The sequence below is a fragment of the Coenobita brevimanus genome, chromosome 39 (genome assembly GCF_032717465.1).
Source record: "Coenobita brevimanus isolate Jiangsu-jjx chromosome 39, ASM3271746v2, whole genome shotgun sequence".
Taxonomy (NCBI): domain Eukaryota; kingdom Metazoa; phylum Arthropoda; class Malacostraca; order Decapoda; family Coenobitidae; genus Coenobita; species Coenobita brevimanus.
Genome location: NC_136992.1, coordinates 21,098,413 through 21,170,501, shown reverse-complemented (window position 1 = coordinate 21,170,501; position 72,089 = coordinate 21,098,413).

The window sequence follows — 72,089 nt, the reverse complement described above, 5'->3', positions numbered from 1 at the left end:
TTCCAGAAAGACTCCTTCTCTTCCTCATCCCTTTCACTACCAGGCCCATATACACTCACAAACACCCACAACTCACGTTCAAATTTCGCTTTCACCCACATCAGTCTCGATGACACCTTCATCCATTCAATCACACATTGCTGTATTTCCGGACTCGCTAACAAGGCCACGTCTTCTCTTGCCCTTCCTCTATCAACACCTGACAATCTTCCATTCATACTTCCAAACATAGACTCACCCTTCCCTTTCATCTTCGTTTCACTCAAAGCTACCACATCCAACTTTCTTCTCACAAACATTCTCCCAGTCTCCTCTCTTTTAGCCTCAATCGTACTACATCCATGCACATTCACAGGCCCAATCTTCAGGGTACAGGGATAACTCAATCCCCCATCCCTTTCTCTGGCCTGTCTCTTTTTAGGAACTAAAAAACAGAGGAGGGGGTCCCTAGTCCCCTCACCCCTCCCATTTTAGTCGCCTTTTACGACACGCAGGGAATACGGTGGCAGTTTTCTTCCTAACACAACCTGGCCGCAGAGTAGTAGTACCACTCTGTAGTGCGGCCAGATTGTGTCCCCCCTGCCACAGGGGGGGAATAAGCATAGCAAACTGAAAGTAAAAGCAAAAGGTTGCTAAGTACAGCAATAATGGTGCTGGGAAACCTCATTATGATGATGCCTTAATTCTCTGAAGAGACGATTTAATGCAGCATGAGAGAGACTTCTGGTAATAAAAAGGTTACTGTAGAAATGACTCCCAATTAACCTCTTCAGCAAGAGAATATCCTTCCCAAGATAAACTGAATCATCTGTTGGTAACATTCTGCACTGAAGCGGCCGGTTTGTACAGTCAGGGAAAGTTCCGCATTACCCACCTCACGAAGCACTTGTGTGAGACGTGTGAATGTGAAGCGGCAGCCAGACCTCATGTGTCTGGTAACTGTGAGTGTGAAGGAGGGGGAAGCAGGGGATTAGGGGCAGAGAAGGATTTGGCGATAGGTTAGTCAAGTGTAAGTCTGCAATGTATGACTTGGACGGTGTGTTTGAGTTAATTTAGTAAGGATGGATGACAATATGATGCTAGCATTTAATTTATAGAATTACGTAGATGTCTGTAGTGTTTTCAGGAAAGTTGTGGAAGTTTGCTGGGTTTGGACAGAAGTTTGAATGGTTTCATTCCCTCTGGAGAGATTATCGTAATGATATAACATTTATATATATATATATATATATATATATATATATATATATATAACATATATATATATATATATATATATATATATATATATACTGTATATTTTTATGCAGCGCAGTCTTAGCCCCGACTTCTTGGGTCCAGGTATGGTGCAGCCTTGGGTTCTTTGTTCTCGACTGGGTCAGAGTGCACAGACTAGGAAGGGAAGTCTAAACATGACTGATCAAACAGACACGTATATATTAACAATAACTAATTACACATTACGGTCCATGACCAAACCTAAATGATACAGAATATTAATACGACACAGAAGAGTATATTCTACACTAAATATCTCCACCTGGTTCATAAAGAGTTTGACCAACATACAGTGATATGTCTCTACTTATACAGGAGAATTCCCACACAGTAATAAACATAAATATCGTACAATATACAATGTGTGTTGTGTTCCTGTGTGTGTAACATTCACAATACAGTCTATTTCGGTATACACAGCGCGTGACATGGACGGAAGTATATTCTCATTCCCATACACGTTCGCATGACACAGACGGCACCTTATGCTTGTTATACACATCCACGTGACATGGGCGATATCCTAGCTACCTTATGTTGCATGCATGTGACAGAGAATGGAAGGATATATCACTTATTGTCTACTTGCGTGACAAGGACAGAGGGGAGCTATTGTTACATGGTATCTCTTCGTGGACCATTCACAGTGAGTATACCTTACGTATATGCACTCGGCGTACACATGATCAGATTGGACTATGGGGGGGAGCATACGACAATTACGGGGACAGGAGGGCACGGCACTGATACTGAGAGAGAGTCTGTCATGTATTGCACTGAGAGGGGGGTTCACAGTGGGGGGCAGCCCGTGGGCTCTCGCCTCATACCCTGAACGTGGGTTTCCCTGTGGTGGCAAGTTCACTGATTCCACAAGGGGGAAGGTGGGGAGTATAGGGTAGCACTGGGGACACTGGGGGGGGGGGGGTCTGGTTCACTGAGGATAGTGTCTTTATGTTACTAGGGGACAAACAACAACCTCAAGGTCTTTCTAATCATGGATAAAGGCGGAGAGGGGAGCCAGGGCACGCCAGGGAGGAGGCCCCTACACCAGTAGCCGCAGGTGGCGGCCGGGCGTCGGGGGCGAGCTGTCAGGAGCAAATTCCGGGTGTAGGTCATCTGTGAGGTCGCCACAGGTCCTACATGAGCTGGTGGGTAGTGCGGAGGGCAGCCCTCTTTCTGTAGGGGCCTGGGTGAGGTGGGGCCCTCTGGACTAGGGCCGAATAGGGCCAGGAGGCGCGCAGCACGGCGCTGGCCCATCGTCGTGGTCAGAGTCCTAGGGGTGGACCTGGCCAGGCCCAGGCTCAGGGTCAGCTGCGGGTTAGGCAGCGCCCTAGTGGGCCCGTGGTCCTGTCCAGCAGGGGTGGCTGTCAGGGGCTGGCTATGGCCACCTACGCTGGGAGAGGTCCGGTGGCTACGGTGGGCATCGGAGGTGCTCCGTCTGCTCCGGGGACTGCGGCCTTGCCTGGGGGAGGAGGCTGTCAGGGGTGGACTACGGCCTCTCGCTCTAGGGGAGTTCGGCAGCACCCGTGTGTGGTGGGGGAGGAGCCGTAGAGACAGGACACCTGGCCTCGGGATCGTCTCACCCTGGCTGGTCTCTGGTGGGGTACCTGCGAGGGAGCAGTTCCCACTCTCCAAGGGAGAGGGGCGCCTCGCTCTGCCACAGGAAGGGCGGGCTGAGCAAGAGGCGTCGCCCTCGGTAGGAACTCCAGGGGTCACGGAGAGGGAGCAACCGGTGGCCTGCTCCCTGACTTGGCGGACTTGGTGGGTCCTGCCGGAGCTCCGGACCGGGGCACGAGAGGGAGACCCGCTCAGTGCTCCTTCAGCCAGACAGACCCAATGGGCACTGCCTGAGTTCCTACTCGGGACAGAGGTGGAAGGAGGACTGGACTGTGCTCCTTCAGGTGCCGCTGAACCTGATGACGCTGGGAAGGGGAGGCCCAGTGGGCTCTCCTGGCAACTGCCACAAGTCCGGTGGAGACTGTCCTTCTGCTGTTGGGACTGGGGCACCTGTCGCGGGGACGACAGGAGGGGGAGGCCTGGTGGGCTCTCCTGGCCTAGGCTTCAGCTCCGGTGGAGTCTGTCCTCCAGCCATTGTGGCTGGGGCAATTGGGAGATGACCACTCCACCAGCCGCCATGGCTGGGGCAGCTTTGGAGATGACTGGTGGTCTGTCCTGTGTAGGTAGCTTTGGTGGGCAGTGGAGTCTACCCATGGGGCCGCCTCCCTCCTGGGGAGTTCCAGCGAAGGTCTTCTGTGAGACATGCTGACGTGCTGGCTCCCGAAGGTGGGTGGCAGAAGGTAGAGAACAGGTGGTCACTCCACCCAAGTAGATACCGGTGGATGCTACTGTGCCGCAGCTCCCACGGGGTAAAGCAAGACTGGAGGCTCTGGTGGAGTCCTCTCCTCTTGTGAAGGCCGATCTGGTGGACACGGCGTCTGATGGCTTGCTTGGGACTTAAGGGTTGTAAGTCCCACCCTGATTCTGGCGAGTGCTTCCTCCGCTGAAGTGTAGTGCACTCGTACTGCGTACTGCCTGGTGTCTGGCAGCAAGGAAGAGAGGCGTCGGGTCACGGGGGGACATATGTCGTTCCCGCTCGGAAGGCTCGGCAGGTGAAAAAGCCTCCCCGTCATCTCCTTGTGGAGTGGGGGTCACCTCCCTGTACCCTCCTTCTGGGGTGGTGGTTCTGGCTCACTCCGCCGAGCATGTATTTCATATATATATATATATATATATATACAGTAATCACTCCAATATCCAACGTAATAGAGCCATTGGTAGGTCTGGTTATTGGTTTTGTCCGGATATTGGGTCCCAGCTTATGGACTTGTACTTATGGACCCTAACTCAGAGAAACACCTATACAACTCCCTCTGGACATACATAGCACCTATTTAAGACTCAAATCACACCAATGAGGCACATAAATGACTGAAATAAATGCAAAAGAAACATAAAATGAGGGTTTAGAAGTATGTTCATACATTAATGAACATTCTGGTACTTATGGACCCTAACCTAGCCTAACTCAGAAAAACACATTCCTACTGCACGTGCATAGCTACAAACACCCTATTCACACAAATAAAGGACATTAAAGAGTGAAATAAGGTAAGTATAGTATGGAAAAAAGTACAGTATGAAACATTCTGGTAAGTCTAGTATGGAAAAAAGTACAGTATGAAACATTCTGGCTACTTACAGCAAGTCCCTGGCCACCTCGATGAACAACCGCCTCCTCTCGGACTCTGACAGTAAGAACGATTTCCTGAAGCACTTGCAGTACACTCTTCCTGAAGTCTTGCACTGAACTTAGTCAATAACCCAAAGAAGTCCATTCTCTTCACAGTGTTCACTTTTGTCCAAATAATGCTCCATTGTAACTTAGTGTTGCACTTTAACTTTTCCCAATTTCTTTCCATTTTCCAAAGCCAAGCAAAGAAGCCTATTTACGTTAAATTTTTTTTCTATTGAGTCTTTCTCTCAACTTGAAAACCTTAACACAACACACCGTTTTTTTCACTGCACAACACTCTAAATTCCCGTGTGGTCTAGTGGAAAGTTCTTGCTGTTTATTCACTGTCAGAGTCCGAGAGTATCACTGGCAGGCGACCTAGGGGTGCATCGCTGGGTCGTGGTGATGGCGTACCCACTGCAGAGGACTCTGAAGAAAGCCGCAAACTCACGTCGAGCGGTGGCTCCACCGTGGCTGATGTGCTGGGCTGTGGCTCGGAGCATGAGGGCCTGTCTTGGGGAGGCAACGGAGTGGAGCCAGGGCTGGGCACAGCAGGGGTCACGGGCCTGAAAAAACTGTCAATGGTTGACTGACGCAAGGAACGACGATTCTGATGATTGATGATGCGCTGCCTGAAAGCACGCACTTCCACCATGAGTCCCAAGGGCCCCATCTCCCTGTCGCAGTCCGGGTGTTCCAGGTAGTCTAGGACGAACTCTAGATGTTCCCGGAGTGCGCTCAGCTTGGGGATGGCTGGAGTAGTGTCCTGCTGAGAGGAGTCCGCATCATCGTCGCCTTCGTCGTCAGAATCTTCAAGTTTGGTACTGACACCAGCAACCGAAGACGCGATCTCGATATCAGACAATGTCTGATACCCAGGATCGCCCTCGTCGTCGTCCAACCACTCACGAACATCGTCCACATCAACATCGTCGCCATGCGTACGTAGCCGTGCATGGAAGTCATCCATGTCAAACCCCAGAAAATCGTACTCCACATCCGTTCCGAGAAGCAGACAAGACCAACCATTTTCAAGAGTTTTCACAGGGACTTCCTTCCATGCACTAGCCCAGTTGTACAGCGCAGACTTGATGTTGTAGCGGCGAAGGTTTTCCAAAGTCTGCTTGCCTCGTGTGTCCCGTCCTTCCCTGCGCTCGTCCTCGTCCTTGAGAACAACCATCACCTCGTCCAGGAACTTCCGACGGTATAGGTGCTTTGTTGCCACGATCACTCCTTGGTCCATGGGTTGAATGAGAGCAATCATATTAGGTGGCAGAAACATGCACCTAATACGGCCATTCTCAGCAACCAAGTCCTTGTCGCATGGGTGGGCAGGTGCATTGTTGAGCAGAAGGAGAGCCTTTACCTGGTCGCGAGGGATTCCCAGTGTCTTCGCCTGGTAATGGATGACCTCCTTGACGAAGTGATGGAGAAACCAGTCTTTGAAAATCACAGCTGTGAACCATGCTTTCAAAGAATGGTACCAGACGACAGGAAGACATCCATCACCCCACGAAGGCACCGAGGCTGCTTTGCACGGCCAACAACAACGGGCTTAAGCCGGTGCATGCCGTTAGCACTGGCACAACACAAAGCAGATATTCGTTCTTTGGAAAGCTTGCGGCCAGGTACACGCTTCTCCGTCTCCTCGGCTAGAGTGTTCGTTGGCAGCGAGCGATAGAATAGGCCAGTTTCGTCAGCATTGTAGACTTGACCGAGAGTTAGGCCCTCCCTGTCGATCAAGCCTTTCACCTTGTGCCGAAACTCGTCAACTCCATCCTCATTAGCGTCCAATGCTTCGCCATGTGCTTTACGGTTAATAAGGCCACGTTGCACCTTGAACGCGAAGAGCCAACCCTCGGATGCCTTGAAGTCTAGGGCATCGTGAAGCCTTGCGAACTTCTCAGCAGCAGCCTTCAGCTCCGTTCCACGTACCTTCACACCAGCTGCATGTTGCTGTCGATACCAAATCAACGTGGATTGGTCGATTTCTGCAAACTTGGGGGTAAACATAACCTTCCTTTCCACGTTGCGTTTGCTTCTCGACGAGAAGTCAGCCGTGTACTGCATGAGTTTGTCTCGGGAGCGACTGATATCGAACAAAGTCGACCGGGCCAGGTTGTACTCGCGGAGAATGCGGGAAGAAGACAAACCCGCATCAACTTTCTCCAATATCTCCCTCTTCTTTTCCAGAGTCAACACCACTCTCTTCCTTTTCTCAGGTGGCGGGGCCATCATCACACACACTAAGAGGAGGCCCGAGAGCAGCAGGAGGCCCTGCAGCAGGTAGGGCACCACCACAAAAGCGAGCACGTGGGCAGCCATTGCAAAGAGCGTACGTCCAATTGCGGTGAGAGACAGGCGGGAAGTGGGGAGGATGCAGCGGCGCTCTATCGGATGTCGGAGGAATGACGCACCAAAACAATGCTCTCCCGCGGTGCGCGCGGCAAGTTCAAATTACAGACGGGATTTTTTTTTTTTTTTTTTTTTTTTTTTTTGGGGGGGGGGGGGCCGCCCCCCTCCCCGGACCATTTTGGGAATGTTGGATCCCAGGACGATTAGGTCCGGGTAGTGGGGATGTTCGGTTATTGGGCGTCCGGATATTAGAGTGATTACTATATATATATATATACATATATATATATATATATATATATATATATATATATATATATATATATGTTTAAATATTTATCCTCTGTCATCCCACTTTAAACATCTACCTGCAAACATTTCCAGTGTTATTTTGTTAGTCTAGGGTAGTGTGTAATAATGTAATAAAAACAACATTCGTTTAGACAGAATGACATGGGATTTCCTGATTATAAGATCAGCCTCTGTAACTATCATTCCTATCGAACATTTCAAAATGAAGGCAAAGAAGCATACCTTTGACAGTAAACATGTATTATATATGCAGTAATGTAGACATACTCAGAGAACAATGTGATACCATACAAAGGCTTTGTTAACATCAAATACATCTACTCATTTCTCCGGAGCTACACCCAAAATTACATCACGGAGTAAATCTAGTGGCAAAACGATGAATTCTGAATTACCGAAATTTGAAAGATTTCAGGGCAAATCCAAGGAGATGGAGAAAAAGTTTGAGGAGGTGGTGGTGGTTGAGCAGGCGGTTATGAGGAAGTTAAAATTGTTAGAAAAAAGAATACAGATGATTTGTGAATCTAAGGATTTGGGTAGGGATATCACTGAGAGGTTTACTGCTCTGGAGAAGCGACTAGTTTCAGGGATGAAACGGAGGAGGGAAAGATGCAGGTTGCAAAAGAATTGGTAGAATATACGGCAAAGGTGGGAATTCAAATTAAGAAATGAAAGGAAGAGAATGAAACATTAGGGAGAAGTGTATGAGAAAATAGAGTGAAAACAGAGGAGGTGGAAACAGAAATGTAAAACATGCACAATGCATGGCAGGTGGATGAAATAAATAAAAAACTGCATTAAATGAAATAATGGAGGAACAAAAAAGTACTAAGGAGAGATTGAAGAGAGAAGAAAAGGATGAAAAAGTGTACTTTTGAGGCAGGAGTATTAGACTTGAGAAACAGGAACATGTGAGAGAGACATCAGACTGGAAAAAAACGTGTGATAGTGTTTGGAGGTAATGATGAAATTAGAAATAAAATTGAGAGGAAGGAGACAGAGGAGGAAAAGAAAGGCTGTGAAATGATTAAGGAATTAGATACATAAAGTAATGGATGGGAGGATTATATCGAGGGAGTGTGGTGGATGGGACATTATCGAAAGGGGGGGCAAGGCCAGTCAAAATTCAATTCAAGTCAGTAAGGGTGTCAGAGGAAGTGATGAAATCTACATCGAGGTTGAAGTAGTGTGAGAGATACAAGGAGACATTGAGATGGAAGAGAGAAAATAAGAAATTCAAAGTCAGAAGTAACGGAAAAGAAAAAGTAATGGATGGGAGGATTATATCGAGGGAGTGTGGCAGATGGGATATTATCGAAAGGGGGGGCAAGGCCAGTCAAAATTCAATTCAAGTCAGTAAGGGTGTCAGAGGAAGTGATGAAATCTACATCGAGGTTGAAGTAGTGTGAGAGATACAAGGAGACATCGAGATGGAAGAGAGAAAATAAGAAATTCAAAGTCAGAAGTAACGGAAAAGAAAAAAAAAAAAAACAGTGAGAACAGATGAAGTAAGCACATTTATCTGGAGAGTACTGAATATGAGAATGGTGAAAGTGTATATAAAAGAGAAGACAGAAAAAAAAAGTACCGTATTTTGCGGCATGTAAGACGCAGTATTGTGAAAGACGCACCCTAATTCTGGCAGGGCAGTTCTGTGAAAAAAAAAGTTTGCCCCAACCAAGACTGCAGTAAGGTTTCTTGATAAGAGCCATTACCACACAGATACACACTCACCTTTCAGAATCTATTCTTTACTGATCATCAGCCTTTGGTTTCTTTTTTTTATATACAAAGAATGGTACAGGAAAAGAAAACAATGCCCTTTCTTGACAAAACGTGACTGATATGAGCCACTATCACTTAGATACACACTCACCTTTCAGAATCTATTCAGTACTGCTCATCATCCTTTAGTTTCTTCTTTTATGTACAAAGAATGATACAGGAAAAGAGAAAACAAAACCCCGTCTTAACAAAACGTGACTTCAAACCACGAGGCCATCTCAACTTTGTTGATAAATATGTATCAGTAAACTGATATAAACACTGTTTTTAATATTTTATGAATTTAAAACCACACATGAAGTCAATAAACTCTATTCTTTCATTCACTGACGAAAACATAAAATACAATGAATGTTCACATCAGTTCATTTACCTTAGAACCCCGTCATATTCCACACCTGTTACGAAATTTCCTCACATTGCCTTGACTCAAGCACAATATCAGACTACTACCATCATTAATCATGCACTCTAACTAACCTGTAATTACCTCCACAAATAATATAAAAAGGTAGCACTTGTAAATACACAAATTACAATGTTTTACAACCAAAGTTCAATATAGCAAGGCTGCTTGGGAACAGGATAGACAGCTGTTTTTACTCTCTTCTCTCAGCATCACTCCTTCACTGTCAGCTATGTTTGCCTTGCAGCATCAACAATTAAAAATGCATGCTTCACTGATCATAATTTCCTATAAACATTCATTTCAAAACATACTGAGTATGGTGAAAACATCCATTGTTACACCTTAGTAACACTACTGCCTCCAAGTCGCTAGACAGCAGTCTCTACCCCTTCCTCTCAGTATCACTTCCTCACTGTCAGCGATGTTTCCCTTGCAGCATCAACAGTTAAAAATACGTTCTTCACTGATCACAATTTACTAAAAACAGGCATTAATCTCAAAACATGTCGAGAATGGTGAACTATCCCTTAGCAACACTGCTGCATCCCAAGCGCTAGACAACTGTCTCTACCCTCTTCTCCCAGTATCACTCCCTTACTGTCAGCTGTTTTCCTTGCAGCATCAACAATTAAAAATGCATATTTCTCTTACCAGAATTTGCTAAAAACAGACATCCATCTCAAAACATTCGAGTACTGTGAAAACATCCATTTTTGGTCTTAACCCTTTAACTGCGGGCACTGTTTTGCCCCGACTGTCCTCTCCCGTGGGGGTTTCGATCAAAATGTAAACAAACTTTAAACCTTTATAACTCTGCACAGAATAAATCTAGAGCGAAAAATAAGGTACCATTAGAAAGTACTAACCTTCGGCTTTGCAATGATGTAGGTTTCATGATTTCGTTGACTATCACTGGATGGGCAGTGCCATTAGAAGTGAGCGATCTAAAATCACTATTTTTCGCTCACACTCCATTACCTTCGCTCATACACCATTACCAAATGCCAACCTCATTCTGATAATAATACTATAAATATATATGAACACTGCACATACGACAAACACCCACTCTGTGTTCACTGAGGCAGGTAAAAGGCACTGTAATTGCCCACACTTCACTGCCATATCAGCGGTGTTGTAATCACTATTTTTCGCTCACACACCATTACCAAATGCCAACCTCATTCTGATAATAATACTATAAACATATATGAACACTGCACATACGATAAACACCCACTCTGTGTTCACTGAGGCAGGTAAAAGGCACTGTAATTGCCTGCACTTCACTTCCACATCAGCAGTGTTGTCACTCACACAGCTGGACAGATACTGATGCGTGTTTGGTCCGGGGTGGGGTGGGGGGCCCAGGGGGTGGGAGGTGGGGCCCCAGGGGGGGAGGAGGGAGGTGGGGGTCAGCTGGAGTGAAAGAACTTAATAGCTACTCTCCCTTGAAACAATTGGCGCACGGAAAAAACGCGGGGTATTCAAAATATTCACAAACATTTGAGAATGACACCCGCGGTTTGGTCCAGTTTTTGCAATGTCATTCTGGAATGACACCCGCGGTTAAAGGGTTAACACTGCTGCCTCCTAGTCGCTATGGTATACACACACACACACACACACACACACACACATGCACACATGTACACACCACATGCAACATTCGCTCACCTCTGAAACATTTACATCAGTCAGTTTTGGAGTACCCAGTGGCTTTATTATATGCCAAAAACATCAAAATGTATTTGGTTGTTCAATATAAATATCATCACTTAAGGACATGATACATCTCAAACAATTTATTCATTCAAACATCGTCAGTGCAAGACTAAAGGTGTACAGCACAATTGATCCTAAATTTTCCATGGTTGCATCTGTCATGATCACCTAAAACCTATATTCACTTCATATTACTGACATGGTGAAAATTTCACTCGTCTTCAAATCCTGAGAATTCATCACTACTTCCCCCAAGTCCTGAAGCATCACTGGAAGTCATCACCACAGTCATCATCACTGTTTCACTGTCACTCTCATACAGTAAATGGTCCTCAGTACTATCCATTGAATTGCTTATACCACACTTCATACAACTTTAACTTGGCAATCGTTTTAACTGAGCACAGGCGATATTCAGACTTGGGGCATTTGATACAGCCCACATTAACCTCCTCAGTACATGTTTCCTGAACTGAATAAAATCATATGGCGAGCATGAATAAACTACCCTATAAAATACATTGCTGGGTTGAAGGGATTATAATAAGCGGATTATCAGTTCTCTAGCCTGACTCTTCCCACTCCTACTTCCTTAACTACACCCACACCAAACTCTCACCTACACCTTAGGATTCTGGTCGTTTCGGCCGTAATGTCCAAAATGGCAAACGACTTTACAACCTAACCTAACCTAACCTAACCAATTTGGACGTTACGGCCTAAATGATCCCCATTGCCGATCATGAGAGCTTTGCTTAGGCAGCAGAGATGCAGAGAGTGAACGTTGTCAATCATTCTGATCGCTTTGTCTGCTAAGAATACAGCAGAAATGGCAGACGCTGATATGAATGTCCTGTACCCCCCCTCCACAATATGTCTACCCCCCCGATGTATATATGTCCCCCCCCAATGCATACATGCCCCCACTAAAATTGCTGACCTAGCACGCTTTCCCACGCCTGAACGAAGGCGTTATTGCATCAGTTCTTAGCAGGCAGCCAAGACGGGCAGACTATTTTACTGTGAGCTTGTAATAAATTCCTTATCTAGCTGTTTGTACACGGAGTTTCTATCACCAGAGTATTGCAAGTTACATTTGGTAGCAGCGGTGTTTCGAACCATCAGATTCTGACCGCTTCCACCGATTTTTAGTGACATCACAAAATACACGACGTCTCGCATCTCCCAGCCTCGTCACTCCTCAGTGCCTCTAGTGGTGTAATACCTGGCTGTGCTTTCTGAGTGTACAATTTTTCTCACCAGTGCTCACTCTCAAACAACCCCACCCACACGCCTTGTTCCTGACCGCAAGTGTCACCGTCGCCGACCTATGCACCTGTTGCACCTGTTCCCAGCACCTGCTCCGAACTCATCATAACTCCTGCCCCCACGGTGCCACTTATCACTGTCTGCCTACTGCCTGCTCACCACCATTCTCTGCATTTGCAACTCAACAGCTCTACATCTGCCTTGACCCAACATCTGCCCTCACAACCCACCACCGGCCCCATCACCGCCACGCCCTGCCGTCACCCGCATCTGGTCTGCATTACGGAGCCTCCTAAGACCGCCACTCCCTGCCGGTGATTCATCGCGGCGTCTCTTCTCCTCTCCGCCCAGCTGTCTCTCCACCACCGCCCCGCCTCGCCCCGCCCCAGCTCAGCTACGCCCAGCCACCCCTGCACGTCATACATCTCAACACTCCCGTCTCTACTGTGTAACTATATCTTTCCTTTCTATAGAGATTATCCTCGATTTTCTCTACAGATTGGATATTGTAAATATTCCATCTCATTTCCATTACCTCGTTTTCATCATCACCTACGTTATTTATACTACATCTCATCCTTCGCATTTTATTTAAACCATCCATGCCCGCACCTTCATTCATTTTCACGCCTACTCGTGTATTCCATTCTCTCATTATTATTTATACATTTCCACCTACGTATCCATCTTCATCCTTTCATTTTCCATTGCCGCATTAAATGTCATACTTTCCACGTCAACCGCTTAACACCGGCCCTCTCGACCCGGAAACATCACCTGATCCTACCCCGTCTGCCGACTCTAACACAATCACTCATTTACGAAGTGGCAAAGAGTACCACCGCCCTGTACCTGAGACTCCCGTTTCACTTCCCGCAGAATCACTTACTACCCATCCTACCCTCGAAAATCCAGATACCTCTTCCTCTACTCCTTCCCCTGTCGTTCCCTCTCCTGCCTCCCTTCATACCTCGTCTTGCTCGCCCTTAACGGCCACTACCTTCTCTCTCTCCCACACCTCTCCTGCCGCCACTTCTGCACTTCCAGCCATGGCCAACCCTCCACAGTCTATCTATCTCGACAATGCCAATCGTACCAAATTTACCGGCCAGGACCCAACTTGGTCTGTCTATGATTTCCTCAGAGAAGTCGAAACAGAAATACACAATAGACAAATCACCGATGAATCGCTCAAAGTAGCCTACCTCCTAGGTCGCTTGCACCACGGCAAATCGGACATTGGATCCGCGATCCGTGCAGGACATTTCGATTGCATTCGTACCTTTGCTGATTTTCGTACGGAACTCATCAGCCTTTGTTGCCAGCATTCAAATACCGCGTCTCTCATGGGATTCATTAATCTCCTAATCCAACTAGATGAGGACTTGCGCGTCCCAGCGCAATATGCCAAGCTCCGCGAAGCTGCTGCCGCCATGAAAGCAACTAGTAGCGAGATGCTCCAATTACTGGTAGGCACGAATTGGTTAGAAGACAAGAATGGCGTTCCAATGCTTTCACTCACCAACTTTGCTGACTTAATTGGTTACCTCAGATTCCTTCCCTGGCTTACTCCTAAACAGCGAGCTAGCCTTGGAAATCGGTTTCAATCCAGGAGATCAAATTATTCAGGTCACTAAAGCCATTCATGAAAGAACAGGTTCGAACTACACGCGTCAGGGCACCACCCAACCCTTGGCCTCCTCTGTCTGTCACACCTCCACTACCCCAGATCAATCTCGCTCACGTCCCACCACACACGGCAGACCTGCCACACATCGTTCTCCTACCGCAGGTCGTGATCAATCTAGCGCCCGACGGAACAGACAATCTTCGATTCTTTGCTGGTACTGTGGTCATCCCGGACATCGAGCATCCAGTTGCGACTGTACATACAGACGTCCTCACTCCCAAACCAGACAGCGTACGCCTTCCCGCTCACGTCGTCCACACTGCAAATACCACAAATCAAGCACGACTCACACCACTGAGGAATGTCGTTACCTCAACCGCCAACAGTCGGGGGAAGCGCCGCGCCCGTATCGGACCAATATCACGTAGAACCAGAAACCCAACTCCCCATCCGCCATGTAGGTCCCATAACATCCTCGGGTTTAGTCATTCTCGGAAGCAGTCATGACATACCAACGTCATTCTTCTTGGAGACAGGATCTATAGTAAATCTCATCTCCGAAAGTTCCTTACAAATTATTCATCGACATCACAACCACGTCAGTTTCCTAGAACCACCAGACATTCACCTATGTGGTGTCGAAGGCTCAGAATTTAAGGTTAACCCGCCCCGTCCCGACCACTTTTTGACCACTGGTACCCCCCAATCCCGACCATTTTTCGACCCTTTTTTTTTTTTGCTAAAACTTTCGCTTTTGGTGAGAAACATCGAAAATTCATAGAGAAATCACTCACCTGAGGTTTAAAATACTCATTACAGGTAGGAGAGCCTCCTTACCTTACTGGGTTTTCTATCAGGCTGGCACCAAAGAAAACGAGTTCTATGGGAGGATAACTATTTCACACCACTCATAAACGGTATTTATTTATCTACTGTTACGAATTTATATGTAGTACAAGAGTATATTGGTTTTCAAGCAGTAATATAAGCATTATAAGCACTGTTTCACTCACTAATACCTGACCTTTTTTTGCCACATTACCTGATCATCATTTCTAACTGTTTCTTCCTCTAATGCTATGTAAAGTTTGTCCTCCACATTGTCATTGATTGGGGAATCACTCTGGCCCTGAATTTCGTACCGTGGCATGACATGGCTATACTGGCCAGGTCACTGATAACAGGTGAATTGCTGAGGAAAGGGCATGCAGGGGGGGGGGAGGAGGTCATGCTGGGTAAGGCATTGTCTCTGCCTGGCATCTTGTTGAGGAAGGTGTCCCGTGTATACGTACCAAAAATGACTCGCGAAAATTGAAAATTGTGGAAATTATGAACCTTGCAATTGCAGGACGTTGAAGTACGTCCTCGGGATTAGCTGTGACAAAACGTGAGGACGTGGAAGTACGTCCTCGGGACGGCGCGGGTTAAGGGAAGAGTCACCCTTGAAGTCAAACTTCACAGAGATTTGCCCCCTATCCCCATTGAATTTCATGTCACTAATGACTTGCAGTATCCCGCAGATGCCCTTATTGGTTTCTCCACCATGGCACAACACTCCATTGCATTATTACCTGCTTGTGGTAGTATAGACATTTCTGGATTCCCGGTTTACACTAAGGCCTGCCCCCGTCCTGTTCTTCCGATCAAATCAGTCCTTCAATTACCTCTGTCCCTATCACTACCAAAAAGTCCACCCCAGCCCAAACCACCACTATCATCATCTGAGAATACAGAGATCATTCCTTTACTGACTGCGAGCAAGGACATAAATTCCTCAATGTCTCCTGATACATCATCTCAGCCTTCGAACATGGCTCTTACCTCCTCTCCCAACAACACTATCGCTGACTCAGACATGTCTCAGTTACCTACCTCACACAGTCTGAATGATCTTCTCCAACACGCAGAGACGAAACGTGCAGTAACGAATACGTGCACAATTTTGTTACCGCATGAGTTCACCAAAGTCTCTGTTTGTGTTGCCGGTGCGAAAGAAGGAGTGGATGTATTAACACTACCTGAGAGGTGTTGTGTGAATGGCTTGACTTATGAGTCAGCATGGTGTACAGTCTTAGAGGACAGTTTATGCTACCTGTACTTGCTCAATGTCACAAATGCTCCACTAAAACTTAAAAGTGGTGTAAAGATTGAAGACTTCCTAGTATACCCAGCAGCCGTAAGGGTGTGCCAGGATTCCTCAATTCCTACTATTCAGAATGATGATAGTACGCCAATCGGTGTATGTACAGTACTATTAACTCTATGGGATCTGCGCCGACATATTCACCCGATATGCTCTCACATCTCACTTGCACAGATTTCCCAGAAAATACGCCTCAACTCCTCAACCTTCTGACCTCGTACAGAAACGTGGTTGCCTTACCCGGTGAACCGATGGGTAGAACAGACCTTGTCAAACATACGATTGAACTACTACCAGGAACTCAGCCGATTTACATACCAGTGTATCGATTTCCTCACAGCCAGAGAAAGCAGACAGATCAAATGGTACAGAACATGTTAGACCAAGACATTATTGAACCCTCCGTCAGTCCATGGAATAGCCCACTTTTCTTAGTACCAAAGAAGGACGGCAACTTTAGACCAGTAGTCGACTATCGTAAGGTCAATTCTGTCACCGTTCCAGACCGTTTCCCGTTACCTGTCCTCAGATTTGCTAGAATCCCTTGGTGAAAATAACGTAGTCTTTTCATCTTTAGACCTCCTCAGCGGGTACTGGCAGGTCGAAATGGAAGAGTCCTCTCGCCCAGTTACAGCCTTTAGCACCCCTTCTGGACATTTTCAGTTTAAGAGACTCCCTTTTGGTCTGAGAAATGCTCCTTCCGTGTTCATGCGCCTTATCCATTCAGTCTTCAGCGGTATGATGGGACACTCTCTTTTTGCTTACCCAGATGATATCATTGTTGTGAGTAAATCCATCCCTGATCATTTTACCAAACTCCAGCAAGTCTTTGAACGCCTCCAGCTCGCAGGCCTGAAAATCAATCTCAGTAAATGTGACTTCCTGCGAAAGAAAATCAAATTCCTAGGCCATGTCGTAGATGCACAAGGCATTCATACTAATGAGGATCAAACTAAGGCGATTATTAACTTCCCAGAACCTACCACTACCGAAGCTGTACGAAGTTTCCTGGGCCTCAGTGGCTATTATCGTCGATTCATACGGGATTATGCAAAGATCGCCGCTCCTCTGACCCACTTACTCAAGCAGAATGTGCCCTTTGTTTGGACTAACGACCAGTCACAGGCCTTCCAAAAGCTAAAGACAGCTCTTGTAAATGCCCCTGTTCTAGCGTTCCCTGATTATGCCACACCCTTCCTTCTCTGCACAGACGCCTCAGGCACTGGACTTCGTGCCGTTTTGATGCAACTCGATGAAGCATCAAGGAAGCGCGTAATAGCGTATGCTAGTCGCACCCTTACAACCGCTGAACGTAACTACAGTGTCACAGATCTCAAAGCGCTAGCGGTAGTCTGGTCCTTGAAACATTTCAGAGATATAGTCTATGGTTATCCAGTGCATATCCAAACAGACCACCTTCCACTATGTGATTTGTTCAAGAATCGCAACCTAACAGGTAGGTTAGCTAGATGGTCTGTCATCATCCAGGACTTTAATCCCACTTTTCAATATGTACCAGGCAAGTTGAATGTAGTCGCAGACGCACTTTCATGTCACGTAGCAGCAGCTATAAAATCACTGCAGCCCGAAATAACTGAAAACACTACACTAACGTCAGAAGTTGTTCGAAACTTTCAGCGCCAAGACCCCATGTGGTCCAAAGTCATTTATTTCCTAGAATCTGGCGATGCCTCGATCTTACCTACTCTGCCAGTATCACCAGATGAGTTCATGCTAGATGATGATCTCTTGTACAGAAAAACACTGCTAACTGGCAAAGATATGCCCAATCGCGAAGTACGCCAACTTGTTGTCCCCACTGCCCTGATACCACAGGTTCTTCATATTGTTCATAATACTCCTCAGGCTTCCCATCCAAGTAAAGACCGATGCTTGCGCCAAGCGCGTCTCAAATACTATTGGCCAACCATGCACTGCGATATCAATGCCCACTGTGACTCTTGCCTCTCTTGCCACCGCCACAAAGGATCAACCAGCTTACAAGCACCTCTCTTACAATACCCAATCCCATCACGACCATGGGAAACTGTCTCAATCGATCTCTTAAAACTACCTCTCACAGAATCTGGCGCTGAGTACTTGTTCGTAGCGGTCGACCACTTCTCCCGCTACTGTGTCCTCGTACCCCTCTCCAACAAGACCGCGAAGAGCGTTGCACGTGCCCTTGTAGATCACGTAATTTGCCCGTTCAGTATCCCTCATACCATTCTTACTGACAACGGTACAGAATTCAACAATAGCCTTCTCGATGAGATCTGTCGCCACTTTCATATCAGTAAGTGCAATGTCGTGCCTAACCATCCGGCTTCCAATGGCCTTGTAGAACGCCACAACCGAAAAATCTTAGAGTGCCTCAGACATCTAGGCTCCCATAGTTCGTCCTGGGATGACTGGATTCCCCAAGTGGCATTCTCAATCAATAGCTCCATCAATGCATCCATTGCTGAATCTCCCTTCTTCGTCCTCTTTGGTTTTGACAAGGACCTCCCATACTCTCTCTTATCCTCAAAGCCAGAACCCATCTACAACATGGATGATTATGTTAAACTAAAATTGGCCAACTTCCAGACAATCCACCAGTATGTCCAATCCATTCTGGCCTCCTCTCAGGAAGCCATGCTGCAGCGCCAACATAAATCCGCCTCTCCTATCACTATCAACGTAGGCGATCTTGTCTTTGCTCATTCCCATACGCGTTCCTCTAAGTTGGATGACAAATTTACAGGACCCCACCGCGTCCTCACTCAACAAGGCAACAAATTTCACCTCCAGGACCTGTCCACTAAGGACACCAGATGGGTCCACGTCGATGACTTAAAGCGAGCACCCCGTGGCCTCGTGTTGGAAGAGTCACTTACACAACCTCCTGCCCCCTCTTCCCCTCCTCACATCCCTCAGTCTACCTTGTCTCCACCTATCCCTGTCTTCTTCCTCTCCACCTCCACCTGCTCATTCATCAACCAATCAATATCGGTCCAAACTGCGGTCTGCCCATCAACCTCTTCACGACCTCCCCCATTAACTCTACCCTGATTTTCTAGGTACGATGTTAGCGATCTCCCTGCTGGCAGTGCTGACCCTCCTGGGGTCTGGGTCAGGTCAGGATGATGGTGGAGTACGTCCCGGGGCCTTGGTTGGCTCGGGAGGCGAGGTAATGCTTATCGAAGACGTAGCCTCCTTGCGCTACGATCTTGCGCCCCTGGTCGACGTAGCCATTGCCCTACCTGCCTACGCGCACCAGCTCCGCGGAATCAGGACCCATCTCACGGCCCTCATGGGGACACACAACCCGAATGAGTATCTCTATCACCTTTTCCTCCCACTCTCCTGGCAATTGCAATACATAAGTAACAGATTCACTGAGCTCAATGACACATTTTTCTTTCAGACACCCGTTGGTCGTTCTCGTGTGAAACGAGGTCTCTTCGACTTCAGCGGTGAGATTCTGAGTGGCTTGTTTGGCGTTGCTACAGCCCGTGACATTTCTGGCTTCAAATCTGATCTCACTCATTTAGCTTCAGCCCTAGCATCACAATGCCGAGTCATTAAAATCCAACACACTATGTTACAGAAGCTCACGACCCAACTCAATGATGTCACGTCCACTCTAAACAATTTCACCAATATCTTACAACGCCACCTTCAGATCTCAGCGTTATCTCTCAGTTCTTCTACCTCAACCTCAACATGGATAATCTCCAACTGGTCATCGACTCTCTCCTGTCTCAAGTCTCTACCTTGGTTCGTATCCTGGTCGATGGTATCAATGGATGTGTCACTGCCAACTTAGTACCTGTCTCAGCTCTCCGTTCTGTCCTGGAATGGGCTCACTCCACCTTCGGTCTCTCCCCAGTCCTCCCCTCCTCCTCCCTTGAATACTATTATCCTGTTCTCGAAGCCACTCTTCTCACCACATCCGTCGTCGTCCATATTCCTCTCCATTCTGCCATAACCTTTAACCTTTTCCACATCATTCCCTTCCCTTTCCGCCTCAACAACTCCTTGTTACAAGTATCTGTTCCTTCAGAATATTTCCTCCTCTCCCATGATCATCTTTCCATTGCCTTCCTTTCTTCCACAGACCTCCAGCAATGTTCCTCCCTTACTCCGACCTCTCGTCTCTGTGCTGCCCACCTTTTCGCTATCTTCCCTAGCAGTTCTACACCCTGTGAGTCTGCTCTAGTTCGCAACCATTCCATCTACTCGGCCTGTTCTTTTGTCCCAGCTCCTGACCTCCCGGTCCAACATGCTCACCTCAACCATGTCCAGTACTTCTTCTTTGCTGTTCCCGTCTCTGTCACAATCATGTTTCCTGGTTCTTCATTTCGATCCGTCCCCGTTAGTGGTCTCTACAAAGCACCTGCCTATTGTACCGTCAAATCAGAGTCCGTCATCACTTACGCCACTCGCTATCACCAAGCTGTCCGTAAACACTCCTATGACATCTTTCAACCAATCGACATGCCTTCAACCCTACCATCTGCCAACATTACCATCACCTCCCCTAACTTGTGCATGCTAACCTTCCTCAATGACAGTGATTTCCTTATGGATCAATTTTCTCTGGCCTTCAGCCGTTCATGGGTTCATCCAACAGTTGTGTTTCCCCCTGTGGTTATCGCTTTCGTAGTTTTTCTACTCATCATATGTGCAGTGCATTGTTGTGTCAGAAAAATGGAACGTCGACTCCAGGAAATCAGAGTCGCTACAGGCATAGTGCGCCCTACACACGACATAGAAACTCCCCGTACTTAGTGCCCTCACATTCAGTGACTACCAATGCCATCTGACAATTAACCACATTGTGAACAGAACTCTGCCTACTAGACAATGATGGTATTTCTTTAATGCATTACTGAGTGACAGTGTATCCTACAAAAAAAAAAAAAAAAAAAAAAAAAAAAAAAAAAAAGAATGAAGAACAATGGAACTCTCATATCTACTCCTTGTTTATCATGTATCAAACTATTATTGTGTAATTCCCATTACGTCTATGTATACCTTCGACCCTTACTGGACTCGTACCTATTACTCCTTGTATATCTTATATATATATATATCCTTCTAATTTCCTCCCCTCACCATGGTCATGTCTCCCCTACTGCCCCCTGTATCATACTTATCCCTTGTACAAACCTCCCCGGTCCTGCCTTCCTACTATAATCAAACACCATTTAACTCCTGGTGTCAGGAGACACCATCTCAGCTACCCGGGGGAGTAGTGTACCCCCCCTCCACAATATGTCTACCTCCCCGATGTATATATGTCCCCCCCCCCAATGCATACATGCCCCCACTAAAATTGCTGACCTAGAACACTTTCCCATGCCTGAACAAAGGCGTTATTGCATCAGTTCTTAGCAGGCAGCCAAGACGGGCAGACTATTTTACAGTGAGCTTGTAATAAACTCCTTATCTAGCTGTTTGTACACGGAGTTTCTATCACCAAAGTATTGAAAGTTACAGTCCGTCAGGCACTGCTATTTCAGATATTGCATCAGTTATGCTACTCAGTGAATTTTATCCTATTTTCATAACAAAATACTGTAATTGGGTGTGCCCTGAGTTGCACAGACATTGCTAAAGTACTTCACTTGGCTGAAAAAGTGAAGCTGTAACTTCAGGCAGTACTGTTTAACGTTACAACTGTTTTTCCTGTTTTTCGCTATTGGTATAATAAGATTGTTCACTTCTATGATACTCTTGTCAGGCATGAAACAAAATGTCACTAAGAGAAGCCAACCATATGAGGGTGATTGAATTTCCATATGCGACAAAAATCAATTCTGATGACTTGTCAGGTTCGCTTGCCAGCATCTCTCTAGTGTGACTGCTTTGCTAGTTAGTAAGTGGATGGCAAGCAAAGTGGTTATGACTGCCTTTCAGAAGGTTAGCAGATAGTTCACCAGTGAGCACGTTAGCTTGCTAGAGTAGGGTGTACGCTAGACGCTAAACTGCTAAGTTGCTAAACTGCTAAACCCCTTGACGGTATTGGCCAGTTGAGCTGAAAACAAACCGTGAATGCTTTGTGTTCTTGAACTTGTGTGTTTTAATGTCTGCTGCATATATACACTCGCAAAATGTCACAAAAGTAATTGACTTAATTAGGGTTACTGAATTTCCATACGTGACGAAAATCTGTTTTGATGACTTGGCAGTTTCACTAGCCAGCATCCCTCCAGTATGATTGCTTTGCTAGTTAGTGAATGGATGGCAAGCAAAGTGGTCATGATTGCCTTTCAGAAGGTTAGCAGACAGTTCACCAGTGATCATGTACGTTAGCTTGCTGGAATAGTGCGGATGCTAAACTGTTAAATTGCTAAACCGCTAAATATCTTCACGATGTTAGCCAGTTGAGCTGTAAACAAACCCGCGAAAGTTTTGTGTGTTTCTGATCTCGCGTGTTTCTTAAATCTGCTGCATATACACACTAGTGTATATTATTTTTTAAAATAAAATCAGGTCTGCATACTGTAGAAAACACCTGTGGTTGCTAAGCAGTGAGATGTTCACCTTTATAAGAGTTTCTTCTCAATGGAGCCAAACTAACCTGCCTTAGTCTAGCGTGCAGGACGCATGGGGATATTTTAAGGTAACTTTGAGACAAAAAAAATGCGTCTTACATGCCGCAAAATACAGTAAATAAAATCAAAGAGTATGAGATGATATACATGGTCAAGTAATTGACAAAGAGAACAGTATAATAAAAATAATGTATAGTAAAAATTATTACATTAAAAAAGAAAATCCAGAAGTAATTTATTTAGGTGAAAGCTAAAGAAGGGCTTGAAAGTAGAGGTGTTAGATTGGGGTGGATATAATACGAGTATAAGGAGAAGAGGCAGATAAAGAAAAGCTGGAGGAGTTTTAATGAGACAAAAAATTATCTGAAGGCAAGACAGGTAGAAATAGATACCAGAAATAAAAATGAAGAAGCCATAGCAACAGAAATCATCACTGAGAATCAATAGCTTAGTAGTAACTTATATGCCAACTCGAAGAAGAAAATGGAGTGATGAAGAATATGAAATACTGTACTGACTAGAGATATGTTGGTATACCTAGAAAACTATTACTGTACAAGGAAGAAATAGAGTGGTATTAACTGGATATTTTAATTATAAAGATGGTTAATTGGGAGAAAAGTGATGCAGGTAATAATACCAATACATGCGATTATAAATCACATGAACTGGCAACAGAAAACTTACTGACTCAAAATATTAATAAGGAAAGCACAAGAACAAGAGGCGACGATGAACCATTGAGGTTAGATCTTGTTTTCACAGAAGATCCAAATTGTATCCAAAATATAAAGTACTGTTTTCCCGTACATCAGAATTATTATATATTAATTTAAATTGTTATAAACTGAAAAGATGAAATAAAACAGCATATGGAACTTGGTATGATTATACCAAAACTGATATTAATGATCTGAGAAATATTTCAGGGAATATCACTGGCGAGAAGTAAAGGTTTTGGAAAATAAATACCTTCAATTTAAGGAAGTATACACTGAGGGTGTTAGTAAATATGTTCCCAAGTACGGAGCTAACTTCGAGAAGGGGAAGAAATAGTTTAATGAGAGATGTAGAGTAGCAATGGGAAACAGAGCTTGGAATGTAGTAAGGAATACTAAATCAGCATAGGAGAGATATAAAATTTTTAAAAATGATTCTATATGTGAGGAATAGAAGAGAAACAGCAGCTAAATATGAAATGTATATAGTAGTTAAGTATGGAAGTAATCAAAAATTGTTTTACAGGTAAATATACATTAAAATGAACATTCAAAATAGAACTGCAAGAATAATGATGAAAATAAAGAACATGAAAGAGAAGAAAGGCTGTTTGAGATTAAGAATGAGAGACAGTATTTGTAAGGGAAGAGGCTTTTCAGAGATCGGAAATATATCCTGAGAACATGATAAATAAAATAAATGTTAAATCTGAACCTGATAAGCATTTGGAGTTGAATGTAACCAAAACCATAGAACCTGATAACATTTCTGGCTGGGTAATCAAGGAATGCGCAGGAGAGTTAGTTAAACCAGTACAGTACATGAAATTATAAAATGTTCTCTAATGGAGGGAGATTTGCCAAGGGATTGGAAGGGAGCAAATATAATGCCAATATATAGGAGTGGCAACATGGAATACCCATTAAACTATAGACCATATGATTCTTACAAGTACTGTTTGTAAATTGTGTGAAAAAATCATAAGGAAGAGATGGACTCATTTACAGAAAAATAAGATAATAATCTCTAGGCAGTTTGATTTCAGGATAGGTACTTCAAGTATCACAAACCAGATGAGTTTTTATGACAGAACTGATGTGTTACAGGAAGGAGATGGGTGTGTGGACCGTATTTATCTAGATTTCTGAGGATCACATGAGACGCTGATGTGGAAAGTAAAAAACAATGGTGAAATACATGTTGTTTTATTGAAGATGATGAGTTACCTCACCGGCAAACTGATGAGAACTATGATTAGAAACAAATTTTCAACATGTAAGGAAACTGTAAGTGAAGTGCCACAAGGAGTAGTTTTAGCCCCCATTATGTTCCTGATATATATAAATAATATGCCAAATGAAGTCGATGATACATGAATGTGCGCTGATGATATGAAACTCACAAAGAAGATTGTAGATGAAAACAGTTGAAGAGACCTGCAGGATTTATGTCAACTACATAAACAGAGCCAGTTATCGAAGACTGATCTTAACACTAGTAAGTGTAATGTAGCTGAGATGAGCATAAATAAGAGATCAAATTGGGATTACAAAATGGGAAACAATGATATAACCAAAGCTACTCAGGAGAAAGATGTGGTGTAATAGTACAGAAGGGATTATCTCCAGAGAAGCTTGTAAATATGAAACTAGTGGAACATATTATCTACTAATGAACATAAGACCATCACTTAATTATATGAATGACAAAATACTAGGTAATTTGATAATGACAATGGTAAAACAAAGAGCAAAATAAGCTGCTGTGATGTGGTATCGCCAATGAAACATAAATACTGTACATTAAAGAAGGCGCAAAGAGCGACAACATAAATGATACCACGATTAAGGGATTTGCATTTTGCAGTATGAAGAGACATGGGAAAGGAAAAAACTGACTACAAGAATGAAGAGCACGAGGAGATAATGATAATGATGTATAAGTGTACGCAAGGAACAAAGAATTAAAAAAATATATCATAAAGGGAGAGGGGAAAACGAGAGGCATAGTTGTGACTAAAAAAATACTAACTTGCTTGGGTGATGTAAGAATACAAGCTTTCCAAAATGAAGTACTGTATAACCAAATGGAATAATTTGATTAAAAATGTTGTTTGCGCAAAGAATATCCATGTTTTCAAAGCAAAGTTGGATAGTTATATCACTGGAGGTGGGGCAATATAAGCTTTGCTGAAATCCTGTAGAAAACAAATAGGTAAATGCAATTAAATATATATATACAGTATATATATATATATATATATATATATAGAGAGAGAGAGAGAGAGAGAGAGAGAGGGAGGGAGAGAGGTGGGGGGTAGATGGAATGAAGTAGCGCCGTAGTGGGATGGAATACGGAAGTAATGAGGACGGAATATTTCCCAATTTAAAAGAAAGTTAAGCTGAAGCACTCAGATCTAAGGCCATAATGTTTGCTTTTTCCTGTGACCTTCACCTTCCACAAATTAGTTAAATTATAATTACATCATTTTTACTTAACACTTCCAGCATCTATCGTTCAAAACATATCAAAACTCTTTGAGTTGAATTTGCTCACTGACCTTAGCCTATGATCTTTAACTGTGACCTAGACCTCAGATTGACTTCCCAAGTGGAAACCTTTATTTTTGCTTTAATCAAAACCAATACACAAAGTATAAGCTGCATCGAATAAATTCTGCTTAATTTGACACTGCCATGTAACGTTGACTTTTAACCAATTTTTCTCAGAAAATATAAACCAATTAACCAATTTCTTGAGTGATCCTCAACTCATCACCAAGACTGATCTGAATGAAATTAAAACTATTTTAGTTATTCAGTTCACATACACACACGGGCTGAAATTTGACTTTGAACCTATGACCTCGGCACTTAACTGATTGTTTTCAGAACTGGATCCCTTCGATTTTGAATGACTCTTAGCTCTTCCACCAAGTATGGTTAAAATCATATCGGAACTGTTTGAGTCGATCTAATCCCATGACTGTGGCCTTTGTCCTTTCACTGTGACCACCAGTGATTGACTGTTCCTAATATCGAATCCATTCATTTTTGCCTGACTTATTCATTTCACAAAGTTTGGTGTAACTTGGAGAAAAGGTAAGTTGATCTTGCTAATCTTGACATTTAATATACTGCTTTAAAAACAACAGGTTTATTCCTTGGCCAATCCTCAACCTTTCCATCAAGGTTGGATCAAACAGGCTCAGAATTGTTCATACTGTTTTAACAATCAAACACACGGGTTGAAATATAGCCTTGACCTTTGACCGAGTGTTCTCAAAACTAAATCACTTCATTCTTGCCCTACCCTTAACGCTGTTCTCAAGTGTGGCCTAATTAGATAAAAAATGTTTAAGTTGATACTGACAGGTCAATGTATGACCTAGTTATGTGACCTCAACCACTGATACTGTTCTACAAAACAGTAAGATCCCAATATTGCCATCGAATCTAGGTAAAATCGGATGAAAAACTCTCTCTCTCTCTCTCTCAGTCCGCGAGCGAAGGTGTAAGAATGAAAAAACGAATGTGGGAATGACAAATTGTAGGTAGCCTACAGATTTTAAGTAAATGGCACTGTACATGCTGGTGAAATACTCTATGATGTTTTATAATGTTATGATGACTGCTCTTCATAAGTGGTTTATAGAGCTGAAATTCACATTAAAAGTGCATAACTGATTGATCACAGTTCTTGATGGTCGCTCAACATAGTAAAAAGAGATGCCTCTGCTCAGTGCTGCGACCACTGACCTCATCCTAAAGCACATAATCGTGTTATTAACCCTGTGATGCAGAATGACTATTATCGGCAACTCGTTCTATAACGTTCCGTGAGATTCAGCCTGTGTGTGTGTGTGTGTGTGTGTGTGTGTGTGTGTGTGTGTGTTCTTACCTAATTGTATCTTTACAGGAATGAGTCAAGCTCGTACTGTCCCGTGTCTTAAACCATATTTATCGTACATATCCTTAAATTTGTGAATTGTTTTCGCACACACTATTTCATTCGGTAGTGCATTCCATTGATCAATTGCTCTGTTTGGGAAACTGAATTTCCTTACGTCTTTATCACCTCTCTTCTTATGCAGTTTTTTGCAGTGTCCTCTTGCTGATGCTTCTCCATATGATAAGTAATCATTTATGTCTATTTTCTCTTTCCCTGATATGCACTTATATAGCATTATCATGTCACCTCTTTTCCTTCTCTCCTCTAGTGTCGGTAGATTCAGTTTATTTAATCTTTCTTCGTAGCATAGGTCCCTTAAGCTTGGTATCCATCTTGTACCGGCCCTTTGAACTTTTTCAATCTTGTCTATATGCTTTTTGAGATCAGGACTCCAGACTACTGATGCATATTCCAGGGTGGTCTAATGAATGATGTTATTATTCTTCTTAGCACGTCTTCATTTATGTATGTGAACGCTATTCTCATATTTGCAAGCAGTGTATACATGTTCTGTACCTTCTCGCTGATGTGGTCAGCTGGAGATAGTCTGTTATTGATAATCACACCTAGGTTCTTCTCTCTTTCTGATGTGCATAAGGTTTCATTTCCTAAGGTATAATCCCATTCAGGTCATTTCCACTTTTATCAAACTTGATTACATGACACTTGTCCACATTGAATTCCATTTGCCATGTATTACTTCATTCATGAAGTTTATTTAATTCTTCTTGTAGCTCTTTACAAGAGTCTGTGTTAGTAATTCTCCTTTGTATTTTTGCATCATCTGCAAACATATTCAGATAGCTTTCATTTCCAGTGTTACTGTTTATATCATATACACTAAAAACATGATTGGTGCCAGCACTGAACCCTGTGGTACTCCACTAGTCACTTCTTTCCATGATGAGTAATTTCCCCTTAGTACTGTTCTCATTTCTCTTTTTATGAGAAAATCTTGCATCCAACAAAACAGTTTGCCTCGAATTACTCCTTGATGGTATAGTTTCCATAAAAGTCTTTGGTGTGGTACTGTGTCAAATGCTTTCTTGAATCTAAATAGATACTGTCCACCCATCTTTGTCCTTCCTGTATTGTGTTTGTTACTCTGTCATAGTAGCTCAACAGATTAGTAACACATGATTTTCCTTTTCTGAAACCAAACTGTCTTTCTGTTATAATACTGTGTTCTTCGAGATGATTTACCCAAGCTTTTCTTATAAGTTTTTCTAATACCATGCTTACAACACTGGTCAGTGATACTGGTCGGTAGTTGAGTGGATTTTGTCTATTTCCTTTCTTGAATAAGAGGACAATATTTGCTTTCTTCCAAGCATCAGGTAGTTTACCTTGACTCAAGGTTTCCTTGAAAATTAAAAATAATGGTTTACTTAAGTCTTTTGCACATTCTTGTAGTACCCGACATGAAATTTCATCAGGACCACTTGCTTTTCCTCTGTGTAATTTACTTAACTCCTCCTGTATTACTTTTTCTGATATTTGTATATCTGGTAGTATGTGTGGACATGCATGGTCCACACAGTCCCTCTCAAAATTTTTTTCTTCTGTAAAAACTAATTGCAAATTCTTATTTAGCGCTTCACAAATATCTTTCTCTTGTGTATGGGTGATTCCCTCGTCCGTAATAGATTGCATTATATCTTTTACTTTGGTTTTGCTTCTGATGTAGCTGTAAAATAGCTTTGGTTGATCACTACTTTTATTTATTATATCCTCCTCAAACTGTTTTTGGGCTTCCCTCCTTATTCTTGTATAATCGTTTCTTGCCTGTTTGTAATTATTATACGCCCTTTCACTATTGTGTCTTCTGTATCTATTGCACAACAAATCTCTTCTTTCTTTTGATTTTTTACATTCTGTATTGAACCATTTCTGTATTTTCTTATCTGCTTCTTTGTGCTGTGGGATGTACTTCTGGACTCCTATTTCATAAAATTCACAGAATTTTTTATATACAGCATTTAAATCTTGTCCTCTAAGCTCATTTTCCCAATCAACTTCTAAGAAATACTTCTTTAGGTCTTGATAATTTCCCTTTTTATAGTTTAGGCTCTTTTTGTAACTTTCATTGCTGTTAACTATGTCATATGCTATCCTGAAGTAGTAATTTAGTACTGCATGATCGCTTTTGCTGAGTGGAGGGTGATATATTAAACTGTCAATATCATTTTCTTGCCTATTAAATATTATATCTAGCATTGAAGGTACATCGAGTCCTCTTGTTCTGGTGGTTTCCCTCACATGTTGCGTTAGGAAAAACTCTTGCACGACATCGAGGAGCTTTTGGTCCCAACAGCTTTCTTGGCTAATTATATCTAGAGTATTCCAATTTATATTTGTATTAAAATCTCCAGTTAGTATAATTCTTTCCGATTTCTTTTCCATTTTATGTAGTAATGATCTTAAACTCTGAATTGTACTCTCTGCCAGGTCCTCATATTCGTCTCATTCTCATGTGTTTGATCTGGGTGGCACGTACAAATTGGCTACAATTACTTTACCTTCAGATGTGTTGATCTCTACTGCAATCAGTTCTACTTTTGATGGTATATCTAGTTTTATTTCATTGACTTTAAGATTTTTCTTAATTAATATTATAATTCCTCCTCCTTTTTTTAAATTTCTGTCTCTTCTCCATATATTGTATACCTCTAAATTTAGTATGTCACTGAGTATCCTTGGTGTTAATTTTGTTTCAGTTAGGCATATTATTTGTGGTTCATTTTCTCTGACATAATCATTCATCTCTAGTAATTTAGATACCATTCCATCCACATTTGAGTACATCAACTTTATCATCTTGTTTATATACTTGTCATGACATGGTTTTACTACCTTCCTCCTTTTTATTCCCTCCTGTTTGTGTACCACTTTCGTACCTGCAATCCTATTACTTTGTAAAAAAATGCGTTCTTCTCTTCCTGTGATCTTCCCTCATTTTTTGTTTTTGCTTCCCCCTCTTCTCTTTCAGTAATTCCAGTTCCTCTTGTGTTAGGCATCTTTTTGTCCATACATTTTTGAACTCCTCTTTTTCCATAAGATCCTTTGCATTTTTTAGTATCTCCTCCACAGTGTTTACACTCTGGAAAGTCACCTTTAGAGGTCTTGTCTTGCTTTTCTCGTATTTCTCAAACCTTTTGTGTTCCTCTATGTCCTTACTACAGATTTCCTCTGATACTTCTTTCAGTAAGCTCATTACATTTGCCATCTCCTTTTTGTCTCTTGTGATCTTGTTTTTTAATTCTTCCTCTTCTATACCAATGATTACTATAGATTTGTTGATATCTACTGAATCTCTGACTAACTTAGGATTGTTTTGGATTATTCTTTTCACTTCCTTTTTAATGCTTTTTTCCTCCACCCTTGCTTCTAAGTCTTTCTTTACTTTCACCATTTCAGCATACATGGTTTCCACATCATTTTTGTAGCTTTGCACAGCTTCATTCACCTTTGGTATCTTCTCCGCAATATCACTACTCTGGTCTATCAGACTGCTTACTTGCCTAATTGTCTCTGTATCACTTCTGAACTCTTCCATAATACTCTCGTGACTGACTACTGTACTTGCCATTTCACTCATTTTCTTCCTAAGTGTACTCAATTCCACTGTTAGTTCACTTATGGTTGTGTCTTTCTTGTTGGCCTCCCTTCCTAGTTTTTCTATTTCTTCCATTTGCAAGTGCATCTGCTTCTTTATTTCATCAATTTCATTTTTGAAAGCCATCTCCAGTTTGTGTACACGTTCAACCAGTCTATTGTGCGTCTCCACTTCAACCAGTTCTTGGTAGAAATCATCATCTTGCTTTCTACCTTTATCCCTTTTCTTTTCCAAATTTGCTTTACTAAAGTATGTGTCCATTTTGCAATACTAAAAGCACAGAGTACATGTACTTACATTCCCCGGGGCAGTTGTAGTCTAAACAAAACTCAGCTGACTGAGCGCATTCTTTTGCCACTCGGTTCTCTTTTCTGTTTGAACTAGTCTTGTTTAAACTTCTTCTTCTTATTCTTTTTTAATAATAAACAATCATTTAGTCTAACCTGGTACAGAGCTTGACTCATATAAAGATACTAATTTAGGTAATGCCACCAGCCGTGCTGGCTCGGTATGGAGCGCTGTCGATGCACGTCTGTTCTCTTTGACTCCTTGTTCTTACCTACCTAATTGTTCTTACCTAATTGTAACTTTACAGGAATGAGTCAAGCTCGTACTGTCCCGTGTCTTAAACCATATTTATCGTACATGTCCTTAAATTTGTGAATTGTTTTCGCACACACTATTTCATGCAGTAGTGCATTCCATTGATCAATTGCTCTGTTTGGGAAACTGAATTTCCTTACGTCTTTATCACCTCTCTTCTTATGCAGTTTTTTGCAGTGTCCTCTTGCTGATGCTTCTCCATATGATAAGTAATCATTTATGTCTATTTTCTCCTTCCCTGATATGCACTTATATAGCATTATCATGTCACCTCTCTTCCTTCTCTCCTGTAGTGTCGGTAGATTCAGTTCATTTAGTCTTTCTTCGTAGCTTAGGTCCCTTAAGCTTGGTATCCATCTTGTACCGGCCCTTTGAACTTTTTCAATCTTGTCTATATGCTTTTTGAGATCAGGACTCCAGACTACTGATGCATATTCCAGGGTTGGTCTAATGAATGATGTTATTATCCTTCTTAGCATGTCTTCATTTATGTATGTGAATGCTATTCTCATATTTGCAAGCAGTGTATACATGTTCCGTATCTTCTCGCTGATGTGGTCAGCCGGAGATAGTCTGTTACTGATAATCACACCTAGGTCTTTCTCTCTTTCTGATGTGTATAGGGTTTTATTTCCTAACTTATAATCCCAATCAGGTCTTTTTCCACTTTTACCAAACTTGATTACATGACACTTGTCCACATTGAATTCCATTTGCCATGTACTACTCCATTCATGAAGTTTATTTAATTCTTCTTGTAGCTCTTTACAAGAGTCTGTGTTAGTAATTCTCCTTTGTATTTTTGCATCATCTGCAAACATATTCAGATAGCTTTCATTTCTAGTGTTACTGTTTATATCGTTTATATAAACTAAAAACATGATTGGTGCCAACACTGAACCCTGTGGTACTCCACTAGTCACTTCTTTCCATGATGAGTAGTTTCCTCTTAGTACTGTCCTCATTTCTCTTTTTATGAGAAAGTCTTGCATCCAACAAAACAGTTTGCCTCGAATTCCTCCTTGATGGTATAGTTTCCATAAAAGTCTTTGGTGTGGTACTGTGTCAAAAGCTTTCTTGAAATCTAAGTAGATACTGTCCACCCATCCTTCCCTTTCCTGTATCGTGTTTGTTACTCTGTCATAGTAGCTCAACAGATTAGTAACACATGATTTTCCTTTTCTGAAACCAAACTGTCTTTCTGTTATCATAATGTGTTCCTCTATATGAATTACCCAAGTTTTTCTTATAAGCTTTTCTAAGAAAATACCTTGCTTACAACACTGGTCAGTGATACTGGTCGGTAGTTGAGTGGATTTTGTCTATTTCCTTTCTTGAATAAGGGGACAATGTTTGCTTTTTTCCAAATATCAGGTAGTTTACCCTGACTCAAGGATTTCTTGAAAATTAAAAATAATGGTTTACTTAACTCCTTTGCACATTCTCGTAATACCCAACATGAAATTTCATCAGGACCACTTGCTATTCCTCTGTCTAATCTACTTAACTCCTCCTGTATTACTTTTTCTGATATTTGTATATCTGGTAGTATGTGTGGACATGCGTTTTCCACGTAGTCCCTCTCAAAATTTTTTTCTTCTGTAAAAACTAATTGGAATTTCTTATTTAGTGCTTCACAAATATCTTTCTCTTGTGTATAAGTGATTCCCTCGTCCGTAATGGATTGTATTATACCTTTTACTTTGGTTTTGCTTCTGATATAGCTGTAAAACAGCTTTGGTTGATCACTATTTTTATTTATTATATCCTCCTCAAACTGTTTTTGGGCTTCCCTCCTTATTCTTGTATAGTCGTTTCTTGCCTGTTTGTAATTATTATACGCCCTTTCACTATTATGTCTTCTGTATCTATTCCACAACAAATCTCTTCTTTCTTTTGATTTTTTACATTCTGTATTGAATCATTTCAGTATTTTCTTATCTGCTTCTTTGTGCTGTGGGATGTACTTCTGGACTCCTATTTCATAAAATTCACAGAATTTTTTATATACACCATTTAAATCTTGTCCTCTAAGCTCATTTTCCCAATCAACTTCTAAGAAATGCTTCTTTAGGTCTTGATACTTTCCCTTTTTATAGTTTAGGCTCTTTTTGTAACTGTCATTGCTGTTTACTATGTCATATGCTATCCTGAAGTTATAATTTAGTGCTGCATGATCGCTTTTGCCGAGTGGAGGGTGATATATTAAACCGTCAATATCATTTTCTTGCCTAGTAAATATTAGATCTATAGTAGGACTCGCGTACGTTTGCGGCTGTGGTGTGGCCTGCACCTGTGTACAATGGTGCCACGTTTCCCCAACTTGCGATGTGAAACGGAAGCTATTTATGTACAAGGCATCACAAATTCGATAAATTCAGATGAATAAAACTTACACTTGTGTATTTTGATGGATGAATCAACAGTAATCTTATTATGCATAAAATATTTATACAGTAACACAGAAACATGGCATACATATTGTACAGTGTTGCTAAAAGAAATTGTAGTCACTTTTAATGGTTTTTAGCGTAGTTTTAGGGTGGGAAATAATATCACAGTTATGGATATAAGATAATGAGCCTGAAAAAAGAAGAAATATGCCAATATCCAAAGTCAAAAGAAATAATTCATGTAATTCTTGTGAGTGGCAACACTTACACACCCAGTCTCGCCTAAGATAAAGTACGTACCCCTCCGTAGACCCAACCATAGCTTGTACAGGTGTTGCTAGGGAAAAATGCTCACATTTACTGGCTTTTACCATAATTTTAAGGGCGAGGAATAATCACATTTATAATCATAAGCTAATATGTAGGACAAAATAGTAGGCATATGCCAATACCGAAGTAAAAAAAAAAAAAACATTATTCCCTCGCGAGCGGCAACACTTCCACACCCAGTCGGTGGCCTTGACAGCATAGCTTCCTGGCGGTGACCTCGTGTCACTTCCTTTATGTCCTCTGCACAGACTGCATGGCAGCTCAATCAGCCCATTCCTCGCCTCTACACAGCCAGGCTAAATAAATTGTCTTCAATGTAAGGCAGTATTTTCAGGAGAGGGAGAAGGGAGTAGTTCTTCATGGCCTATCAAAGGTCGTCTCTCGTATAGCTGCAGCAACAAGGGTGGTGTGGAAATGATGTCAGATTTACAATATATACAATATTATGTAAAAGAAAATATCAAAAATGTCTCTTGCAATAAAAGAGAGAGAGAGAGAGAGAGAGAGAGAGAGAGAGAGAGACAGGCAGGAGAGAGGCAGGAGAGAGGGGCATGCATTTAATGCATTGTTGGCATCACTAAATATAACAAAACCAAATTAACAAGTGAAAGCACAATTATAAATAACTTATAAAAGAATCAAAAGTACTCAGGGTGGCTCACATTTCCCGCCAGGAGAGAGAGAGAGAGAGAGAGAGAGAGAGAGAGAGAAAGAGAAAGAGAGAACAGTATAGAAAACGTGGCAACACTGTACACAGGTACGGGCCACACCACATCCGCAAACGTACGCGAGCCCTACTATAGCACTGAAGGTACATCAAGTCCTCCTTTTCTGGTGGTTTCCCTCACATGCTGCGTTAGGAAAAACTCTTGTACGAGATCCAGGAGCTTTTGGTCCCAACAGCTTTCTTGGCTAATTATATCTAGAGTATTCCAATTTATATTTGTATTGAAATCCCCAGTTAGTATAATTCTTTCCGATTTCTCTTCCATTTTATGTAGTAATGATCTTAAACTCTGAATTGTACTCTCTGCCAGGTCCTCATATTCGTCTCTTTCCCATGCATTTGATCTGGGTGGCATGTACAAATTGCATACAATTACTTTACCTTCAGATGTGTTGATCTTTACTGCAATCAGTTCTACTTTTGATGGTATATCTAGTTTTATTTCATTGACTTTTAGATTTTTTTTAGTTAATATTATAATTCCTCCTCCTTTTTTTAAATTTCTATCTCTTCTCCATATATTGTATTCCTCTAAGTTTAGTATGTCATTGGATATCCTTGGTGTTAATTTTGTTTCATTTAGGCATATTATTTGTGGTTCATTTTCTCTGACATAATCATTCATCTCTAATAATTTAGATACCATTCCATCCACATTTGAGTACATCAACTTTATCATCTTGTTTATATACTTGTCATGACATGGTTCTACTACCTTCCTCCTTTTCCTTCCATTATGCTTGTGTACCACTTTCGTACCTGCAATCCTATTACTGTGTTCTTACCTTACCTAATTGTTCTTACCTAATTGTATCTTTACAGGAATGAGTCAAGCTCGTACTGTCCCGTGTCTTAAACCATATTTATCGTACATATCCTTAAATTTGTGAATTGTTTTCGCACACACTATTTCATTCGGTAGTGCATTCCATTGATCAATTGCTCTGTTTGGGAAACTGAATTTCCTTACGTCTTTATCACCTCTCTTCTTATGCAGTTTTTTGCAGTGTCCTCTTGCTGATGCTTCTCCATATGTTAAGTAATCATTTATGTCTATTTTCTCCTTCCGTGATATGCACTTATATAGCATTATCATGTCACCTCTTTTCCTTCTCTCTTGTAATGTTGGTAGATTCAGTTTATTTAGTCTTTCTTTGTAGCTTAGGTCCCTTAAGCTTGGTATCCATCTTGTAGCGGCTCTTTGAACTTTTTCAATCTTGTCAATGTGCTTTTTGAGATAAGGACTCCAGACTACTGATGCATATTCCAGGGTTGGTCTAATGAATGATGTTATTATCCTTCTTAGCATGTCTTCATTTATGTATGTGAATGCTATTCTCATATTTGCAAAGCAGTGTATACATGTTCCGTACCTTCTCGCTGATGTGGTCAGCTGGAGATAGTCTGTTATTAATGATCAAACCTAGGTCCTTCTCTCTTTCTGATGTGTACAGGGTTTTATTGCCTAACTTATAATCCCAATCAGGTCTTTTTCCACTTTTACCAAACTTGATTACATGACACTTGTCCACATTGAATTCCATTTGCCATGTACTACTCCATTCATGAAGTTTATTTAATTCTTCTTGTAGCTCTTTACAAGAGTCTGTGTTAGTAATTCTCCTTTGTATTTTTGCATCATCTGCAAATATATTCAGATAGCTCTCATTTCCAGTGTTACTGTTTATATCATTTATATAAACTAAAAACATGATTGGTGCCAGCACTGAACCCTGTGGTACTCCACTAGTCACTTCTTTCCATGATGAGTAGTTTCCTCTTAGTACTGTTCTCATTTCTCTTTTTATGAGAAAGTCTTGCATCCAACAAAACAGTTTGCCTCGAATTTCTCCTTGATGGTACAGTTTCCATAAAAGTCTTTGGTGTGGTACTGTGTCAAAAGCTTTCTTGAAATCTAAATAGATACTGTCCACCCATCCTTCCCTTTCCTGTATTGTGTTTGTTACTCTGTCATAGTAGCTCAACAGATTAGTAACACATGATTTTCCTTTTCTGAAACCATCTTCTAGATAGTTTACCCAAGCTTTTCTTATAAGCCTTTCTAATACCTTGCTTACAACACTGGTCAGTGATACTGGTCGGTAGTTGAGTGGATTTTGTCTATTTCCTTTCTTGAATAAGGGGACAATATTTGCTTTTTTCCAAATATCAGGTAGTTTACCTTGACTCAAGGATTTCTTGAAAATAAAAAATAATGGTTTACTTAACTCCTTTGCACATTCTCGTAGTACCCAACATGAAATTTCATCATGACCACTTGCTTTTCCTCTGTCTAATCTACCTAACTCCTCCTGTATTACTTTTTTTGCTCTTTGTATATCTGGTAGTATGTGTGGACATGCATGTTCCACATAGTCCCTCTCAAAATTTTTTTCTTCTGTAAAAACTAATTGGAAATTCTTATTTAGTGCTTCACAAATATCCTTCTCATGTGTATAAGTGATTCCCTCGTCCGTAACTGATTGTATTATATCTTTTACTTTGGTTTTGCTTCTGATATAGCTGTAAAACAGCTTTGGTTGATCACTACTTTTATTTATTATATCCTCCTCAAACTGTTTTTGGGTTTCCCTCCTTATTCTTGTATAATCGTTTCTTGCCTTTTTGTAATTATTATACGCCCTTTCACTATTATGTCTTCTGTATCTATTCCACAACAAATCTCTTCTTTCTTTTGATTTTTTACATTCTATATTGAACCATTTCTGTATTTTCTTATCTGCTTCTTTGTGCTGTGAGATGTACTTCTGGACTCCTATTTCATAAAATTCACAGAATTTTTTATATACAGCATTTAAATCTTCTCCTCTAAGCTCATTTTCCCAATCAACTTCTAAGAAATACTTCTTTAGGTCTTGATAATTTCCCTTTTTATAGTTTAGGCTCTTTTTGTAACTATCATTGCTGTTTACTATGTCATATGCTATCCTGAAGTTATAATTTAGTACTGCATTATCGCTTTTGCCGAGTGGAGGGTGATATATTAAACTGTCAATATCATTTTCTTGCCTAGCAAATATTAGATCTAGCACTGAGGGTACATCAAGTCCTCTTTTTCTGGTGGTTTCCCTCACATGTTGCATTAGGAAGAACTCTTGTACGAGATCCAGGAGCTTTTGGTCCCAACAGCTTTCTTGGCTAATTATATCTAGAGCATTCCAATTTATATTTGTACCGAAATCCCCAGTTAGTATAATTCTTTCTGATTTCTCTTCCATTTTATGTAGTAATGATTTTAAACTCTGAATTGTACTCTCTGCCAGGTCCTCATATTCATCTCTTTCCCATGTGTTTGATCTGGGTGGCATGTACAAATTGGCTACAATTACTTTACCTTCAGATGTGTTGATCTCTACTGCAATCAGTTCTACTTGTGATGGTATATCTAGTTTTATTTCATTGACTTTTAGATTTTTCTTAGTTAATATTATAATTCCTCCTCCTTTTTTTAAATTTCTGTCTCTTCTCCATATATTGTATTCCTCTAAGTTTAGTATGTCATTGGATATCCTTGGTGTTAATTTTGTTTCAGTTAGGCATATTATTTGTGGTTCATTTTCTCTGACATAATCATTCATCTCTAGTAATTTAAATACCATTCCATCCACATTTGAGTACATCAACTTTATCATCTTGTTTATATACTTGTCATGACATGGTTCTACTACCTTCCTTCTTTTTATTCCCTCCTGTTTGTGTACCACTTTCGTACCTGCAATCCTATTACTTTGTAAAAAAATTTCTTCTTCTCCTCTTCTGATCTTCCCTCATTTTTTGTTTTTGCTTCCTCCCTTTTCTCTTTCAGTAATTCCAATTCCTCTTGTGTTAGGCATCTTTTTATCCATACATTTTTGAACTCCTCTTTTTTCATAAGTGTGTGTGTGTGTGTGTGTGTGTGTGTGTGTGTGTGTGTGTGTGTGTGTGTGTGTGTCTGTGTGTGTGTGTGTGTGTGTGTGTGTGTGTGTACCTTAACTCCCCCTATTTTATCTAAAGGACTGGAATGAAACGTCCCTGGCGAGTTCGTCTGGTTACTTCAGAGGTCTTCCACTATATACAATTTTCCAACCATGATTTTTAGGGGGGTTAGGCTTTCTCAGCAAATTAAAAATTCTCAGAAACAGTGAAACGAGAGCAGATGTGGCTTTGATATCTTAGTACAAGTTTTACAAAGGACAATTCATAAAGCGATATTTGGGATGCGTGATTTTCCGCAATGATTCTTGGGAGGGAGGATCAACCCCATCCCCAATATGAGAATGATCAGAAAAAGGGAAAGTGTTCCTATGGATTTCAAAGAGATTTCTCAGATCAGTTCATCTGGTTCCTTGATAATATCCTCCACTACATAAATTTCCCACAATTACCTTTTTGGGGGTTCAGCCCCCCCCAAAAAAATAAAATGATCAGAAACAGGGGAAAATGAGCACATGGATTTCAAAAACATTACCCAGGCAGTTCGTCTGGTTCCTTGATAATGTCTTCCACTTTAAAAACAATTTCCATCATTACTTTTTTGAGAGGGTCAGCCCCCCCGCAAACTTACACAGGATTCAAATTAGGGGAAGATGGACAGATATCATTTTAATATCTTGGTACATGATGTTGAACGGGCTGCTGCTGCTGCTATTAATCACTGAGTGTATCCTGGGATATCATCTCTTCTCATATGCCACCACGGCGATCATGTCAATTTTATACCGTGATAGAGATTATGAAGTAATGTTGCATTCAGCCAATCATCACCAATCTGTCAAGTGCATTTTTGCCTCGATTAAAAAAAAAAAAAAAGTTTGCTTCTTTTATGATGCAATACTGTAATATAATTTTGTCATTTTTTCAAATAGCCATAACAATCGAATGACTGGATATGCAGTTTGCATGTTTTCTCTGAATGCACAGGAAGAATTACACGTCTAGTTTATTAAGATAATGTTATTAAATTAATTAAATCACTTACACAACACTTGATAACAATGATACCCTATATATAAAATGCAGTGCTTCAGTTACACTGCAGTAGAAAAAAAAAAAAAAAAAAAAAAAAAAAGCAAAAGGTAATTATGATGGTTCCACGATTTTACACAAAATAATGTGACAGAAACTCACACTTACCTACAAAGAGCTAGTTCCTGAAATATATGTCGGAAAGTGTGGCGGCAAAAAATATATGTCGGAAAGTGTGGCGGCAAAAAATCGCTTATGCAATTCTCTGCCTCCTACTGCAAAAAAACAATTCATCTGAGAGGTTCGAGTAGTGGATTCAGATGGATAAAACATGGCCCCGGGAATATGAAGACTACATATTACCATTACGAAGTGTATAGAAAAATACGATCTAATACACTTTGGTCTAACATACACCTGTGACAGAGTATGTTTGGACTGCTTAAACATTTGGTTGTTTGACACACTAGCCTCTACTTTGTGTACATACAATTATGTGTTCGTAGGTGTGTGCGTACTATTCAGTGTTACTAAAACCACATGGCATCGAGTGGCCCAACTGAGGGAGATGTTCTCTTCTGGGTACCTGAATGCCTGTGCCACACACCACCTCCACTATGATTTTTAGAATGAACAATAATATTGGACTTACCTCCAAGGACCAATACAAGGCATCCCTTCGACTCCATGCACTCAGGGCAGTTACTGGATCAGACTTTGGACAAAGAAGTCTCCGTCCTCTGCATACTGTACAATGTCAGATCAGCGATATCATATGGTTCTCCAACATGGACCCGACTACATCTTGGAGACCATACAGAACAATGTTCTAAGCATCATCACTGGCTGCAGTAATAATACTCCTGCAGATCACAGTTTACTTGCACTTTGAAAGTGGAGTCCCTCCTGTTAGAGAAAATCCTGACATGAGAGGCACATGCAGCATTCTGCGCAGACACAACATTCTTGTCACTGTATGACATAGTCAGACAACACAACTAAGCACATACAACAATCACCACACAAACTCTCTTCAACAACATCCCACCTCCAGACATGCACTGTCTTGAGAAACACGTACCGTATGTACTCATTGCACACACAGGAATATACATGTCGATCATGCCTCCCTCCCGACATCTATCCATTATAAGTATCCTTAATAGAGATGATCCAGTTCACAAACCCCAACTTAGATCAGGATATCACCCAGCCCTACACAGTTACCAGATTAGTTATGGGTTCATGGAAGCATTAATGACATGTGCCCTGCGTATAGAATAGGCTCACACAATATAACCCAAAACAAATGCCGCACTAAGACGCTGGTACTATATCGAATGTGTAGGTCCCGTGGAATGACCCCATAGGAGCAGTTGCTCACTTGAATCAACAGGTGTTTTGTGCCAGAGAGACCAGGATTGAGAAACAATTAAAAGAAATGTTTAGTCTCAATATCTCACAGCCATACAGTAACATCCTGAAGATGCTTATTTTTTTTCCATCTACACGAAGATCGACAGTGTCAAATATCCAACTGAGTGAATCGATAACAAATACACCAGACCAGTGCGACGAAAGATCTCATCACTTAACCTCCCTTTTCTAAGAATGCATTACCAGTAGATCAAACAAGACGATAGTTAGGCAACAATTCACGTTATTTTCTTGTATACGCAAGTTATTACGGAAAATAATACTAGATACATCATAAGTGGTTAACATCTGATTTTGCAACAAAAATACTTAAAACAAACAAAATATATACGCTCTGCTGTAGTAAAGAAAACCACCTACATGCCCCCGACAGCTTGTTCACTGTTGACCCCCGCCGACTGAACACGACGTCAGTGCAGCAAACAAACTCAAATACACATCTTACAAGCCATAAATGGCAGTGGAGGCCTAACTAGAGGCGCTGACCCCTAACTAGGGGGCTTTGCCCCAAGACCCCCAATGATTATAACCTACCTCACAGTTTACAAACTAAAATGTGCATTAAGTAAACCCTGCACCAAAGCAGTATCGTGCGTTAAAAGTGTTCGATTATCATTGCTCGTTGGGTAATCATCATACAACCATGGGATGGAGAAAGGTGTGATCATAAAGCAAATCTTTTTCATTAGACAAAAATTAAAATGCTCCATAATCCATAAAATCTAGATATACACAGTATACACAGTATGAAGTACACTTATAAGAAAAACCACCATACAGTATACTCTAATTTACACAAAATAAGTAAGGATCCTGTCAACATTTCATTCCAATAAGAAATTTGTCAATATTGCGTGACTATCGTCGTATTTAAATAATAACTGATTCTTTTTATGTTTTCATCATGTGTCTGAACACTCTGTACTGCTTCATCCAGTAAGCCACCAAACACCTGGATCTTGGTCTTGGCCCAGGAGACTTTTTAGTCTTAGGGGTTTTGCCTCCTCACGAAAAGTCTCAAGTGTAATCAGGAGCGTTTCCCGTGACTATTTTAACAATTGCACATCCAGGAAATTCCAGGCCCGTAATCACAAAACTGCTCACTGGCATCCCATCGTGATTCCAACTACCCAGTTTCCAATCCACGCACGTGCTGAAAAGAGAGAGGGCAAGGACACATCTCTGTTTTATTCCAGAACTTGCTGGAAATAAACCAAATGTTCCTTCCCCATACTTAACAGCACTTGACTCTTGGCGTTTGAAAACAGACCAGCTATCGGCGAGATAGTCCCTGCAGGGATCCCACATAGTCGCAGGAGTTTCAAGAGCGTTTCCTCATTTACCAAATCAAATGTGTTCCTGGGACCAATATGGGTTGCAAGTAGTCCTTGCCAAAACTCACGACAACATTAAAAAAGAACTCAAATTGCTAGGATCTGGTCAAGTCTAGACTCGACAGGTGTGAATCTGGATTGCTCAGGCCTCTGAAAATTTAATAAATTGTCTCGGATGAACACGTAAGCAATAACTTTGCCTTGTTCACCAAGCGCTGCATTTACTACAAAAATGATGGTCTCTTTTGCCTTTCCAGACATACATGACCAAACCCCTTATCCGGTCACAAAGAATGATTCTAATCCGCCAAACCACTTCTAGGACTGCGTGTAATCCTAGATTATGGTTTTATCCCCAACTTTGACCAGTTCCTCAGGGATGCCACAAACATTTGCTCCTCTACCATTTTTCAGGCTAACCACCGTTTTCTTTATTTCATCTAAGCGTAGAAAGTGTAGTACCATTATAGTAGTTGCACACCAGCTGGTGGAGGCTCCCCACTGGGAAGTTCTGCCTTATACAGCTGACCAAAGTACTTAACGAGACCTACAGTGCTCGTCAGAAGTATTCAGCGTTGTCCGCCGGGCGCGCAATACTTATGGCCCAAAAAGAATCACCCATTTTTGGGGGTAAGAATTGAGCCACAAGTTTGAGCTCCGAGCATGACGTCACGGTAGCCTGAGGCCTTCTGACGCGCTGGTTGGTTCCTGCCTCAGTCGCCCACGGGCTGCCTGAGAGAGAGGAACTCCGCCGAGTGTCCCTCTCAAATTGCGCCATTTTTTACCGAGTGTCCCGCAGTGTTTTGGCCTTCAAAACTTTGTTATGGCACCTACCCGTGAAGTATCGAGTGAAATCATATCCCAGATCATTGCTCTAAAGGAGGCAGGCCACCAGACAAAGGAAATTAGTGAATTGGTTGGTGTGGCACGATCGACAGTGCGTCGTTGGTGTGCGCGGTTTCGGGAGGAAAACAGTGGTGAAGTTCCCACAAAGAAACCGAGGTCTGGTAGGCCTAGGAAAACTTCCCCAAGGTCTGTTAATGTTTTAAAACGTGCAGTGGAGATTAATCCTTGTGTGAGTGCAAGGAAAATTAAGGAGAGCAACCCGGAAGTGTTTGGTGAGGTGTCAGTGAGAACAGTGTCTCGTAGGGTGCATGAGCTTGGTTACACAAGTCACAGGCCTGTGAAAAAGCCTCTTCTCTCTAGCAGCCAGAGAATTCGTAGGCTTGCCTTTGCTAATAAATATCTAAATTGGGGTGAGGAGCAATGGTTGTCAGTGTTGTGGTCTGATGAGGCAACGTTTAGTGTTACCTGTAACAGAGGAGCATGCAAAGGTAGTGACCCACTTGACCCACGGTATGTAGAAAGCACAGTTAAACATCCTGATTCACTCATGGTATGGGGTTGTTTCTCAGGGAAGGGTTTGGGGAAGCTTGTTGTACTTCCCAAGAACCTCAGAGTGAATCAGGATGTTTACCTGGAGCTTCTGTGTAATCATTTACCAGACTCCTTCGAGCTAACAGGTGCACGAGTGTTTCAGCAGGACGGTGCACCTGCTCACAAGGCCAAATCGGTCACCAATTGGCTTCGTGACTGCGAGGTATCATTCATGACAGACTGGCCAGGAAATAGCCCAGACCTCAACCCGATTGAAAACCTCTGGTACCTCGTAAAGAAGAGTCTCCAAGGGAAGGACGTGAGCTCTCTGCCTAAGCTGGAAGCCGCCATTCGTGACTCCTGGGACAAAATACCCCTCCAGCACCTCAGGAGCCTCGCCCTTTCACTTCCAAGACGTCTCAGGTCCGTGAAGAAACGTAAAGGCTACCCTACGAAGCACTAAAGGTAAATAAAATGCATTATTTATATGTTTTTTCAATGTTGAAAGGTTTGTTTCTCAGGAGGGACGCAGGGCGCCCCATACTTCTGACGAGCACTGTATACAGCACTCTGCTGCCCCTGCTTTGAGTTGTCCATCTACTGTTTGAACAGTTAACCTGTGAGGCGGGTCTTGAGGGGCTTCTTCAGAGCTCGATAAGATGGTCAAAGATCATTTGCTTGAAAGCAACTCTCTACCTCCTCAGCTATTTGTTTGAGATACCTTATTCTTTTTTACAAAGAAACTCTTGCCCAACGAGACAGAAGTCTGCACAACTCCCAATCCCCATCCAGTTTGGCGGCACGACTCTCGTCTACTGTAACCATCACCAACTGAAACCAGTGTCCTTACTGAGACAAATCTCCTTTTTGATCTTGGGGGCGCTCCAGTAGATCATCAGCTATTGTCAGATTAACATATTTAATGGCACTGATGGACGGGATCCTCAACAACACTGAGCACCTCAAATCATTATTAACCTAACACTGCATACTGATAACTAGAGTGGATGTAACTGAGCGACTGGAATAAACTGTTTTTGGGCAATACAATACGTTACAGAATATTACTGAAAAGTGGTAACAGCAGAGTGGAAAGAGGCAGTTACTCGCTTCTGAACAAAAGCAGTAGATACTGATGTGAGTGCAAACACTATCACAGGATAAGTCTGTTTAAGGGTTTAAGAAAAGCTTATCCGTTCAAGCCACTGAAGTCACTCTCCCACCACCACTTGGGCCGCTCTTTTCCTGCACATATTCTGAGAGAAGCCTCCTGTTACACATATAATATCCTCTTTCTGGCCACCAACTATGGCTCCCCCAGAGTCAGCTGGGGAGTTTGCAAGGTCCTAACCCAGCAGCAGAAGGCCAAAGTCATCAGGTGGTGTGAAGGCAGCAAAAAAAAAAAAAAAAAAAAAAAAAAAAAAAAATAGCGTGAACGAGCCGACAGTCTGCACAATCTACAAGAATAAGGACGTGATTCTAGCTATGAAGGTGTGTAGCTTCTCGACCCATGACAGAAGGATTTATGTGATGAACAATGTACTAATAACAATGGAACGGTATCTGGCCTTGTATGTGCATTGCAAGGAAAGAGAATGTGCTCTCAACTTGTAACACATCCGGCACCTGTCATCTACATAGTGGCAGTACACAAACTCCGGCATGACCCTGATGGATCCAAGGCCAGTATTAAGAGGCAAGGACTGAAGAAAGCAGGCCTTCCAGGTAAACATACCTATGTGGACGCTGTTGCAACAGTTCCCGTTGTTCCTGAAAGGGACCATTGAGGAGTACAGCTAATGTTGCAGATTTATCAACAAATTCATAATCCTGATGAGACAACTCTGTTACGGAAATTAATCCTAGGCTTTATAATCACTGCCGAAGTACACTGACAAGACACAGGAACTTATAAACATGGGTAAGGAAGACATTCATGATTCAGATACTGATGAATCTGCTCCTGTAGAATGTGTTGTTATTGGTGATGAAAATGTAGGCGTTCGTAGTAGTGATGGAAATGAGAGATTTATCGGCAGCTGCGATGGAAATGCACGCAGCGTTGGCAGCAGTAGTGGAAATGCAGAATTATCGGTAGCAGTAATGGAAATGTTTTGGCTGTTAAAAAATTATGGTCACAGAACAACCTGTGAAAAGAGCTTGCGGTTTTGATAAAGACCTGGGACAAGGTTAGTGACGACCATTAATCACGTATGACGACCTGTTGCAACGCATCTGTCCACCTCTCACAGTCTTTCCCAAACAGTAAGGAAGAGTTCCTAGCAGCTGCGAGAAGGCTAACTAGTAGGGAGTTGATAACAGAGGGCATGATTCATGAGGTGGCATTAATGGTAGTGGCTGAGCTGGTGACCCCGGAAGCAGTGATAAAAAGAATTTCAATAACAGACTGAGAGTTTCTTTTCAGTGCAAGGAAGAAGAAACCAAAGGTCAGAAGCCCGCAAGATTGTTCCCTCCAAGAAAAAACAATATTAAGATAACAGGGAGGCAAAATTCAAGATCCGTTTACTTAGCCTCCATAAACAAGTAGTCCTCAGTTTGAGTGCTATCAACAGTATCCTGTCTGCTGGCAAAAGCCCTTAAAGAACAACTGTTGTTTAACAGAATGTCAGAGGCAGACATGCACACAAAAAAGGTTAACCAAAACAAACAAATTCTTATGACTTGCTGCTTTATCCCAGCGCAGCACTCACTTCCAGCCTCCCTTCATGAGCCAGCCAGTGGTGACGAGGGCGTAACGTAAGTGGTGTATGAAGCTGATTCAGAGGGATTACTGTCAGAATTAGAGTAGCAGAATGGTGACATTCAATCGCTAGAGTTGCAGGATGAAGCAAGGCAACATGACTGCCAGGGCACATTAGATGCCTCACCTAGCTTTGGAAGCACCTTTATCTACCTTCACACCAAGCCATTCTACCATCACACCTCAGGTGAGTTACAGAAAATGTACTTGCGAATGTGTTTTCATTGTCAGTGTTTCAAATGCCAGTTAGAGCAGGCTCTGGGAGATCATAAATTGTGACACTGTGGAAAGCTGGGGCTAAATCCCTTTGGCCTCACTTGAGGTTTGTTGTTTCTATTAAATGAAACTTCCATAACACCAAGTTTAGTGGGGACCAAAATATCGCATCATAGGCCAATGCTCTGTACTGTTAAGGAATGTGTATGGATTCTACAGAGTGGATTGCAGAAAGAATTTAGAAATTCACGATGATATAAAGTTCGCCTTAGATAGACTGGTGGAAAATGGTGCTAGGATGGCATGGTTCTACAGTAACAAAATTTATATCAATGGCGTAGTGAAAAGGTTATATGTGCTTGACTTTCAAGGTGAAAAAAGTCGAATGAGGCCAGAAGAATGGTACATAGATCTACAAAATGTGTGTGACAAAGCAGGCAATGGAAACAAATGGCGCTGAAGAAGTCACATGGGACTGGAATGGATGGATGAAATATGGGTTCCCGGACAACTGAACCAATGACAACGGAACCAGTGGACAATTCAACCAGTGGACAATTCAACCAGAGGACAACTCAACCAGTGGACAACTGAACCAGTGGACAACTGAACCAGTTGACAACTCAACCAGTGACAAGTAAACTAGTTGACAACTGAACCAGTGACAACTATACCAGTGACAACCGAATCAGTGACAATGAAACCAGAGGACACTTGAACTATATGTTGTCTGTTTGTTTACTCCTTCGTGGTTGTCAATCTCTGCCCAGCTTTCACCGCACAAGCCGTCACTACTCTGTACCTATAATTTTAATGTCTGTTCAGTTTGGGAGCACCGAGCAAGGGAAATTGCTCCTCACATATGCTGGGCATGAATATGTGGAGAGGAGCAGAGAACGTTGGATGACTCCAGGAATCTCCTACTGGTGATGTCATCACTATTGTAAACAGTGATGCAGCGTTTGTATGAAGACGGAAGGGGAGAGGGTAACTAAGGAATCCCGTGCTCATAATCATCCTGGTGATCCACTAATGGCCCACGTACAGCATGTGGTGAGTGCACTACACTCATTTAGCTAAGGTTCGTCGAACAGCGTAAGAAACTCTGTAGCAAATGCTGTAGCTTCTGGAACTGAGGATGTCCTGCAACGATTGCCACAAAAGTCGTCATTGGAGCGATTAGTAGGAATAAAAACGTTAGCACAGCGAGAGCGCACGTGAAAGCCCCCGCTCAACAAACTTCAATATTCCTCAGGAGTAGTAAGAAATAATTCTGCACAATTCTGGAGCGGGTGATGTTAACCACATCATCTGCACGAGTGATATCAATAGATGATTCTCAATAAATTATTAACTGGTTTAATGTTCATATTTTATATCTTATCTATCTATCTATCTATTGCCAGATGCCTTAATCCTGTAAGGGGTGGCAACAAACAAATCGGCTACATGTCGCCCTGTCCCTTGCCATTTCACTGCCCTGCTTGCAGCTCACACCCCCCTCTCATATACCTCTCCACTCCATCCCTCCATCTCATCCTTGGCCTCCCCCTCCCTCTCCCCCCTCCACCTCACTCACATACACTCTCCTCATCAGTCTCTCACTCTCCATCTTCTCCACATGGCCAAACCACCTCAGTGTGTTTTACCTAACACTTCCTGTCACATCCACATCCACACCACAACGCTCCTTCACATCCTCATTTGTCAGTCTGTCTCTGCATGTGACTCCACAGGCTCCTCTCATATAACTCATATCCACTGCTCTCACTCTTGACTTCTGTCCCTCCAACATGGTCCAAGCTTCACTTCCATAAGTTGGAGTTGGTATCATAATACTGTCATATAGTAACTTTTTCACTTCCATGCTCACTTCCCTCTTTCTTATCACAACTTTCAAGGAACCAGCAACTTTTCTTCCTTGTTGTACCCTTTCAAGCATTTCACCCTCCAAATTTCCATCCTTACTCATCACACTTAAACGTACTCACATTTTCCATTTCCCCATCATCCAACCTCACTGTACTTTCACTGACTTCACTGCTCTCGAAGACCATAACTGTACTCTTCCCTACATTCACTTTTAGATTCCGTTTCTTACACATTCTCCCAAACTCATCCACCAAGCCTCACAGCTCCCCTTCGTCTTCACTTAACAACACAGTATATCATCTGCAAAACAACAGTACAGGGAGTATCCAAACACTGCCCTCTCTCGCTAAGGCTGCTCCAACATCCAGTGCCCTACTTTGTTTCTCTTTTATAACCCCATCTATATACAGACTGCACAACCATGGAGACATGACATCCCTTCTTCAATCCAACCTTCAACTAGAACAATTCACTCAGTGCATCCACACGCACTACAGCCATAGCACCCTCATAAATACTCTTCACAGCATTAAAGAACTTCCCATCTACTCCATATATTCTTAATACTTTTCACAATCCTTGTCTATCCACCCTGTCATATGCTTTCTCCAAAACCATGAAGGCCACATGCAAGTGCATTCCCATCTTTAGAAGCTTTTCCACTAAAGATCTATCTATCTGTCTATCTATAGCCCGACGCCCTAATCCCGCAAAGGGTGGCCGCAGACAAAACGCCTCCAAGTCACTCTGTCACCAACCATTTGACTACCCTCCCCCCAACTCACCCCCCCATCCCTCATATACCTCTCAACTCCATCCCTCCACCTCATCCTCGGTCTACCCCTCCCTCTCCCTCCCTCCACCTCACCTACATACACCCTCTTAGTCAGTCTTTCATTCTCCATTCTCTCCACATGTCCAAACCACCTCAGTGTATTTCTCCTAATCTTCTCAACCACATCCACATCTACCCCACAACATTCCTTCACTTCTTCATTCGTCAACCTGTCCCTCCACGTCACTCCACATGCTCCTCTCAAGTAACTCATTTCCACTGCTCTCACTCGACTTGTTCCCCTCTTGCAAGGTCCACGCCTCGCTTCCATACGTCAGGGTAGGGATCACAATACCATCATGCAGTGACTTTTTTAACTTCCATACTCACCTCCCTATTTCTCATCACTGCTTTCAGTGTACCAACAACCTTCCTTCCCTGCTGTACCCTTTCACGTACTTCATCCCCCAAAGTTCCATCCTTACTCATCACACTACCCAAGTACTTGAATGCACTCACATTCTCCATATCCTCACCATCCAACCTCACTGCACACTCTGTGACTTCATTCCTCTCAAACACCATAACTTTACTTTTGTTTACATTAACTTTCAGCTTCCTCCTTCTACACACTGTCCCAAATTCATTCACCAAACCTTGCAACTCCCATTCATCTTCACTCAACAATACTGTATCATCAGCAAACAGCAACACCGAGAGCTTCCAAATCTCACCCTCATTCATTGGGGCCAGCCCCACATCCACTGCCCTACCTTGCACCTCCTTTACAACCCCATCCATATATATATTAAACAGCCATGAAGACATCACACACCCCTGTTTCAGTCCCACATTGAGATCAAAGAACTCACTCAGCTCACCATCCACTCGCACCGTAGCCCTAGCTCCCTCGTACATACTCTTCACAGCACTCAACAATTTCCCCTCCACTCCATATATTCTTAATACCTTCCACATACCTTGCCTATCTATTTTGTCATAAGCTTTCTCCAAGTCCATGAAGGCAGCATACACTTTCTTTCCCTTCTCTAGATACTTCTCCACTAAACATCTTAGAACAAATATCTGATCTACACACCCTTTTCCCTTCCTAAATCCCCCTTGTTCTTCTCCAACTAGCTCCTCTGTCATATGCCTAACCCTATCAATGAGTATTCTACCACATATTTTACCAGTCACACTAAGAAGGCAAATATCCCTATGGTTACAACATACTTCTCTCTCCCCTTTTCCTTTGTACAGAGGAACAATTATACCTGATTTCCAGTCCTCTGGAACCCTTCCCTCTTCCCAAGCCAATCTACACAACTTCCATATCCACTCCACAACAATCTCACCCCCATACCTAAGCATTTCACCACACACTCCATCAATTCCTAGGGCCTTTCCCAGCTTAATCTTCTTCATTGCTTCCACTACTTCTGCCCTACTGATCTCTTCCTCCCTCCTCTCATCTCTTCTTCTCCCAGCCATTCCCCAACCACTTATACTCACACTGCTCTCACTCTCTACATTCAACAAATCCTCAAAGTGCTCCTTCCATCTCCCCAATTTCTCTCTCTTCTCCACCAACAATCTATTATTCCTATCTTTCACTCCCCTATTATTTCCCCTTTCACACTGCCTTACTTTCTTTACCTCCTTCCAAAACAATTTCTTACTCTCCCTCCATTTCACACTCAGATTCATCCCAAACTCTTCATCCACTTTCTTCTTACTCTCTTTCACCAGTCTCTTAACCTCCCTTCTCCTGCTCACATATACCTCTCTGTTCTCTCTCTCATCTTCTCCCCTACCTCTACTCGCCAACCATTCACCATATGCCTTCTTCTTTTGTTCCACAGCTCGTTTCACCTCATCATTCCACCATGCTGTCCCTTGCACACCCTTGCATCTCCTCCTCACTCCACAAACCGCCTCACACACTGCGCCTATCTCTTCTGTGAATATCTTACATACGTCTTCCACCCCTTCCAACTGCTCTAGCTCATACCTTCTCAATCTTTCTTCCACTATGCTCTTATACTCTGTCATTTTCTCACTATCTTGCAATTTCTCCACTCTTCTCACAGGAGCTGCTTCCTCCTGTCTTCCCCTTCGCCTCCTCAACCACTTTCTTTGCATCTTTACCTTGGCCATCACTAAGTGATGGTCCGAGACTCCATTTCCCCACCCTCTCCACACTCTTGCATCCAACACTTGTCTTCTCATTCGCTCATCCACACACACGTAGTCTATCATTGCCTTTCGTTCAACAAGTTCACCATCCATCCTCCTCATTACTCTCCATGTATACCGGTGGATCATCTTATGATGAAAGTAGGTGTTGGCTACTGCCAACCCCTTACCAGCACAGATGTCCACCAAAGCACTACCATTCCCATCTACTTCAGCTGGCACACCCCACTGACCAACCACTCCATCCACTCGTACATTCCCAACTTTGCCATTCATGTCTCCAATCAACAGCACTCTCTCGCTCCTCTCAAATTTGTCCTTACATGCTTCTACTCTCGCCCAAAAATCATCTTTCACTCTTGCCACTCGATCCTCTGTTGAAGCATACATACATACAATCACCCATGCTTGTATACCTACTTTCATCCTCATCCATACAATCCTTGCACCCAATGTTCCATACTCTCTTATATTCTCCTTCCACTTCTTGCTTATCATCAGACATACTCCCTCTCTTGCCCTCTCATTCTCATTGACTCCCGCACATATACCTACACCATATTCCCATTCTCTCACCCTTTCACCTTTCCTTTTAGTTTCAGTCAATCCACATATATCCACTTTTGCATCCTCAAGCACCTGAACAATCTCTCTCTCTTTCACTTCATCATTCAGTCCTCTCACATTCCATGTTTCCACCCTAAGAATGTCCTTTGTCCGTTCCTTAGTCGTCAACGTATGGTCCGTCTGGGTCCGAGGCGCTTTATTCGCTTTTTTAGTTGGTTCTTTTTACGGGGTGGGGCACTAACCCACCACCAACCCTTTTAGTCGCCTCGTACGACAAGCAGGGATACTGGGGGAGTATTCTTGAAACCCCCCTACCCCCAGGGGGTAACTAAAGATCCAAGAATGAATATCTGATCTACATAACCTCTTCCCTTCCTAAAACCTCCCTGTTCTTCAACTACTTCCTCTGTTATTTCCCTAACTCTGTCAATAAGTATCCTACCATATACTTTTCCTATTACACTAAGAAGCCAAATGCCCCTATGATTATCATACACTTCTTTTTTCCTCTTTTCCTTTGTACGAGGGAATAATTATACATGACATCCAATCCTCCGCGACTCTACATTCCTCCCAGGCCAATCTGCACATCATCCACATCCATTCTACTACTATGTCTCCCCCAGACTTCAAAACATTTCACTAAACGCTCCATCAATTCCTGGGGCTTTCCCAATTTTGACTTTGTTCATTGTTTCCACAACGTCCATCTTACTGATTTCTTCCTCTCTTCTCACATCCATCCTTCTCCCAGCCAATCCCCAGTCATTTATATTCCCATTACTTTCATTCTCCATGTTCAACAATTCCTTAAAGTGTTCTCTCCATCTATGCACTTTTTCTCCCTTCTTCACTAGTAATCTACCATTTTTATCTTTCACTCCCTAACTTCTTTGCCACCCTGCCTAACTCTCTGTACCTCTTTCCAGAACATTTTCTTAAAATCCCTCCACTTTACACTCAAAGTCCTTCCGCATTCCTCATCCACTCTCTTCTTACTCTCTCATACTAATCTTTTCACCTCTCTCTTACTAATCTTTTCACCTCTCTCTTCCTCTCTAAATATAACTCTCTCTTCTGTCTCTCAACTTGTTTAATGCCCTTGGTTCTCATCCACTCACTATATGATTCTTTTGTGCCATAGCCTGTCTCACCTCTTCATTCCACCATGCTGTTCCTTGCACTCCCTTTCGAATTCTCTTCACACCACACACCACCTCACATGCTGCACTTATTTCTTCTGTGAATATTTTGCACACATCTTCCACGTCCCCCATCTGCTCCAATCCATATTTATCCAATCGCACTTCCATTTCTCTCTTATATTCTGCCTTTTTCTTATCCTCTTATAACTTTTTCACCCTCCTTGCACATACTACTTCCTCCTGTCCTTCCCTTCTTCTATTTCTCCATTTCACTTAGACCTTGATTCCAGAAAGTCCATTCCCTCAAGCACTCTTGCATCCATTACACACCTTCGCATCCTTTCATCCACACACACACAATCAATTATTGCTTTCCTTTCATTCAGTTCACCACCCACCCGTCTCATCACTCGCCATGTATACCTGTAGATCATTTTGTGCCTGAAGAGGGTATTGGCTATCACCAACCCCTTCCCAGCACAAATGTCCACTAAAGCACTGTCCTTCTCATCTGTCTCAGCAAGCACACCCAACTCACCAACTACTCCATCCACATTCACATTCCCTACTTTACCATTCATATCACCAATGAAAAACACTCTCTCATTCCTTTCAAACTTTTCCATGCACACTTCCACATTTGTCCAGAACTCTTCTCTCACTCTGCTTGCACGATCTTGCATTGGCGCATACATGCACACAATCGCTTACATCTGTAGTTCAACTTTCAATCTTACCCACACAATCCTTGAGACAACTGATCCATGTTCTCTTATATTCTCCTTCCATCTGTTACAACAATACACACTCCTTCTTTGGCCCTCTCATTCTCACCTACTACAGCACATATACCCCATCCACACTCCCATTCTCTTTCACTCTCATTTATTTAGTTTCAGTTAATCCACATTCATCCATTTTCCCACTCTCAAGCACCTGGACAATCTCTTTCTCTTTCACCTCATCATTTGCACACCTTACATTCCACGTCGCCATCTGTACCATGTGTTTTGTTCAGTCCTTAGTCGTCATCTTTTGGTCAGTCCTGGTCCGAGGCTTCTTGTTCGTATTTTTAGTTAGTTGTTTTCCGGGGAGGGGCACTAACCCTCCATGAATCCACTTGCTGTCACATAGGGAACACGTGTCGGTTGGTTATAAGGTTACCACCCAGCACTGTAAATGCTTTCCTGGTTTACAGGAAACCATTTGGCTTGCCTTCAGAGTAGAGCTACCCTAAAAATGGAGTACCACTACACTAAGTGGGTGGATGATGGGTGCCCCCACCTACCATCAATTATTAACTGGTTTAATTGTCACTAGCTTAGACAACTGGTTGAGTTGTCCACTGGTTCAATTGTCCACTGGTAACTTTAGTTGTCCACTGGTTCAATTGTCCATTGGCTGAATTGTCCACTGGTTCAATTGTCCACTGGTTCAGTTGTCACTGGTTCAGTTGTCACTGGTTTAGTTGTCACTGGTTTAGTTGTCTGATCATCTGAAATACGTATGAAGAAACACATGCTATGGGTCTGCCATCCAGTTCTGAACTTGCAGTTAAAGATCCGACTATTTAAAATGCATACGTAAAGGGCACCTATTCGGAAATTCACAAAGAGCAAATGTGGGCACATTGTTGTATCTGTGATATAGACTCAGGATTACAATGGTCTGAATGATTTATTACTGTGTGACCCATTTCAATGGCCATATTGTTTACCAGGCTTTCTAGTGTAATGCCTTTGCCATGTTTTTTACATACCATACTTCACTCCGCCTTTAAGGTGAGAGGTAAGTTTAGGATGATGATGATGGTGATAATGGTAGCGACTGATCTTACCTTCATAGTTCGAACACTAAAGTCATGGGTCAAAGATCTTGAGAAAAGGGATATACTCAAGATGGTGCCTGGATCCCATCTTGAAAATATTCTAGTATCTTGTTACTGACAGATGATTTTATACACCTCAAGTGAGTCCTCTGACAGGGAAAAGACTGAGCATCTGATTTTTCATTCTTGATACTGCCCGATGATTTTACACTGCTCATGGACAATATCTCGTGGTGAAGGCATTATGCATTATAGTTTGTTGCTGTAGCCATCATATTTTGTTGCTGCCAAATATCTTTTATTTAACTCAGGGAAGACCTCTAGTAGTAAACGTGATGCATCTTACGTCATATAGAGAAGACTGAGTTGCTAATATTAATCCCCTGCTGAAAGAAATATATAAATTTATGGTCTCTTTAAAGAACAGCTAGTCTTTAGCAGCCTTTAAATATCACCTGTTTGGCACAAATAACCAAAATTGCCATTGGGACATGCTTAGGTATTAGGCAAGAGTCCTAAAACAACTTAAAAAACTACCATAGCACATCACCTGTGGGCTCCCGATGGAAAAAATGTTGCAGCATAAATTGAGCACGTGGTGGAGGACAGTGGTGCCAGTTATCAGAAGGTCGTCCTGACTCGGTGTGAAGGAAATACCATCACTGTTGACGAAGTAGCGCTGGCTGTTCAACAAAAGTTTCGTTACGATGAAGGCATCAATGCAACATTTAAGCAGGGTGCTAATTGGTCGTTTGTCTTTGTTTGTGACCAGATGAAACACAGATCTGTAGTGAGTACCATCGTAGATGCCCTCGCTGTTGAAGCCCAGTGTCTCGGGAGATCGACTACTTATTTCAGATTTCAGCTGTGGTAACAATGTCTTCAAAGCAGCATAGCCAACTTTCATCATAATCTTGTATGCCAAAAGTGAATTAAATTCCAGTTCCAATGCTGATGAGTTTGACAGAACTGGGCATTCCTGCCAGTGACATCCATTCATTCCTTTACTCTGGCATTCCACACTGCAGAACACAACCTGTGAATGAGTAAATGAAAATGACATGCAAATTATGACTATAAACTATTGTAAATCATGTTTTTGAAGACTTTGTTATGAGACAAAGCCAATTCAGAGGTCTGGATGTGGAATGGGCTCACACCTAGAAAGTAAGTAATGCAATATTTTCTTAGCATAGTAAACGAAAATGCTCTGCAAATTCCTGAAAATTATGTAATGCTGGGTTCTAAATCAAAATTCCATCAAATAACCGTATTTTAAGTAAAACGCCATATACTAGGCCTAAGCCTAAACTAGGTTTTTCACATAAGTACTGTAAATTCCTATATACTATATAAATATATATATATATATATATACAGTAATCACTCCAATATCCGGATCAATAGAGCCATCGGTAGGTTCGGATATTGGTTTTGTCCGGATATTGGGCCCCAGCTTATGGACTTGTACTTACGGACCCTAACACAGAGAAACACCTATACAACTCCCTCCGGACATGCATAGCACCTATTTAACACCCAAATCACACCAATAAGGCACATAAATGACTGAAATAAATGCAATAGACACATAAAATGTGGGTTTAGAAGTATGTTCATACATTAATAAACATTCTGGTACTTATGGACTCTAACCGAACCTAACCTAACCGAACCTAACCGAACTCTGAAAAACCCATTCCTACTGCACATGCATGAGGTAAGTTTAGTATGGAAAGAAGTACAGTATGACACTTTCTGGTAAGTATAGTATGGGAAAAAATACAATATGAAACATTCTGGTAAATATAGTATGGAAAATAGTACAACATGAAACATTTTGGCTACTTACAGCAAGTCCCTGGCCACCTCGATGAATAACCGCCTCCTCTCGGACTCTGACAGTAAGAACGATTTCCTGAAGCACTTGCACTACACTCTTCCTGAAGTCTTGCACTGAACTTAGTCACTAACACACAGAAGTCCGTTCTTTTCACAGTGTTCACTTTAGTCCAAATAATGTTCCATTAAATTTAAGTGTTGCACATTAACTTTTCCCAAGTTTTTTAAGTTTCCAAAGCCAAAACAAAGAAGGTTAGTTACGTTAAATTTCTTTTCTACTTAGTCTTTTCTCCCAACTTGAAAACCTTAACACAACACACCGTTTTTTTCACTGCACAACACTCAAAATTCCCGTGTGGTCTAGTGGAGAAGTTCTTGCTGTTTATTCACTGTCAGAGCCCGAGAGTATCACTGGCAGGCGTCCAAGGGGTGCATCGGTGGGTAGTGGTGATGGCGTACCGACTACAGAAGACTCTGAAGACAGCCGCAAACTCACGTCGAGCGGTGACTCCACTGTAGCTGATGTGCTGGGCTGTGGCTCGGAGCATGAGGGCCTGTCTTGGGGTGGCTGAGGAGTGGATCCAGGGCTTGGCACAGCGGGGGTCACGGGCCTGTAAAAACTGTCAATCGTTGACTGCCGCAAGGACAGACTATTCTGGCGATTGATGATGCGCTGCCGGTAAGCACGCACTTCCTCCACGAGTCCCAAGGGCCCCATCTCCCTGTCGCAGTCCGGGTGTTCCAGGTAGTCTAGGACGAACTCTAGATGTTCCCGGAGTGCGCTCAGCTTGGGGATGGCTGGAGTAGTGTCCTGCTGGGCGGAGTCTGCATCATCATCGCCTTCGTCGTCGGAATCTTCAAGTTCGGGACTGACACCAGCAACCGAAGACGCGATCTCGATATCAGACAACGTCTGATACCCAGGATCGCCCTCGTCGTCGTCCAACCACTCACGAACATCGTCCACATCAACATCGTCGCCGTGCGTACGTGAGCCGTGCATGGAAGTCATCCACGTCAAACCCTAGGAAATCGTACTCCACATCTGTTCCGAGAAGCAGACGAGACCAACCATTTTCAAGAGTTTTCACAGGGACTTCCTTCCATGCACTAGCCCAGTTGTACAGCGCAGACTTGATGTTGTAGCGGCGAAGGTTTTCCAAAGTCCGCTTGCCTCGAGTGTCACGTCCTTCCCTGCGCTCGTCCTCGTCCTCGAGAACCACCATCACCTCGTCCAGGAACTTCCGACGGTACAGGCGCTTTGTTGCCACGATCACTCCTTGGTCCATTGGTTGAATGAGAGCAGTCGATTAGGTGGCAGAAACATGCACCTAATACGGCCATTCTCAGCAACCAAGTCCTTGTCGCACGGGTGGGCAGGTGCATTGTCGAGAGAAGGAGAGCCTTTACCTGGTCGCGAGGAATTCCCAGTGTCTTCGTCTGGTAATGTATGACCTCCTTGACGAAGTGATGGTGAAACCAGTCTTTGAAAATCACAGCTGTGAACCATGCTTTCAAAGAATGGTACCATACGACAGGAAGGACATCCATCACCCCACGAAGGCACCGAGGCTGCTTTGCACTGGCCAGCAATAACGGGCTTAAGCCGGTGCATGCCGTTAGCATTGGCACAACACAAAGCAGATATCCGTTCCTTAGAAAGCTTGCGGCCAGGTACACGCTTCTCCGTCTCATCGGCGAGAGTGTTCGTTGGCACGAGCGATAGAATAGGCCAGTTTCGTCAGCGTTATAGACTTGACCGAGAGTGAGGCCCTCCCTGTCGATCAAGCCTTTCACCTTGTGCCGAAACTCCGTCCTCCATCCTCGTTAGCGTCCAATGCTTCGCCATGTGCTTTACGGTTAGTAAGGCCATGTCGCAACTTGAACGCGAAGAGCCAACCCTCGGATGCCTTGAAGTCTAGGGCGTCGTGAAGCCTTGCAAACTTCTCAGCAGCAGCCTTCAGCTCCGTTCCACGTACCATCACACCAGCTGCACGTTGCTGTCGATACCAAATCAACGTGGAGCGGTCGATCTCTGCATACTTGCCAGGAGTAAACATAACCTTCCTCTCCACGTTGCGTTTGCTTCTCGACGAGAAGTCAGCCGTGTACTGCATGAGCTTGTCTCGGGAACGCTTGATATCAAACAAAGTCGACCGGGCCAGGTTGAACTCGCGGAGAATGCGAGAGGAAGACCAACCCGCATCAACCAATATCTCCCGTTTCTTCTCCAGAGTCAACACCACTCTCTTCCTTTTCTCAGGAGGCGGGGCCATCATCACACACACTAAGAGTAGGGCAGAGAGCAGCAGGAGGCCTTGCAGCAAGTACGGCACCACCACAAAAGCGAGCACGTGGGCAGCCATGACGAACAGCGCAGGTCCAGTCGCGGTGAGAGACAGGCGGGAAGTGGGGATGATGCAGCGGCGCTCTATCGGACGTCGGAGGAATGACGAACCAAAACAATGCTCTCACGCGGCGCGCGCGGCAAGTTCAAATTACGGACGGCAAAAAATCGGTTTTTTTTCCAATTTTTTTGGATTTTCGGACCATTTTGGGAATGTTTGATCCCAGGACGATAAGGTTCGGTTAGTGGGGATGTTCGGTTATTGGGCGTCCGGATATTAGAGTGATTACTGTATATATATATATATATATATATATATATATATATATCCTCAACATCATCATTCGGACCTCCTTTCCCACCCTAGGGCTGGGTGAGGAGCAGCAATGTCCAGACAGCCCAAATTTGCCAAAACCAATGGGCCACGCTTCCATTCACTCATCATTCAAGCCCCCGGAATCCTGGCTCTATCGGATACGCCAAAAACATTCACCACGTTCTGTAGCTTCACATAAACGTATCTGATTTGAGTTAATCCGGATGCTGCCACGTCAAAAAAAGGGTGCCAAATCCCTGATCATGCACTTCCTCACAATATTCATCAAGCCAGCTCAATCTCTTGTCAGTTCCCTAGCCTCACCGACTTTCAAACATCTCTTCCCCACACACTTATCCACCATTTCTCTTCACCTTCTCCTGGGCCAACCTCGCCTCCTCCCTCCTTGAAATTCGCTCAGATATACCTTTTTCACCACCCTATTGTTATCCATTCCCTCCGCATGACCATACCATCTCAGCACACTCTCTTCGATTCTGGTGTCCACCAACTTCCTCACTCTCCATCTTTCACGAATCACATTGTTTCATATCCTCTCCACCCTCTGTACTGCACATACGTTCCTCAGCAGTCCCATCTCCACTGCTCTTATTCCTGACTTTTAAGTTTCATGTCACACCATAGTCTCACATACATACGGTATGTTAAAGTTGGCACTAACACTCCTTCATGTAAGCCTCATGCAGCTGCAACACTCAAGCCTGTTTCTTATCAAGGCGTTCATTGCACCAGCTACTTTTCTTCCTTGTGTCACTCTACTTTTAATTTCTTGTGCACATTTTCCTGTCTTTTCTATCACTGTGCCCAGGTATTTGAAATCTCTCACCAATCCCAGTCTCCCTACATTCACTGTAACATCGCACTGGGAGTCACCTTCTCTCTCAATAACTATCACTTTATTCTTTTCTACATTAACTCTCAAGGCACGACGCTCACAGACATCAGCAAAACTCTGCACTAGCCTATCAAGTTTTTGTCTGGAACTTGCAAGCAGTAGTGCTTCATCAGCCTACAACAAATTTGAGATATTCCATCCATCACCATTCATTACCAACGCCATCCCTCTCTCCATTACCCGTTTTTTTACTTCTCTCATCACCCCATCCATACATATATTGAAAAACCTTGGGGACATCACACAGCCTTGTCGCACGCCCACACCAATCGTGAACCATTCACTTAGATGCCCATTAACCCTTACACATGCTTCACTACCATCATAAAAACTCTTGGTGGCACCTAGCAGCTTGCCATCTACACCCTAAATATGCAAAACTTTCCACAGTCCTTCTCTGTCCACTTTGTTGTATGATTTTTTCCAGATCCATGAATGCCATAAACACCTTATGGTCCTTCTCACAAGCCTTCTCTGCTATCTGTCTCACCGCAAATATTTGATCCACACATCCTCTGCCACTCCTAAAGCCACCCTGTTCATCACTCACTAAGACTTCTGATATCTTTCTTACTTGCTCTATAATAAATCATCCATATAACTTCCCTACCACACTCAATAAACTTATGCCATGATAATTCTTGCACTCACTTCACTCACCTTTATTTTTGTTCAAGGGTACAATCACAGCCTTTTTCCACTCTGTAGGCACAGTTTCACTCATCCATGCTTTCTTACATATCTCCAACAAGCACTTCATTCCACTCTCTCCACTACACTTAAGCACCTCTGCATACACATCATCAGCCCCAGCTGCTTTCCCATTTTTCAGCCGCTCCACAGGAGTCTTCACATATGCGAGTGTCGCGTCTCCTGGTACTGCATTCCTTCTCTGCACCCCCCCCCAAACCAGTCATGTTTATAGCCTCTCTGCTCTCTCTATTCCCATTCATCAGGCTCTCAAATATTCTCTCCACTTGGTCCTTACTTCATCCCCATGGGTTAATAATCTACCAACTACATCCTTCACACCATCATATTTCTTTCCACTTTCACTTCTATATTTTCGCACCTCTTTCCAGAATAACTTCCTATTTTCAGAGTAGCTCGCAATCATTTTTCTTCCTAGATCATCATTTACCTCCTCCTTTTTCCTCTTCACTAGTCTCATTACGTGCTTCTTGCTCTCAATATATTCAGTTATTTCAACTAAACCCCTCTCCTGTAACCACTTTAGCCACTTCTTCCTCCACAGCTCTCTTAACCTCCTCATCCCATGCCGTACCTTTCTTCTTTGTTGTTACTCTTGCCACACCACACACCGCTTTAGCATTCCTAACTAAGCAGTCCGTATGTGCATTCCACAGGATGAAATCCATTTCATTCCAATTCACTGATTCTAACTCCTCCTCTACTTTGATCCTGTAATCACCTGCCATTTCTCTGATCCTCAGCTTCTCAACTTTCAGTCTTTCTCCCTTACTGCTCCTCTATCTCCTGATCCACCTCACTCCTCTCAGCTTGATCTTGCATACCACAATCATATGATCTGACAGACCTCTACATCGTCTTCTCACGGCCCTTATATCAGCAACCATTCCCATCATCCACCTCTCTACGAGCACGTAATCAATCAGGCTTCTTTCAACACGATCCCCGTTCCCTCTATACCATCTCTCTCTCTCTCTCTCTCTCTCTCTCTCTCCAGTACACACAGACATATCTATCTATATCTATAGATATGGATTCAGTATCTATATCTATATCAATCGCTATACATAATTTTATAAATACGTACCGTATCTATTATCTATCTATCTATCTATCTATATATATGCATTGGCGGACACAAGGGGTGCTGTGGTTGAACCAGTGTCGCATACTGTAAAGTATGCTTGCACCCAGTCAACTAGCACGGGCTGATTACACTTGCATCACAGACTACACCCACATCCAAAGCCATGCCAACACAGCAATTACACTTACAAGCACTTCTCACCCTACATACAATCTCTACTAGACAGCACAAGCCACTTGGTAGAGATACATTGGCTGTATCGTACCCACTTCGGTAGGGATAGGCCGGTCCTGCAGTGGACACTCAAAATGGCTGATGAGATGAGATGAGATGAGATGAGATGATTATATATATATATATATATATATATATATATATATATATATATATTTATATATATATATATATACTGTATATATCTATCTATCTATCCATATATATATATATATATATATATATATATATATATATGCTCCGCCAGAAAACATACTGATAATGGCATGTCATGATTATGGTAAGTTTTAAAAATCATGTTGCACAATACACCCTCTACATAGTGGCAATTATTATGAATGACACAGATTATATTAGGGGTTTAGTTTCGAGTCATGAACAATTCAACAGTTAACAATTCATCATATAAGTGATAGTCATCAGCCTTCCCTCAACTATCATTGAACAAAATTTTATCGTGACACCCATCCCCCCTACCGTGAACCTGACATTTGTGGACCTCTGAAATCGAAGCAACTTCACTACATACAGGAGGTGGCACCACAGGAGACGGCAGGGTGGGAGTGGGGGACCTGGTGAGGAAGGGGTCAATAGTGGTCGAACTGGGAGCTAGAGGAGAGGGTTGATGGGGCAGAGGATGTTATGGATTACAAGGTGATGACTGAGCCAAATCATTGCTTCCTGGAGAATATGGAATTTTACGGTCCGACCATGAAACTTTATGCTGAGTTGCCACGTGTTGTAACTGACCGTCATGGTTTGTAACAATTAACGACACACTTTCAACTGAGTGGCTCAGTACCCCTGAATTATGAGTATGGCGACTATTTGTTATTGTACAGAATATGACACGTCCCTACAGTTTGGCAGATGCTACGGCTGTTGTCTTAGTGACTGGGAATTACTCTTGTAGCCTATTACGAAGTATCATCATGGAAGACTACTGATATTGCAAGCAGAGTAGGGATAGACCTATACTGATTATTCCTTTATCACCAATAAATATGAACAGTCTGACAGTAATTATGATCCTCATGGTTCTCATTAATGTATGTATGGCACCGGTGTAAAATAAAGGCGGATTTACTTAACCCAGGTTTATGTTACTGTTTTCTGTGTGCCGTTTGGCTGTAGACTTTGAACATTGCCACTGGTTATTAGTTACACTTAGGTACATACTGAGCAACTGCCGTATGCCCCAAGAATTCCTTCACAAATCCTCCAGCAGTAATGGTAGAACAAGGTTGTAATGTCTGCAGCTTTCCAGTCTGAGCACGTGCATATTACACCAACTATGCCATTGCAGAAATCGCTTGTTTTAAATGCAAACACACACTTCATCTGCAGTCTTTTTTGTAATGCTAAACAACCGAGTAACATTCACATTGTATGAAACTGAGAGGATAAAGGTAAATACGAGGACCATTGCCCTGTTCACGGCGAGCAACTACTGAGCCACACATCTCAGCAGTGTCCGAATATGGGGCTGTTGTCCTGGCTGAGTAACGGTGTATACTGCACATTAAAGAAGACAGGTGAACCTCTGTAGTTGGTGATTAAACATGTGATCTGCTGTTCATGGTGTGGCAGTCATTGCAGCCATCTCCCCTTCCCATCAGTACCCATGTCTGAGTGCACGCAGTTGTTGGGAACAAGAGGGGGTGGGGGACAGACAGTGAACCGGATACTGGATACTGAGGTTGTGAATCAGGTTGTTTAACAGTTAAACGTCCTTCACATTACGATTTACTCTATCAGTATAGGGTTAACAGTAATCCGACATAAAGATCATGTAATACAGCTGATAAGGCATCTTTCCACATGCCTATTAGCCCACCTCAGTGTCATCACCTATGGTCTGGGCCCTAGTCCCCCCCCCCCCCAGTAAATCATGTTTTTGTTTACATCGGTGCCATACAGATATTAACGAGAACCATAGGCACGAATCACTACTGATAAGTATTATCTATTGTGGCAAGAGAAAATTCCTCCCTCCCCTTCCTCTGCTTTCAATATCACAGTCGCCATCCATGATGTTACAAGGTAAACGCAACAAGAATAGCTCCCAAATGCTATGACAACAGATGTGACATCAGACAAACATTCTAGGGACGTTTCATACATCACCATGTGATGACATGGTTGTCACCATACAATAATAATGAGGGGTTTGTGTAATGTGCCACCCCATGAGGCGTAGGTCGTCCTACAGACGATATAACACAACATACTGGTAGAGTGTGTAACATGCCAAAGTCTGCATAACGTTTAATGGCCTGACTATCAAAGTCCATAATCAATGTTAAACTATAGCTGATCTGGCACCATGTCAGCAGCGTATCATTGATCCATCCCATCCTAGCTTCCTGCCACAGGACACTTTCCCCTACCCCATCACTCGTCTCCTGTAAAGCCCCCCCTCCCACTAGCCAGACCAATACTGCTCCCCCCCCCCCACACCTACCTCCCTCTTCCTGTCTCCCAGGTGCCCCACCCTGCCTCTTCCTGTGGCACCACCTCTTATGAAATGGCGTCGATTAAAGAGGTCTACCAGTTTCAGGTTCACGGTCAGGAAGGAGTGGGAGTCACGGTAATTTTGTGATTATTATGACAGGCGTGGGAATCCAGATGATGTTTTAATGGCTTATATGCTGGCCGTCGGTAAATGTTGTATGGTTCGTGATGTCTGTCAAAATTTACACGAAACCTGTGTGTCTGATGTGAATAAAATAAAAATATGTATAGTGCGAAATTATTATATTACCATAATTCTCAAAACACTTATTTTCAGTATATTGTCTGCCGGGGCACTGTTTATGCATCACCAAAAACTGTGCACAGCGACAATGATCACCGCGTTCAGTTTGTCCTAGCAACCGAACGAAATCTGGCGAAGTTCCATAACTATCTGTGTTACCAGATGCGGAGAGCATTACACCAACTCGCTGGTGGACAGGGTGTTTCTGTTTGATATGACCGCAACCGTACAATTATCAGCACTGATTGATGTTGCAGTAGCTGTTGGATTTTGGTAGATGTGAAACAGTGCTTTTATTTACATCGTAGCTTCTGGGGTACGAATGAGCTGCCAAATCCTGTGATTACGATCATATCATATATTGTCTGAGATTCCCTGTCCATGTAGGCTGAAACGGTTGGTATATATTGTATATGTAAGAATACTACATTCTTATGAAATTTTGCTGCAGTACCATAACCTGTATAATTTAGACGATTTATGTGTATTATTCATTCGGGTAAGTGTGTCAGGCTTGGTTAAGGCAAAGTGAAACATGAGGGCATTGAAGCAAATGAGATCAGAGGTCATATTAATATGCCAGCAGGGTAAGGCATGGTGTGCACTCAATAAAACGAATGTCTATTTATCTATCCACCTATAGCCCGACACCCTAATCTCGCAAAGGGTGGCCGCAGACAAAACGCCTCCAAGTCGCTCTGTCGCCCACCATTTGACTGCCCTCCCCCCAACTCACTCCTCCCTCCCTCATATACCTCTCAACTCCATCCCTCCACCTCATCCTCGGTCTTCCCCTCCCTCTCCCTCCCTCCACTTCACCAACATACACCCTCTTAGTCAGTCTTTCATTCTCCATTCTCTCCACATGTCCAAGCCACCTCAGTGTATTTCTCCTAATTTTCTCAACCACATCCACATCCACTTCACAACGTTCCTTCACGTCTTCATTCATCAACCTGTCCCTCCATTCACTCCACATGCTCCTCTCAAGTAACTCATTTCCACTGCTCTCACTCTTAACTTGTTCCCCTCTAGCAAGGTCCATGCCTCACTTCCATACGTCAGGGTAAGGATCACAATACTGTCATGCAGTGACTTCTTAACTTCCATACTCACCTCCCTGTTTCTCATCACCGCTTTCAGTGAACCAACAACCCTTCTTCCCTGCTGTACCCTTTCATGCACTTCATCCCCAAAACTTCCATCCTTACTCATCACATTACCCAAGTACTTGAATGCACTCAAATTCTCTATATCCTCACCATCAAACCTCACTGTGCATTCTGTGAGTTCATTCCTCTCAAACACCATAAAATTACTCTTGTTTAAATTAACTTTCAGATTGCTCTTCCTACACACTGTCCCAAATTCATTCACCAAACCCTGCAACTCCCATTCATCTTCACTGAACAATACTGTATCATTAGCAAACAGCAACACAGGAATCTTCCACATCTCACCCTCATTCATTAGAGCCACCCCCACATCCACTGACCTACCCTGCACCTCCTTTACAACCCCATTCATGTATATATTAAACAGCCATGAAGACATCACACAACCCTGTTTCAGTCCCACATTTAGATCAAAGAACTCACTCAGCTCACCATCCACTCGCACCGTAGCCCTAACTCCTACGTACATACTCTTCACAGCACTTAACAATTTCCCCTCCACCCCACATATTCTTAATACATTCCACATACCTTGCCTATCTACTCTGTCATATGCTTTCTCCAAGTCCATGAAGGCAGCATACACTTTCTTTCCCTTCTCTAGATACTTCTCCATTAAACATCTTAGAACAAATATCTGATCTACACACCATTTTCGCTTCCTAAATCCCCGTTGTTCTTCTCCAACTAGCTCCTCTGTTATATGTCTAACCGTGTCAATGAGTATTCTACCATATATTTTTCCAGTCACACTAAGGAGGCAAATACCCCTATGGTTACCACAAACTTCTCTCTCCCCTTTTCCTTTGTATAAAGGAACAATTATACCTGATTTCCAGTCCTCTGGAACCTTTCCCTCTTCCCATACCAATCTACACAACTTCCATATCCACTCCACAAGTCTCACCACCATACTTCAGCATTTCACCACACATTCCATCAATTCCTGGGGCCTTTCCCATATTGATCTTCATCAATGCTTCCACTACTTCCGCCCTACTGATCTCTTCCTCCCTCCTCTCATCTCATCTTCTCCCAGCCATTCCCCAATCACTTATACTCGCACTGCTCTCACTCTCTACATTCAACATAACATCCTCTAAGTGCTCCTTCCATCTCCTCAGTTTCTCTCTCTTCTCCACCAACAATCTATTATACCCATCATTCATTCCCCTACTATTTCCCCTTAGCACGGGCCGAACAAGGTAGTACTCCCGAGGGGAATGGGAATGCTGGTGATAGGGAGAGCTGGAGCTCCTGTTTCACTAGCTATCTAACCATCCCCCTTTGCTGACCTTTTCAGTGTGACAGTAACATGGAGAGTAGACCAGCATACTCTCCCAAACATTTCCTCTAACTATCTATGCACTACACCACATGTACTTTACATTTCACACAACGTATCCCACTACGTTACAGGGGTTGGCGCCAGCAAAGGCATGCAGCCAGAAAACTTTGCCCCCGCTACCTAGTGGCGGACTTCTGGGGGGAGGCGCGGCGGGGGTTCCGCCGGCATAGATCATGGGTCCAGGGCGAGATGGGGCTCGGGCCTGTGCTAGAGGGTACAGGGCATTGCGGTTCCCAGGCTGCCGCTTCCGCTCAATAGAGAGGGGCCCGAACCTGGGAGTAGCGCCCCAGGAGGCTGCCCTATCAGTGGGTGTATAATGGCAGGATAGTTGTAGTGCCAAGACGTGCTTGGAGGGTGTCCCTGCAGCTGTCCTGGCAGGGTGCCCCGAGGCCACTACCACAGCCACTGGTAAGCTGGTGGGCTAGGGGTCCCAGATCCATTGCCTGGACCTGGGATTGTGCAGTGAGTGGGACCTGTGCTGCGACTGTCCCCATTTATTAATACTGAAGATGACAAAACAAAAAAGGTTTCAAAGCAAGCCTGAGGACAGTAAATCACCCATGGGGATGAGGGTGGGTTCATGGAATGTGGGAAGTTTGAGGGGAAGAGCAGGGGAAGTCGTTGAGGCATTCAGTAGGAGGTGGGTGGATGTGGCATGTTTGCAGGAAGTCCGGTACAGGGGTGGATCAGCCAGAAAGATTGTTGGGAAGGACTGTTGCTATACTGTAAGTTGTTTTGGCAGGGGGGGACAGACGGATATGGAGGTGTTGGTGTGATGGTTGTGGAGAAATGGGTGGAATATGTTATGAATGTTTTGAGAGTAAGCGATAGGATATTGGTAGTGAAAATTCTGTTGGGAAGAAAGATAGCTGTGATTATATCGGCATATGCTCCACAAGCAGGATTGGATGAATCAGAGAAAGATAGATTTTGGGATGATTTAATACGTGTAGTGGGTGGTATGCGGGATGATGAGATAGTGATTTTGGGAGGGGATTTAAATGGTCATGTAGGTGAAGCAGCACAAGGTTATGAAGGAGTGCATGGGGGATGTGCATACGGTCTAAGGAATGCAGAAGGGGAAAGGATACTCGAGTTTGGGGAGGCAACGGACATGATTGTGTGCAACACATATTTTAGGAAAAGAGACAGTAGGTTAATTACGTATGAGCCTGGGGGAAATAGCAGTCAGATAGATTATTTTCTGGTTAGGAGGGCCGATAGGAGGTTAGTGAGGGATGTTAAAGTTATAGGAAGTGAGGAGTGTGTGCAGCAACACAAACTATTGATTTGTGATATGGTGCTTAAAGAACAAGTGATGAAAAAGAGGACTTATGTACCTAGGAGGAAAATATGGAAGCTGAAAAACCAAGTAGTAAGGGATGCCTTCTATAGCGAGTTGAGGAGAGTGGTGGCTGAACAGGGAGCTGTAGACAGAGGCGTTAATGAACAGTACAGAGCCCTCAAGAACAATTTCTTGAGAGTTACTGATGTAACATGCGGCTGGACAAGAGGACCACCAAGACATAAAGTAACTTGGTGGTGGGATGAGGGTGTAGAAGCTGCAATTAAGGAGAAAAGAAGGCTTTTCCGGGAATGGAAGAAGGGTGGTAGCAAAGAGGAATATTTGGCTGCCAAGCGTAGGGCTAGGAGAGACGTATACAGGGCAAAGTCTGAGTCACAGAGACAATTACTCGATAACCTAAATCATGGGGAAGGGAAAAATATATTTAGGGTGGCAGGTCAGGTGAAGAGGGATAATCGGGATATCATAGGTGAGCAGTGTGTGAAGAATGATGAAGGAAGGGTAGTGGTGAACAGTGAGGATATTAAAGATGCATGGAAAGAGCATTATAACCGGTTGTTGAATGAGGAGTTTGACTGGGACAGGGAAGGTTTGGAGCCAGCAGATCCAGTGTCTGCCCCTTGGCCTTTGATTGATACTGCTACTGTGAGTGAGGCAATAGGCAGGATGAGGGTGGGGAAGGCAGCAGATGTGTCTGGGTTGACTGCCGAAATGTTGAAGGCCTCAGGCGATATAGGGGTGAGTTTAGTCACTGACCTGATAAATAGGATTATTTATGAGTGTGTTGTCCCAGATGATTGGCTGAAGAGTGTAACTGTAAATGTGTATAAAGGGAAGGGTGATGACCTGGAAAGAGGAAATTATAGAGGTATAAAGCTTTTAGATCAGATAATGAAGGTAATGGAGAGAGTTTTAGAAGGTATGATTAGAGAAAGAGTGAATATTGATGAGATGCAGTTTGGGTTTATGCCACGTAGGGGGACCACTGATGCCCTATTCATTGTTCGACAGCTTCAGGAAAAATATATTGGTAGGAGAAGGGATCTTTATTTTGTTTTTGTTGATTTGGAAAAGGCCTTTGACAGAGTCCCTAGAGAGGTGGTGAAGTGGGCAATGAGAAAGCTTGGCTTGGAGGAGTGGCTGGTTAGGGTGGTTATGGCCATGTATGTGGGTGCTCACACCCAGGTGAGAGTGAATGGAGATTTGAGTGATGAGTTTTCCGTGAATCCTGGTGTGCATCAGGGGTCAGTCTTGAGTCCCATGTTGTTTATCATGGTACTTGAAGCCCTTTCACGTGACTTTAGAAATGGACTCCCGTGGGAGTTGTTGTATGCTGATGATTTGGTGTTGATTGCAGAGAATGAAAGGGAGGCGAAGGAAAGGTTTAGGAAGTGGAGAGATGGTATGGGGCAAAAGGGTTTAAGGGTAAATGCAGATAAAACAAAAGTGATGATATCTAGGGTTGGTGGCGGTACTGTCAATGACGAGGGAGAGTGGCCATGCAGTTTGCCACAAGGGCGTGGGAAGTAATTCCATCTTGTGCGGTGGGTGTGATAAATGGGTGCATAAGAGATGTAGTGGTATCAGAGGTAGACTGCAAGATAATGCTGATTTTATGTGAACGGCGTGCCGGGGTGAGCAGGTGGAGATCGTCAGACATGAAAGGATTGAACTTGCTGGTGAATCTCTTGAGTGTGTGGAAGAGTTTTGTTATTTGGGAGACATGTTATGTGCTGGAGGTGGGGCTGGAGCTGGCTCTGTGGCTAGGGTGAGAAGTGGTTGGAAGAAGTTCAGGGAGCTCTTGCCTCTCCTGACATTGAGAGGGCTCTCCCTACGTGCTAAGGGGTCTTTGTATGCAGCGTGTGTTAGGAGTGTAATGCTGTATGGCAGTGAGACCTGGGCAGTGAAGGAGGAAGACATTCACCAGCTCAGACGTACAAAAATGACAATGATTAGGTGGATGTGCAGTGCGTCCCTGCGTCCAAGGCCTGGAGGGGCTGGGTTTACAATGGAAGAGTTGAGAGGTAGGATGGGACTGGAGTGTATTGGTGTTGTGATGAGGAGAGGTAGATTGTGGTGGTTTGGACATGTGGAGAGGATGGGGGATGATAATTGGGTGAGGAAGGTGAGAAGTGTTAATATTGGGGGTGGGGTTATGAGGGGTAGACCGAGAAAGACATGGGACGAGGTCATTAAGTGTGACCTTAGGGTTAAGGGACTGAACAGGGAGGCTGCAATGGATCGTGCAGCGTGGAGAGCCGCCATTAGGTGACCAAGGCCGACACATGCAAGCATGTTGGAGCCTTTAAAAACGAAAACGAAACACTGTCTTTCTTTCCTTACATCCTTCCAAAACAATTTCTTAGTCTTCCTTCATTTTACACTCAGATTCTTCCCAAACTCTTCATCCACTATCTTTTTATTCTCCTTCACCAATCCCTTCACCTCCCTTCTCCTGCTCACATATACCTCCCTCTTCTCTCCCTCATCTTCTCCCCTACCTCTACTCTCTACCCGTTCCCTATATGCCTTCTTCTTATGTTCCACAGC